This window comes from Humulus lupulus, chromosome 2, assembly GCF_963169125.1.
Source record: "Humulus lupulus chromosome 2, drHumLupu1.1, whole genome shotgun sequence".
Classification (NCBI taxonomy): domain Eukaryota; kingdom Viridiplantae; phylum Streptophyta; class Magnoliopsida; order Rosales; family Cannabaceae; genus Humulus; species Humulus lupulus.
In genome coordinates this window covers 290724315-290796403 of record NC_084794.1, presented here as the reverse complement: position 1 = coordinate 290796403, position 72089 = coordinate 290724315, and the positions used below count along the sequence as shown (strand labels likewise).

At 36.5% G+C, this 72089-nt stretch overlaps 4 protein-coding genes and 1 long non-coding RNA gene across 7 annotated transcripts; 4 read left to right on the top strand and 1 right to left on the bottom strand.

Moving 5' to 3' along the window:
- Positions 1-34861: 34861 nt before the first annotated feature.
- Positions 34862-35332, top strand: LOC133815681 (uncharacterized). The gene has a single exon (XM_062248491.1). It carries the CDS (start codon positions 34862-34864, stop codon positions 35330-35332), a length of 471 nt encoding a protein of 156 aa, XP_062104475.1.
- Positions 35333-41040: 5708 nt separating this feature from the next.
- LOC133815680 (putative glycine-rich cell wall structural protein 1) lies at positions 41041-41514 on the top strand. The gene has a single exon (XM_062248490.1). The coding sequence runs from the start codon at positions 41041-41043 to the stop codon at positions 41512-41514; it is 474 nt and encodes a 157-aa protein (XP_062104474.1).
- A 2175-nt stretch (positions 41515-43689) lies between these two features.
- LOC133816789 (uncharacterized) lies at positions 43690-45447 on the top strand. Its single transcript, XR_009885466.1, has 4 exons — positions 43690-43824; positions 43906-43981; positions 44450-44511; positions 45230-45447. It is a non-coding gene; the product is annotated as an uncharacterized LOC133816789 (long non-coding RNA).
- A 583-nt stretch (positions 45448-46030) lies between these two features.
- Positions 46031-46576, bottom strand: LOC133815679 (uncharacterized). The gene has a single exon (XM_062248489.1). The coding sequence runs from the start codon at positions 46574-46576 to the stop codon at positions 46031-46033; it is 546 nt and encodes a 181-aa protein (XP_062104473.1).
- A 1368-nt stretch (positions 46577-47944) lies between these two features.
- Positions 47945-57337, top strand: LOC133819751 (uncharacterized). Of its 3 annotated transcripts, XR_009886445.1 has the most exons (10): positions 47945-48032; positions 48384-48476; positions 48928-49062; positions 49156-49245; positions 49461-49610; positions 50089-51683; positions 51820-52779; positions 54030-54159; positions 54284-54352; positions 57170-57337. XR_009886445.1 is itself a non-coding variant. In XM_062253079.1 (7 exons), the coding sequence occupies exons 1-7, from the start codon at positions 47970-47972 to the stop codon at positions 52748-52750; spliced, it is 3057 nt and encodes a 1018-aa protein (XP_062109063.1). In that variant the 5' UTR covers positions 47945-47969; the 3' UTR covers positions 52751-52965. The 3 variants fall into 3 exon arrangements, 2 of the variants coding, with proteins under 2 accessions (XP_062109063.1, XP_062109065.1); XM_062253079.1 differs by lacking the exons at positions 54030-54159; positions 54284-54352; positions 57170-57337 and having other exon boundaries at positions 51820-52965; XM_062253081.1 differs by lacking the exons at positions 47945-48032; positions 54030-54159; positions 54284-54352; positions 57170-57337 and having other exon boundaries at positions 48941-49062; positions 51820-52965.
- The last annotated feature ends 14752 nt before the right edge of the window (positions 57338-72089 follow it).

Sequence of the window (72089 nt, the reverse complement as noted above, 5' to 3'; positions counted from 1 at the left end):
CGATGAAATTTCGATGCAAAACTGATGGTGTTTTGATGCAAAATCGATGGTGTTTCGATGCAATCATAAAAACTTGTTTTTTGCCAAATCGATGATGTTTCGATGCAAAATCGATATTGTTTCGATGCTGTTGTGATACAATCATGAAAACTTAATTTTTGGCCAAAATGATGCTTTTTCGATGGTGTTTCGATGCTCTTGCGATGCAATCATGAAAACTTATTTTTTTGCCAAATCGATGGTGTTTTGATGCAAAATCGATAGTGTTTCGATGTTGTTGCGATGCAATCATGAAAACTTGATTTTTGGCCAAAACAATGCTTTTTTGATGGTGTTTCGATGCAATTTCAATGCAAAATTAATGGTGTTTTGATGCAAAATTGATGATGTTTTGATGCTCTTGCAATGCAATAATGAAAACTTGTTTTTTGGCCAAAACGATGTTTTTTCGATGCAAAATCAATGGTGTTTCGATGCAAAATCGACGATATTTCGATGTTGTTGCGATGCAATCATGAAAACTTGCTTTTTGGCCAAAAAAATTATTTTTCGATGCAATTTTGATGCTCTGCACTGAAATTTGACGAAAACTTTGGAGGTTCATGTTTTTTCACTCAAATTGGCGAGATTGAACGGAGATTTGGTACCGCGAGCTTGGAATGGTGAACATCTTCGACCTTACTATCAATAGTGTAGGATAATGTTTTATTGTAACCAAGCTTGTTTATTTTTCAGACTTTCTATTAATAAAGTGTTGAATCTCACTCAAAAGTTATTCTCCTTATTCAATGTTGTTTTTTTTTTGCAAACTCTCTTAATTCAATAACCTATGGTCACACTCATAGGATATTAAGGGGGCATCAGTGGTATACAATAATACCATAAGTTTGAAAAAATAACATAGAATAAAGATGATCTGGACATAACTAGATTATCAAAATTATAAGTGTCTGGATATAACCAGATACGCGAGCTAAGATGATTTGGACATAACTAGATTATCAAAATTATAAGTGTCTGGATAAAACCAGATATGCGAGCTAAGATGATCTGGACATAACCAGATCATCATAAAAAATTACAAGTGTATGGATTACAAACCAGACACGAGCTAAATAAGTTTGGAACAAACTAACTAAAACTAATCGACAGAAAGATGGAATATAAATAAACTTACTTCGAGTTAAGTCAAGTTCGAGGCTGGAATATTTTACAAAAAAGATAGTTTCGACCTCACAACCTTGGGGAACTACTCGAGGAAGAGGAAAAGTGACTAGAAAAGCAAGATATAACTAAACTACTTATCTTACATGCCATATAAGCACTTTCGAGTGCATGGTGAAAGTATGGTTCGACCTTGACAAATAACGAGACTGGACATGGATACATCGAGTAAACTGTGCATGAATGCATTGAAACTCAAGCTTAAATCCAACAGATGTGTTTGTATGAATAAACAAACATAAAAGCAAACCTTTAATATAAGAAGCTTGAAATATTTCGACCCAGAAATGTAAAGCAAAAATATTAAAGTAAAAGATGAATGTAAAATTAAGTGTATAAAGGTTTTCGAGAAAATAAAATCATATACATAAGGATTAAAATTATTGTTAGAAAAAATATAAAATCGCTCTAAAGCGAGCTATAAATTTTCTTTGCCCCAAGGGCTTAAATAAAAAAAAAAGAGGGTTACAAAAAACTTAATGGAACGCAGCCCATGACCTCGCTTTTATGAAGCAGGTGCATCCTCTCCTTAGTATCATCAGGCTTCTCCGCCGCCTTTTCGGCCTCTTCCTTGGCGTCCTCCTCGTCCAGCCGAGCCTGCCACCTCTCAAGGAACTCATCTTCGAGAGTGTCCAGAAAGCTAGTATCGAGATCAACATTGTTGGCCCAGATTCGGTACATGGCCATATCAACAGCATGATCTTTCTTCCGCGTGAACTCCTCAAGAAGGCGAGCCTTCTCACCCTCGATTATATCAAAGGTGGCCTTCTTCTCCTCCTCGAGCTTGGCATTCAGCTCTTCCAACTCCTTGATTCTAGAGTCCCTCTCCTTGATCTCAAAATCCTTAGCCTCCAGCTTTGACTCGAGCTCAAACTTCGCGGCCTTAATGTGATATTATTTTAAATAATATAATGTTAGATTAAATAATGCGACATAATGTGATTTGTCACACCTTGTAACATATTATTCAGAGTTACAAAAATTGGACACATGTGTGTGGAAAATGTGACATATTTTAGAGTTACAAAAAAATAAACTTGTAACTCCCAAGATTTGATATTACACATTTTGATTTGAATTTCTCAAAAGTTATAAGAGATATGGCTATTAGATATGTGATTTTAACTCCCATAATGTGTATGGAAGTTACAAAATCAAGTGGGAATGAATTTGGAACGTTTTGGCAAATTTGGAAAAATTGGTTGCTGAAAAAATGACTTAGGCCGCTGCCTATGTTTTTCAAGCCGCAGCCCAAGAGGCAGAAAACATCGTGGGCCACCGCTCATGTTTTTCAGGCCGCGGCCTGAGCGGTTGACAACATTTTCCAAACTTCGGTTTTATCCAATTTTGAATGTTTCCAACAACCAAGTAACTCCCAAATTTCTATTTTAATTCCATAAACATACAATTAATCATTGGTAACAGCCATGGAGGTTGGTGGAATTTGAAATTCAAAAGGTGTCTCAAAACTCTATAAATAGGCGCATAATGCTCACTTGTAAGACACATCATTTTCCATCTACAGAGCACTTGGCTGGAAAATACACCATAGATGCTTGATAATTCCAGAGAGCTATTTCCTAGAGAGATCCCTTAGTGCTTAGAGAATAGGGAGAAATAAGCTTTTGGACAAAGGTTTTGAACCTTGTTCAAGTTGGTGATCCCCACTACTTTACACTTTGGTTGTGTGAGAGTTTGTTGTTTTTATTGATTTTATTTTCATTCTTTTGATCTTATTTACTTGTATTATTATTGTTCTGAGTTTGTAATCTTCTTCTTCTACCTCTTTATATTTACTTGTATTTTGAGCAATTGAGTTGTAATGTTTATTTAATCAATTGCCTTGTCTATTGTATTTTTTGCATAGAGTTGTATTTTGGTTTTTCCATATTTCCATTGAGTATAAATATATATTCTCTAACAATCAAAAGCTTATGTTCCTTTTCAATGGAAGAAAAAACCATAGAGATCTTGTGAGGATCCAACTTTGAAAAGATGGTAAGATAAGGTAATGTTCTTCTTTAGTTTTCTTAGAAGATCTAATGGTTTTCATGTAGTGATAGAAATGAGAAGAAGAAAATTTTATAAATGAGGTTCATTGTTTTCTAATCTCCTTTGTTTTTTCAAATATGGTGGTTAGATTAGAAGATAAATCACACTACAAGAAAAATCAGTTTTAGATACGACAATATTAGGGGCGACTTAGTGTCGCCTCTAATATATAGATATTAGGGGCGACAGGCCCCAATATCAGGGGCGACACGTCACCCCTGATAATAAGATTTTTTGGGAAATTTGGGTAGTATGCGAAAATAAGTGAAAACTATTAGGGGCGACACGTCGCCCCTAATATTGAACATGATGCCCCTGATATTGGGTATTAGGGGCGACAGGCGCCAATATCAGGGGCTACATGTCGCCCCTGATAATTACATATTTGGGAAAATTTCAACGGTATGTGAAAATAATTACAAATTATTAGGGGCGACATGTCGCCTCTAATATTGGGTATTAGGGGCGACTGACCCTAATACCAGGGTCGACATGTCGCCCCTAATAATCAGATATTGGAGGGAAATTTTGGCGGCATGTGAAATAATTAAAAATTATTAGGAGCGACGTGTTGCCCCTAATATTGGGGCCCGTCGCCCCTAATACCTTTATATACTAAAACTCTATCTTCTCCTTCACTGATCCCTCACTCTCTCTTTCTTCTCCCTCTCAGTCCCCTCTCTTCTCCCATTTCACTCTCTTTCTTCTCCCTCTCTCTCCCATTTCCCTCCCTTTGTTCTCCCTCTCATCCTCTCTCTCAAATATTTTTTTTCTCTCCCTCTCTCTCTCTATCCCCATTTCCCTCTACTTCTCCATCTCCCTCACCATTTCTTCTTCTTCATCTCCCTCACCATTTCTTCTTCTCCTCCACCGACGACCACGCCACCCGCCGCCGCGACGACCTTGCGCCTCCACCATCACACCACCATGCGTCCACCACGCCGCCGCCAATCTAGGGCCACCACCACCACCACGCGACACCAATAAGAGGTAAGTATATATATACGTATATATTTAGTTTATATATACATATATATTTTAGTTTATATATACATATATATTTTATTATTTTATTATATATATTAGTTTATATATAGTTTTTATTATTTATATATATGTATAATACAGTATGATTAGATATATATTAGTTTTTTTTTCTTATTTGTATATTTTTAATAACTATTATATATATATTTGTGTTGGTGTGTAGAAATTGAAGGAGAGAAATAGAACATTGAAGGAGAATAGGAAAATTGCATCAAGGTATGTTTTTTATTTGATTATGTTATTTTAATTAGTTTAATTAAGTTGATTAAAAATATATTTATGTTTGAAATATTAGAATTATTAATGTTAATATGTGTTTAGGTTTAAGTAATATTAGTGTTATTAATATTTATTTAGAAAAAAATAAATTGTGAATGTTTATTAATATGTGTTTAGAAAAATGTATTGTGAATGTGTGTAGAAAATAATATGTGTTTACTGTTTTTAATATATTTGTAGAAAAATATATTGTGAATATTTGTAGAAAAATGTATAATATATTGTCAATGTTCTGAGAATTTTCTGAATGTCAATTGCAGACTTTTAAATTTTTGGGATAGCTTAAAATATAGTTGTTATGCTGTTGAAATTTTGGTAGAGTTACGGGAATTAAATAATACAAAAAACTTTGAATTAACAAAAAAATATAATTTAATTTAATATTACCATGTTTAATATTTTTAAAATAAATTAAAAAAAAATTATAAGTAATGTAATTTAGTATTAACAAATTTAATAATTTTAAAAATTAGATAAATAATTTAATTGAATATTAACAAGTTTAAAATAAATTATGTCTTTTAATAAATAATTTTAAAAAATTAAAAAAATTATAATTTCATTTAATATTAACAAATTTATTAATTTAAAAATAAATTAAAATTTAGATAAATAATTTAAAAATAAAACAAAAATTTAGATAAATAATATTAACAAATTTAATCATTTAAAAATAAATTAAATTTCTAGATAAATAATTTAAAAATAAGTTTTATAGTTAAAAAATAACTAATTGTGAAATAATTACCTATAATTAATTTTAATTATATTTAATTAAAATATAAATTAATAATAAAATAAGACCTTGTAAAACATCATATATATGATATGATGGTTATTATCACATATTGATAATTGTTATTATTTCTAATAACAAAAAGTCATAAACATGTATCTAGTGGATGCCTTGGGGATAGTAATCTGAATCAATGTATTCATCTAATATTCTCATTTTTTCAAAATGTTTCTTCAAACATTTTGAAAAAATGAGGAGTAGTAGATGTCTGCTTACTATCTCCAAGGGATCCTCTAGGTCGGGATAGAGTAAGGGAATAATAAATAATCAAATAATAAATAAACAAATTTAATAATTTATATGCAAATTAAAAAATTAGAGGAATAATTTAAAAATAAATCATTAATTAATTGAGATGAAAAAATAAGTTTGATAATTAAAAAAAACTAATCAATTAATTTTTTTATGGTATCATAAGATTTTATAAGACATCATAAAACAACTACTGTTAAAAAATATTTCATTTTTTGTTGCTTTTCTTTGGTGATCAAATTTTATCACCTAGTGATAATGTTTTCTTAATTATTTTTAATCACGAATAGCCTTAGACCCATTCGGAGAGGCTGAGTCAGTAAGAACTCTTAAATATGCTTCTCCGAATTATCCAGGACACTATGTGACCGCATGGATAGTTTGTCAGTTATTTACAAGTTCGAAATTTATTGCGCGCTCCGTAAAGAATAGGGCAAAATCGGAAGAAACAGAAGTATTCTACAACGCATGATTCAAAATCAATGGCAGTCATCCGTTACGAAAAAGTATGTGAACGTTAAAATATTATCAAAGTTATGTTCTTTTAAATTATATGTTCTCTAACATTTGGGTTATATTTTTTAGGCGAACCCGGACCTTATTGAGTCATGAAAGGAATATCACATATGGTACCTCCATACATGTACGGAGCAACACCTTGTCCGTGGCCGATTCTACTGTCGTCGCAACAATCGTATCCCTACATGTATGGAGCTGGATCGTCCACATCACCTCCCCAATATCCTTGGCCGATGCCACCACCACAGCAACTGCAACAACCACAACCGCAACAAGAAGACAATAGGGAGGACGAGGCAGCTGATTTAAAAACTAGGTTTATTTTATTATTAATTATTGTTAAATTATATGAACAATATGAGTATTTGTTATCTTAATGTATTAAGATTATGGATAATTTTTATCTTAATAAACTAATTTGAATATTTAATATAATATTTTTATTTTTAATATATTTATTTTCAATTATTTAAAATTTAATTAATAATTTAGATTAATAATTAATTAAAATTTTATTTAATTATTTTTTATAAATAAAATAGTTTTAGGGGCGACACATCGACAAAAGCTATGGAAAATAGTCAAATATCAGGGGCGACATTCCAACTTTTAGGGGCGACTATTGGTATATTAGGGGCGACATATCGACAATAGTGATGGAAAATATTCAAACTTTTGGGGCGACAATCCAACTTTTAGGGGCAACCCATTGAGTCGTCCCTAATGTACCCCATTAGGCGTATTTTATCAAGGGTGACACATCAGGGGCGACTTTTAGGGTTATTAGGGGCGACATGCGTCGCCCCTAAAACCCATTTTTGTTGTAGTGTCAACATCTTGAGTTGTTGCTATATGTGATTAATTAACATATTGTGTAAATAATCTAGTAGCTTATTGGGTAATATGCTAGCATGTTATAGAATTGTCTTATTATGAGATAATGATAAATTATTAAGATGACAATTTTATGAGTTTTATATGACATGCATATATATATATATATTGATTTTGTGAATCAATATAATATATCAATATGTGGATATGTGAATTATTGTATGATATTTATGATATATTTACAATATTATTATGAAATTAACAATGCATGCTAATATGATGGATATATGTTGACAAATTGTGTGAAATTTCTTTGAGACATAATTATGTTAATATATAAAAGTATTTTGATATATACATTAGAATTATTATGATTATTATGGTGTGCCATATAATATAATTATTAAGGTGATAATAATATAAATATATTATTGCAATGTGATGAGTTGCCATTTATTTGGTAAATAAAGAGAATTATTTGAGAAATTAAATTTCTCATTTAAGTGTTGACCATCTCAACTTATGAGAAAAGAAAAGATGAACCTAAGGGGGTCACATCTTTTGATATGTGTCTTGCTATTGCAAGAAAATGGATTAAGGTGATCCAAAATTATGGGATGACATATTGACCTATAGGCTTGGAGTCTAAAAGTGTGGTCAAAAGAGAAAACATTTGAGAATTATTTAGTGACAATAATTCTCAAATATTCAATGTCTCAATGAGGTGACATTACAAAATTGGAGAAGCAATTTTGAATCTTTATACCAATAGTGAATAAGGTTGAAGAGAATTTTATTCATTCTTGTTAAAGATGGTGATGTGTTTTAAATTAATCTCAATGAGGAGATAATTTTAAACTAAAACATAAGAAATTAAAGTGTTTTAATAAATCAATGAGGGTTTATTTTATTTTTTGATTTAAAGTGTGAAAAAAAAATTGACATCTTCAAAATGATTTTGATGAGAAAATCAATGGATGTAAAATTGGTGTTTTCAAAAGAATCTCAAAGAGACTCTTAGAAAATACACAAAAGTTGTTTAAGTAATTTTGAGATTATTTAGACAACTAAAAATGAAAATGAGTGATTATTTGTTTGGGAAATTTTCACTTGACATTTATGTTCACACATTTTATTTTGTGAAATATATAAAATAAAGAAACCAAGTGAAAGTTACTTTCAAATAAGTGTTTCTTGCTTTAGCAAGTAAATAAATCAAGATAAACATTGATGTTTTATCTTGAGAGAGTTTATCATGTGGCTTAAAGGACTCATGATGAACTTTGAGAATTATAAGTCTAGATTTATCTTGGAGGATAAATGACTTAATAGAAATGAAGAGATTTATATTTTAAAGTGATTATCACTACGTGAGAAATGTGGGGGTGATGCTCCAAAATTAATCAATTTATTTTGTTGGTAATAATTGATTAATTTTGTCATCCTATCAAACAGGTGATTTGGAATTCCACATTCTAAATCACTTTGGCTATATGTGTATAGAATTGATAAATCTAGACATACTTGGTGTCTAAAGTTATTGTTTGTAATATTTTGATTAAAGAATGAATCAATTTAAAATATAAATTATAGAAACAAAGAGGTTTATAGAATTAATATTCAAATGTTTATCTTGGATATTGAACTATATAAAATAGTAGGGGTGTTGACTATGATCAAAATCACTATTTTAAAGGGGTAACTATTTTAATCAAACTATGGCTAGCAACAAAGTTTGAATAAAATAATGAAGAGTGTCTAAGTATGCATATATGAGAAAATAAATGATTCAAATGGAATCATTTCTACATCTCAAGGGGTGTGACTTAGACTACCTAAAGAGATTCACGGATGATGGTAATAACAAGTCAATAGGTAATAACAAGTCAATCAAGTGAATAGTAGTAGTACTCAAAATTGTGTCCCATATGAGATATGAGTACTAGAGTGTTACCAAAATGAGGTTTAAAACCGAAAGATTTTTTAATAGAACTCAGTCTTGAAAAGACAAGTATTTTAGGGTAACAAAATACTGTAAAAGTTCTACCTATATAGACCTAGGGGTGGTGCTGCCCCTAATGAGAATTGGAAGTCATTCTCAAGAAAAGTCTATGAATGGAATGTGCACATGGTCATTAACGGTGCAAAAGCGAGACAGCATTGAGGTCTCACGTGAACATAGCAAAGGTGTGTGTGTTATCACCGGTTTGTTATCAAGGGATAGTGGTTCAATGCTTCGGCAACCAAAATTTCAACAAACTTTGTGATAATTACACTAAGGTAAAATTTAAGTCGAAAGACATTTTACTTTATGCACCAATGCAAGGTTTTATATAGAGATTCATTATTTAATCAAGTGGGGGAATATTATATTTTAATGTAATGTTTTGATTGATCAAATAAGTGTTACAAAAAGTGATTATTTAATCTAAGTGGGGGAATGTTATATTATTTTAAATAATATAATGTTATATTAAATAATGTGACATAATGTGATTTGTCATACAAATGTGATTTGTTACACCTTATAACATATTATTGAGAGTCACAAAAATGGGACACATGTGTGTGGAAAATGTGACATATTTTGGAGTTACAAAAAAATAAACTTGTAACTCCCAAATATTACCCAATAATGTGTAGATTTGATATTACACATTTTGATTTGAATTTCTCAAAAGCCATAAGAGATATGGATGTTAGACATGTGATTTTAACTCCCATAATGTGTATGGAAGTTACAAAATCAAGTGGGAATGAATTTGGAACGTTTTGAAAAATTTAGAAAATTGGTTGCTGAAAAACTGACTTAGGTCGTTGCCTATGTTTTTCAGGCCGCGGCCCAAGAGGCAGAAAACATCATGGGTCGTGGCTCATGTTTTTCAGGCCGAGACCTGAGCAGCTGACAACATTTTCCAAACTTCAGTTTTATCCAATTTTGAACGTTTCCAACTGTCAAGTAACTCCCAAATCTCTATTTTAATTCCATAAACATCCAATTAATCATTGGTAACAACCATAGGGGTTGGTGAAATTTGAAATTGAAAGGGTGTCTCAAAACTCTATAAATAGGATCCTAATGCTCACTTGTAAGACACACCATTTTCTATCCACAAAGCACTTGGCTGGAAAATACACCATAGATGCTTGATAATTCCAGAGAGCTATTTCCTAGAGAGATCCCTTAGTGCTTAGAGACTAGGGAGAAATAAGCTTTTGGACAAAGGTTTTTAACCTTGTTCAAGTTAGTGATCCCCACTACTTTACACTTTGGTTGTGTGAGAGTTTGTTGTTTTTATTGATTTTATTTTCATTCTTTTGATCTTATTTACTTGTATTATTATTGTTTTGAGTTTGTAATCTTCTTCTTCTACCTCTTTATATTTACTTGTATTTTGAGCAATTGAGTTGTAATGTTTATTTAATCATTTACATTGTCTATTGTATTTTTTTCATAGAGTTGTATTTTGGGTTTTCCATGTTTCCATTGAGTATAAATATATATTCTCTAACACTTAAGCTCATTTGCGAGCTTTATCTGGAGGTTCTTTGCCTCCTGAGCATAGGACAAGCTCGAGTGGACTTCGTTGTTTAGCTTGTAGTTAAGCTGAGCAAATGCGGCAAGGGCCTATTGTTATATTATTTCATATAATATAATGTTAGATTAAATAATGTGAAAAAATGTGATTTGTCACACCTTGTAACATATTATTGAGAGTCACAAAAATTAGACACATGTGTGCGCCCAAATGTGACATATTTTGGAGTTACAAAATCAGTTACAAACTTGTAACTCCCAAATATTACCCAAATGTGTATATTATATGTTACACATTTGAGATTGGATTTCACAAAGCCATGATGAAATATGGCTGTTTGAGACATGTTTTTAACTCCCAATAGGTGTTTGGAGGTTACAAAATCACGTGGGAAAGGATTTGGGACGTTTTGAAACGTTTTAGAAAAATGACTTTTTTGTGCTGAAAATGGCGTGTGGCCGTGGCCACTGACGTTCAGTGGCCGCGGCCTGGGGGACAGAAGCCAGTGGTCGCGACCATTGAAAAGTCCTGGCCGCAGCCAGTGAGGCTAACAACCTATATGGTTTTTCAGTTTTTTCTAAATTGAACGATTCTAACATTCCAAAGAACTCCCAAATCTCCATTTTAATTCCATAAACATCCAATTAAACATTGGTAACAGTCATGGGGGTTGGTGGAATTTGAAATTCAAAGAGGTATCTCAAACTCTATAAATAGGAGCCTAATGCTCACTTGTAAGACAGACCATTTTCCATTCACAAAGTACTTGGCTGGAAAATACACCATAGATGCTTGATAATTCCAAAGAGTTATTTCCTAGAGAGATCCCTTAGTGCTTAGAGAATGAGGGAAAATAAGCTTTTAGACAAAGGTTTTGAACCTTGTTCAAGTTGGTGATCCCCACTACTCTACACTTTGGTTGTGTGAGAGTTTGTTTTTTCATTGATCTTTTCATTCTGTTGTTCTTCTTGTATTATTATTGTATTGAGTTTGTAATCCTCTTCTTCTATTTCTATTCACATATTCATTGGTATCTTTTGTTTTAGGGTTTTAGTTCTTATAAATCTCTTCCTTCTCTTATTTCTATTTTCTTGTATTTTGAGCAATTGAGTTGTAATATTTATTTAATCAATTACCTTGTCTATTGTATTTTTTGCATATAGTTGTATTTTTGTTTTTCCACTTTTCCATTGAGCAATAACATATATTCTCTAACAATCAAAAGTTTATGTTCCTTTTTAAATGGAAGGAGAAACCATGGAAATAATATGAGGATCAAACTTTGAAAAGATGGTAAGATAAGGTAATGTTCTTCTTTGGTTTTCTTAGAAGATCTAATGGTTTTCATATAGTGATAGACATGAGAAGAAGAAAATTTTATAAGTGAAGTTCATTGTTGTCTAATCTCCTTTGTTTTTCAAATATAGTGGTTAGATTAGAAGATAATTTAATATCTTGAGTTTTTATTATATGTGATCAATGTGTAAATAATCTAGTAGATTATTGTATAATATGCTAGCATGTCATAGAATTGTCTTATTTTGTGTTAATGAGAAATTATTAGAATGACAACTATATGAGTTTTATATGACGTGCCTATATATTGATTTTGTGAATCAATAGAAATGTAAAATTAAGGTGATGTTTGGTAACCATTAAAAAAACAATTTTTTATTTAATTAATTAAAAATTTGACAATTAAACATAAAATAGCGCTTGGTAACTCTATTTTTATTTTTTATTTTTTTAAATTTTAAACAAAATTTATTAAATTTTGAAAATAGAAAATTTTCACTTTCAAATTTTTTTTAAACAGTTTTCATTTTTTCATTCTCTTTTTCAAATTAACACATCACATTGTTAAACAAAAAATAAAAATAAAAGTTATCAAACACGTTTATTATTTTTTATTTTTAAAAACAAAAAACAAAAATAGTTACCAAACATATTTTTATTTTTTAAAAATAAAAAAACAAAAATAAAATAATATTTATATTTTTGTGTTTAAAAAATTTAAAAACAAAAATTTTACCAAACGGACCCTATATGTGTATGATATTTGTAATTCATGTTTTCATATTAATAAAGAGCAACATTAGTATAGTCATGTATGTTGACAACTATGTGAAATTATATTGAAATATAATCATGCAAACATTTGTGAGATGTTAATATGTTTATCCTATATTATTGCAATGTGATGAGTTACCATTTTGTTGACGCGGTTCTTTGCCAACAGGTAATTAAGAGAAGAAGAGGAATGGATTAGTGCTCTATATAGAACCGTCACAGATATAGGATCTTAGAGAATGAACTAGGAGACTCAAGACACGTTTTTAAGTGGTTCGAAGGTTAAAATCCTTCTACTCCACTAGTCAATATTATTGATATATTCTGGGTATTTGGTTACAAAGCATATATCTATTCAGAGACTATTTTTTCCAACCCTTATCAACTCCCTGGTTCTCCATATTTATAGGAGAAGGCACCTGGAAGTTGGTAAGGAGGTCATCCCGTGACCTTATTATTTGTCATATCAACTCTGTGACATTCATGATTAATTCCTAAACCTGACACATAAGTATGGTCAAATCGATAGGTAAGGAGATAATGGGCCGCACGGCCCAACCCAGCCGTGGATATCTGAACGCGCACGTCCCTGCTGCGTGTCCGAGAAGTCAGGGAGATATCGGACATGTGATGTCAGATATATGCACGTTTATCTTGCGTGTGTTGACTTTACGGAGGGTCAGAGCTCCATACACAGCTCGTGCCACGAGCTTCTCCCTTGACCCGACCTTCGGCCTTCGGATTCCTTCTCCCAGTCCTGGGCAACCTTGGTGAGTCCTCAGGGATTGCCCGAGCTAATAGGGTACGACCTCGAAACGGGAGCTCCGATTTTGGAGATGTTAATGGGCTAATCGTGATTAGTCCGTAGCTCGGCTTGCTAATCAGCCCGTGGGAAAACCAGGGCGTACATCTGCCCCCCAAGCTCCTGCTCGTGGTACATGACGTCGTATATAAGACCACGGTAGGGGCTTGTAGACTTCCCCATAAACTCTTCGCATTCCACTCTTTACGCAGGCATCTGATACATGGAACGTCGTGGGTGGTGACGGTACGTCTTACGAGAACCGCATTTAATGGCCTAGCCTATGCCCAGCCATCGTTTCGTATTTCGAGTGGAAGGCCTCGGATCCCTCACCAGGGCCATCCAAGAGCCTTCTACACGTGATACTTCACGTATATAAAAGGGGGTGGCCACCCCACGCACGGGCCACCCTTTCATTCAAAATTTTCCAAATCTCATTTTCTCTTCCTTCTCCATATTTCAGAAGAACGAAACCCTCAATCCTGTGCTGCCATTTTCATCGTTCACGAAGCTTAGGCGCACGGATTTCTCCGAAGCTTTGGAAGTTACCATACCGATGAAGCTCCTATCAACGCAACGCCCTCGTCTACCTCCCAGCCATACACTGTAAGTTTCCTGACCCTGTTCACTATGAAAACATGCTACTGTAGCTTGGGAAATTTTTTTCACTGTAGCCGCATGCAAGGGTTTTCTGGGTTGTGTGGATATGGAGGGTGACAGCCCTTTTTAGGTTAGGGCACATTTGTTGTAAGAAATCGCTTTAGAGTATGGGTTCCAGGGTGCTTTTTCTGGACAAATTTCTGGGTAGGAGTTTTGGGAATTTTTGGGTGAAAAACCGGGTAGCTTAGGGAACACGCCTCATAAGCGGTTTTGTAATTTTCTGCTTATTGAAACTTTCCCCCCAAGGCAAATTCTATTCTGAATCTCCTGACACGCGAATTCCGAGTAATCTGGGATCTGTTGGGAGCATACGCGCGTGTTCACTGAACCGCGTGGTTCCACTCTCCACGAGCTGGGCTTACCTCAGCTCGTGCAAATAATAATTGCTTCTTCCTTCCGCTGGGGTCGCCCTTTCTAAAGTGTTTTCTTTTGTTCGCTAGGCGACCAGATGGCTCCAAAAAAGAGCCTCCCTCAGAAGAACGTTGGAAGCTTGGCCTCCCAGAAGGAAAAAGGAAAGGCGGTGATGCCTAGCTCTCCGATCCCCCGCTTCGGGCCGGCCGTGGAGAAGGAGGTCGAGGTGGCCCCCGACGCATTCTTTGAGGCGGAGAGAATCGTCTCAAAGGTGACCGACCAGGCGAAGATCAACAAACTCTTCCTCACTCACAACATTCCACTGGGGAAAGCCTCTGTTATTGCCCGACCTGCTGCGGATGGCGAGCGGAGCTGCACGCCGCTCGATGAATCGTTCGCGGCCTGGAGCGGTGAACACTTCAAGGCAGGGGCCTTCCTTCCCCTGGATCAGTATTTCGCTGATTTCCTGAACTATGTGGGGTTGGCCCCCTTTCAGCTCCCCCCCAACTTCTACCATCTGCTCGCAGGGTTGAGGTATTTATTCAAGAAGTAGGAGTGGGAGGTCCCTACTCCTGCTGAAATTTTATATTTCTTTTGCCTCAAAGCCAGCCCGGATCAGCGGGGGCGCGGTGACGGGTTTTACTATTTAACCCGTTTTCCCAATACGGCGGCGGTGATCGAGCTGCCCAGCCACCCAAATGACTTCAAGGACCAGTTCTTCATGTCAACTGGGTTCCAGAACTGCGACCACCACTATTTCAATCGTCCTCGTAAGTAATCCTTGTTCTTAGCTCGCCTTTCAAGTGTTACTTTATTTTAGCTCCTAGCGTATTCCATTATGATTCCAGCCAATCTTGCAGCTATCTACGCGAGGACCGAAAAGTCTGTGACCCTCGGGGGCCAATATGAAACATTGGCGGGCTTGCCCCCCAGTGAGAAGGACTATCGCGTGCTCGTGACGGACGAGACGATGGTGTTCTGCAAACTGATCTTCCCAAACCAGACCCTGAACCTGAAAAGGCCCCGGGGGCCGCCCCCAGCCCGCGATAACATTCCTATCATCATGGAGGAGGTCGTGGCAGAGGAAGATGAGGAGGATGAGGCGGCTGAAGTTCCGCTCGTGAGGAATAGGAAGAGGACCTTGGAGGTCGCCCAGAGGATGGGCGAGGAGAGGGTCCAATCCGGAGCAGCCGCGGGTCCTTCCGGCCAAGGTAACCCTTACTTGTTTAAGAATCTAGATAGGGCCACTGCAGACCCCCGGCTGGTTAGGTTCAATCCTAGGCAGATCATCCATCGTCACCGAAGGGATCCGGACCTGAACACACTCCTGCTCCATTGTGTTGACCGGCTCGTGCTGGATTACCAAGAGAGCCGGCCTAGGGGTACCGTAGTAGTAGATAACACCCTAGCTTTTAGGTCACTCTTATTTGAGGAGTATGGGACCAACCTACGCACATGGCCATCACTCCAGAGGGGTATCTATGCTCCAGGGCTTAGGCAGTATGTAGAAGAGTCTAGCCCCGAGTCAGAACCGGACCTAGAACTTGCGCCAGTTCGTGAAATAATCGTCTTAGGTTCTTCCAGCTCGGGGGGTAGGGCTCCCTCAGTATTCATATGCTTCTTTAGCTTTAAACTTTTGTCTTTATCTTTGCATGATTGCTAACTTGTAATAACCATGTTTTTTCTTTTTGTTTGACAGAAGAGATGTCTCAGCCCGAGGATAGCTTGCGGGGCATAGTCTTCGGGGGGAACCCCCCAGCCGGGCCAAGAGCGAAAAGGCTCCGGGGTTCCAAGAGCTCTGCCGGGGTCTCCACTAAATCTCCTGCAAAGGAGAAGGAGAAAACCCCGCCAGTCCAGGTTGTGGGGGCAATTCTTCCAGCTGCCGGAGCAGGACTAATGCCTCCACCGCCCCAGCGAGTTCCGCCTGCCCCCCAGGACGGGGGAATGGAGACCGGGATTTCGCCTGCGGCGGTCTCCGATGTACGCATCCCGGTCAATCCTCAGGACCTGGAGAAGATCCTAGAGGTCTTTCGGGGGACGGTGTACGAATCGGCGAGCTACGCCGTTAACTATATCTACAAGTTCACCGAGAAGGAACTCCGGACCATTGAGTCGATGAGCCCGGTTGACGTCCTGGACTCTTCCATGAGTATGACCCTAACGGTAAGCTGCCCTATTCTTTTACAACTTTTACCATTACACTTTGCCTTATTTTTTCTCTGAGCCAGTTTATCTTTCATTCCTCGCAGGGTGTCGTCGCCCATCACCGAAGCATCATCAGGGCCAGGACTCAGCTCGATGACATGAGGACCGAGCACCAGGCCACCCTTCAGGAGGTTAAGGCGGCCAAGGATGCCCTGACGGCCTCGAAGGGCGAGTTGGAGAGGGCCCAGGTCGATCTGGGGAAGACCCGCTCGAAGGTCCAGGAGCTTGAGACATCCCTTGCCACCTCGCAGGCGGACCTTGAGGCAGTGAGGACGGAGATCCAGGCCGCCCAGGCCGCCCTGGAGGAAGAGAAGACCATCTCGGAGCAGTCCATGCAGGATCTATTCTACCACTGTTTGCTCCATAATCCGGAGGCTGACTTCTCTTTCATGCCACCGAATTTCTGGGCGCGCTTGTTGGTGAAGTTCCAAGCTCGCCTCGACAAAGAGGCGCCACCTTCGGAGACTGGGGAAGCCTCTGGGCGGCGGAGCAAGATGAAACGGCGAGCTCCAAAGGGCCGACTGACGGAGCTTAGGGCGCTCTTCTCTTTTTCTCTTTATATATTTTGAAGTATTTTTTGTAACTTTTGTATGAGGTGTCTTTACCTCGAGACAATTTGCCTTGAGCTTTTAACTCATATTTTTTTCATGCTTTTGGCTACAATACATACCATTTTTTTTATAAACTTAGCTCGTGTTAATTTTTATCCATATCTTGAACTCTTTAAGAAGAACGACGATAAATAGATTTAAATTAACTTCCAAGTTTTATGACCTAGTTAAAACCAGGAACTTATTTTGAAAACTTAGTTCGTGTTAACTTTTATCCATATCTCGAGTTCTTTAAGAAGAACCACGATCAATAAATTTAAGTTAACTTCCAAGTTTTATGACCTAGTTAGAACCAGGAACTGATTTTGAAAACTTAGTTCGTGTTAACTTTTATCCATATCTCGAGTTCTTTAAGAAGAACCACGATCAATAAATTTAAGTTAACTTCCAAGTTTTATGACCTAGTTAAAACCAGGAACTTATTTTGAAAACTTAGTTCGTGTTAACTTTTATCCATATCTCGAGTTCTTTAAGAAGAACCACGATCAATAAATTTACGTTAACTTCCAAATTTTATGACCTAGTTAAAACCAGGATAGGACTTAGTTGGCGTTAACCCTTATCCGTGTCTCGAGCTCTTTAAGAAGAGCAACGATCCATAGGTAAAAATCAACATCTAAGTCGTTAAGGAGACCTGGTTATATCCAGGTACCATATGCCCCCCAAGTAACTGGGAAAGGATCTTTCGTGGTTACTTTAGGATTACAATTGCAAATGTGCGTAAAAAGCTGATTTTTATTGATATATAGAAAGTGGCCTTCCAGGCCTTACAAGTGGATAATTGATAATATTTCTTTAAGTGGATGGCGTTCCAAGTCCGTGGTACGGCTCCTCCATCGAGTCGGGCTAACTTATAAGTTCCCTCCTTGACGATTTCGATGACCTTGTATGGTCCTTCCCAGTTTGGTCCCAACACTCCATCTTTGGGATCTTTTCCGGCCAGGAAAACTCTCCTTAGGACCAAGTCGCCAACGCTAAAGGCGCGTTTTTTGACTTTAGAGTTGAAGTAGCGAGTGATCTTCTGCTGATAATGGGCGAGCTGGAGTTGCGAATCTTCTCGCCTTTCATCAATTAGATCGAGGGAATGGCACAGGAGCTCATGGTTCCGATCTTGGTCGTAAGACTGGACTCTATGTGATAGAACCTTAACTTCCACGGGGAGGAGTGCTTTACTCCCAAAGGTTAGGGAAAAAGGAGTATGACCCGTAGGAGTCCGATGCGAGGTCCGGTATGCCCATAGGACCTGGGGGAGCTGTTCTGGCCAGACCCCCTTTGCCTCATCTAATCTCTTCTTGAGGCTCGCCTTTAGAGTCTTGTTGACAGCTTCGACCTGGCCGTTCGCTTGAGGATAGGCCATGGAGGAGAAGCTCTTTACAATCCCGTGCCTTTCACAAAACTCGGTGAACAGATCGCTGTCGAACTGAGTGCCGTTGTCGGAGACGATTTTCTTCGGTAGACCGAATCGACAAATGATACTTTTAACCATGAAGTCGAGTACCTTCTTTGATGTTATTGTCGCCAACGGCTCTGCCTTGGCCCACTTAGTGAAGTAGTCTATGGCTACTACGGCGTAATGGACCCCGCCCTTTCCAGTGGGCAGGGCGCCCACTAGGTCTATTCCCCAAACAGCAAACGGCCAAGGGGCCGAGATCATCCTCAGCTCGACTGGAGGAGCTCGGGCAACTGCAGCGAATCGCTGGCATTTGTCGCACTTCTTCACGTATGAGATCGCATCTTTGGACAGAGTCGGCCAGTAATAACCTTGCCTGAGGACCTTTAAGGCTAGGCTTTTCCCCCCAGTGTGGTCTCCGCAGAATCCTTTGTGAATTTCCTGCAGGATGGCCTTTGCCTCATCTGGAAGAACGCATCGGAGGAGAGGTAGGGAGTGCCCACGTCGGTACAATAACCCATCAATTATTGTATATCTAGGGACTTGATATAGGACTCGCCGCGCGTCGTTACGTCCTTCAGGCAGCTTGCCCTCGACGAGATATTCAAGAATGGGTGTCATCCAGGTCGGTCGAGCATCAATCATCTCGACCTCTGCCCGAGCTCCGTCTATACTTGGTTTTTCCAAGAATTCTATTGGCACCAACCCCAGAGTCTCCGTCTCTCCCGAGGTGGCAAATTTGGCAAGGGCATCCGCATTGGCGTTCTGTTCTCGAGGTATCTGTTCGATCGATCCTCGCTCAAATGCGGACAGCTCGGCTTTTACCTTTGCCAAATAGGCGGCCATCTTGGGTCCCCGCGCCTGATATTCGCCCAGAACCTGGTTTACCACGAGCTGGGAGTCACTAAAGCACTGGACGGAGCTCGCCTTTAACTCATTGGCTATCCTCAACCTGGCTAACAGAGCTTCGTATTCCGCCTCGTTGTTGGAGGCCTTGAACCCAAACCTTAGCGCCGAGTGGAACCTATGTCCCTCGGGGGAGATCAGAATGATTCCAGTCCCGGAACCGTTCTCGTTGGATGAACCATCCACAAAGATCTTCCACAACGATTCGGGCGAGGTGATCTGAGACGAGCCTTCTGATGGATCCTCCTGGAATCCCGTGCACTCTGTCACGAAGTCGGCCAAGGCCTGACTTTTTATGGAACTTCGTGGAGTATAGAAAATCTCGAACTGACTGAGCTCGACCGCCCACTTTAACAAACGTCCCGATGCTTCAGGTTTTTGCAAAACCTGCCTTAGAGGCTGATCGGTCTTGACGTGTACCGAGTGGGACTGGAAGTACGGCCTGAGCTTTCGCGAGGCCGTAATTAGGCAGAACGCCAATTTTTCCATCAGTGGGTACCGTGATTCTGCTCCGAGGAGTCTCTTGCTGATGTAATAAACTGGCTTCTTAACTTGGTCTTCCTCTCACGCTAGTATGGTGCTGGCCGCGTCCTTAGTGACGGCCAGGTAGAGGAAGAGAAACTCTCCTGCCTTGGGCTTGGATAGCACAGGTGGCTCGGCCAGATGTGCCTTCAGGTCGAGGAATGCGCTTTCGCATTCTACTGTCCATTCAAACTTCTTGTTTCCCCGGAGTAGGTTGTAGAAGGGCAAACATTTATCGGTTGACTTGGAAATGAACCGGTTGAGTGGTGCTACCCTTCCTGTGAGGCCTTGGACATCTTTCCGCGACCTGGGGGAAGGAAGCTCGAGCAGTGACCTGATCTTGTTGGGGTTTGCCTCGATTCCTAGGGTATTAACTATGAACCACAGGAATTTCCCGGATGCGACACCAAAAGTGCATTTCTGGGGATTGAGCCTCATGTCGTATTTCCGTAGTATTTTAAAACATTCTTCCAGGTCGGAAACATGGTTGTCGGCAGCCTTTGACTTGAAGAGCATGTCATCAACATACACTTCCATGTTTTTTCCGATCTGGTCCGCGAACATTCTGTTTACTAGCCTTTGGTAGGTAGCTCCGGCGTTCTTCAGACCGAACGGCATGACCTTGTAGCAATAGACATTAGTTGGGGTCATGAAGCTAGTGTGTTCCTGATCCGCCGGATTCATCGCGATCTGATTGTAGCCTGAGTATGCGTCCATAAAGGACATGAGCTCATGCCCTGCTATGGCGTCCACTAGCTGGTCGATCCTTGGCAATGGAAAACAATCCTTGGGGCAGGCCTTATTCAGATCGGAGAAGTCAATGCAGGTCCGCCATTTCCCGTTGGGCTTCGGAACTAGCACGGGATTGGCGACCCAAATTGGAAATTTGGCTTCCCGGATAAAGCCACATTTTTTTAGTCGAGCTACCTCTTCTTCTAGGGCTTCAGCTCGGGTTGTCCCTAAACGCCTTTGCTTTTGAGACTTGGCAGGAACGCTTTTATCCAGATGGAGAGTGTGCATGATGACACTCGGGCTAATTCCTACCATGTCCTCGTGGGACCAGGCAAATACATCTAAATTAGCCCGGAGAAACGTAACCAGCTCCGTCTTCCTCTTGCTGCAGAGGTTTTTCCCGAGCTTGACCATCCGTGAAGGATTTTGCGGATCAAGGTTCACCTCCTCGAGCTCCTCAATGGCTCGGAGCCCGGATCTGTCTTCGCCTATTCGGGGGTCAATGTCCTCACTAAGGGCGACACTTTTCCCTTGGGCGTTTTGAGGTTTTTCAATCTCAGGGGCCGCCAAGGGCTCCTGGGATTCCTCTTCACTCAGAATGGCCATAGCCAGCTGCCCGGGTTTAAATTTTCCCTTCATGGAAATGCTGTAGCATTCCCTGGCAGCGAGCTGATCGCCCTTGATGGTGCAGATTCCTGTTGAAGTAGGGAATTTCATGGCGAGGTGTCGAATGGAAGTGATAGCCTCGAAAGCTATGAGTGTAGGCCGGCCCAAAATGGCGTTGTAGGCAGCGGAGCAGTCAATGACCACGAACTCAAGTAGTTTAGAGACTGTCCGAGATTCTTCCCCTAGGGTGATCACCAGCTCGATCGTCCCTATCGCTGCCGACCCTTCTCCCGAAAAGCCATACAGCATCATGGAGGTCGCATTTAGCTCGGCGACAGTCAATCCCATCTTTTCTAAGGTGGATCGTAATAGGAGGTTTACCGAGCTTCCGTTGTCCACCAACACTCTCCTTACTCTCCGGTTGGCGAGCTGGACTGCTACTACCAAGGGATCATTATGAGGGAATTGGACATGGCCTGCGTCTTCCTCCGTAAAAGTGATCGGTTGCTTTTCTAACCGCTGCTGTTTCGACTGGCGCTGCTCCGGGACGAACTCCGCTCCGTTGTGGGCCTTTAATTCATTCACATATCTCTTCTGGGCGCCTCTACTCGTTCCACCCATGTGCGGTCCTCCAGAGATGGTGGATATCTCTCCTTCGATCACGGGAGGAGGGACGTCCTGATCTACACGAGTTCCGGGCTGACTGGCTGGGACTTCTGGAGCGGGTCGACTCGCTGGGACCCTGTTTCGTGAGTATTGCACCAAGGGACCTGCTTGGATGAGAGTCTCGATCTCATCTTTTAGACGCCTGCAATCGTCGGTATTGTGGCCGACGTCGTTGTGGAAACAGCAGAATTTGGAAGTGTCTCTCTTTCCCTTGTGGTGTTTCAATGGTTCTGGTCTCTTCCAGGGGACCCGAGTAGAGTTGGCCAGGAAGATACTTTCCCTGGACTGGGTGAGCTCGGTATATGTTGTGAACACGGGCTTGAACTTATCCACAGACTTATTCTTCTTTTGACCGTGCTGACTATTTTCACCATTCCCCTTTCTTTTGCCACCACCAGGCTGGTTGTTCTGCGCGACGTCGGGGGTTGCCATCACGATCTCCGTCCTCGTTCCAGTGGGCTTCTCGGGAATCTGGCTGGTCCCCGCGGCTGAAGCTTCAGCTTCTTCCAAGTTTATCCACTCTTGGGCTCTGTTAAGGAATTCGTTAACCGAGCTGACTCCCTTCCTCTGAATGTCTTTCCACAGGTCTCCCCCGACCAGGATTCCGGTTCTCATGGCCATGAGCTTGGAGCTATCATCTGCGTCCCTGGCTCGAGCAGCGACATTTGCGAATCTGCTCAAGTAGGCTTTTAGCGTCTCACCGGGCTGCTGCCTTACGTTGGCTAGGGAGTCGGCCTGAACACGAGCAGCCTGAGAGGCGCAGAATGCCCTTTTGAAATCTTCCGAGAAGGTCTTCCAAGAGCTGATTGACTGTCTTTTACTCTGCTTGAACCACTGCCTGGCAGGTCCGGTCAGTGTGGAAGGGAAGATCAAGCAACGCAGCTCCGGGCCAATGTTATGGGCCATCATTAGGGTGTTGAACATCCCCAAATGGTTCGACGGATCTCCGTCCCCGTTGAACTTTGACAAGTGAGGCATACGAAAACCAGATGGGTATGTCATCGCTGCTATGTTGGGGGCGAAGAGTTCCATCTCGTCTCCCGAATCATATTCGTCTTTTTCTTTTTCTGATAGGAGCTTCCTCATCAGTTCCTCCATCTGAGTTAAGCGCTCGAGGGTTTGGTCCTGAGATCCTGGGTTATTCCGGGGCTGCCCAACAGCTCCAGACCCATTGTACATATTAGGTGGGTTATTGCCCCTCCTATCTTGAAATAGGTTATGTGGGACATTCCCTCCGTTATGTACTTCGGATCGGACCCCCCCCCCCCCCCCCCCCCGAGCGAGCCTGGCTACCTTCTCTAGCTCGATCCTCTCTGTGAGAGTTGAGCTGATCTCGAAGGTCGCCTCCCTGGGTGGTCCGGTGACTCTGTGCCGAACTTAGTCTCTGACGCAGGTCTCCTCCAGAGAGATCACTCCAGCAACTGCCGGTCCAATGACTCCTGCTGGATAGGCTCGGAGTCTGTCTTTGGTGGTGAGGACCTGAGCTTTCTTCTGGCGCCCTGCTACGCCGGGAAGGTCCCGCTGATGGTGGGTTTCTCCTACTACTTCCGTAAGCTGGGATGTCTCGGACGGGCCGAGGAGGAGACGGATATCTGATCGGAGATGGAGGATGCCTAACTGGAGAAGCGATCCTGGTTCCGTTTAGACGGATCAAATTTTGTGGGGGCCTTTCGGCCCTGCCAGCTTGCTGGTCCTGCGCCGGGCGATCTGGACGAGGCGCAGGATGATCTTCGGGGACGGGCTGACGTCTTTGGCCCCCCTCGGATCTCCTTCGGGAATTTCCTCGAGCTCTCCTGGGCGTACTCGTGGATGGTTGAGAGCTAGGAGTCGACGTCCTAACCGAACGACTGTATTGCTGTTGTCTGGTCCCAGGCATTTCCCCAAAGTTTTCGTCTCGATGGTGCGACGAAGGGGTGGAGTTAGCTGCTGGAAGTCTATCCGAACGGCTATGTCTGGACCGACTACCCCGGCGAGACTTAAGGGCCTCACCCTGCCTCTCTCCAACGTTAGCGTTGGTTGCGAGAGGGGGTAATCGGGCCAGGATATCCTGGATTTGTCGACTAGAAGTGGCCAACTGGCTCCTCAGCTGAGCGTTCTCCATCTCCACCGCAGTATAATAACACGGGTTCGGCTTAGGTGGCCGGGGCGCCGAACTACCAGTATTGTCTTGGCCCGCTGGCTGCTTTCCTGGCCGCTGCTGGACTTCAGGAATTTGTTCCTCAGGGATGACGATATGATGAGCCTCCTGCCCATCATGCTGTTTTGTCTTGTTTCCATGCATGGATCGAGTGGTCACCATAGTTGGATGCTTGCGGCAGCACTAATCGAACTTGCTCTCAATGAAAGCACCAAATTGTTGACGCGGTTCTTCGCCAACAGGTAATTAAGAGAAGAAGAGGAAGGGATTAGTGCTGTATATAGAACCGTCACAGATATAGGATCTTAGAGAATGAACTAGGTGACTTAAGACACGTTTTTAAGTGGTTCGAAGGTTAAAATCCTTCTACTCCACTAGTCAATACTATTGATATATTCTGGGTATTTTGTTACAAAGCATATATTTATTCAGAGACTATTTTTTCCAACCCTTATCAACTCCCATGTTCTCCATATTTATAGGAGAAGGCACCTGGAAGTTGGTAAGGAGGTCATCCCGTGACCTTATTATTTGTCATATCAACTCTGTGACATTCATGATTAATTCCTAAACCTGACACATAAGTATGGTCAAATCGATAGGTAAGGAGATAATGGGCCGCACGACCCAACTCAGCCGTGGATATCTGAACACGCACGTTCCTGCTGCGTGTCCGAGAAGTCAGGGAGATATCGGACACGTGATGTCAGATATATGCACGTTTATCTTGCGTGTGTTGACTTTACGGAGGGTCAGAGCTCCATACACAGCTCGTGCCACGAGCTTCTCCCTTGACCCGACCTTCGGCCTTCGGATTCCTTCACCCAGTCCTGGGCAACCTTTGTCGAGTCCTCAGGGATTGCCCGAGCTAATAGGGTACGACCTCGAAACGGGAGCTCCGGTTTTGGAGATGTTAATGGGCTAATCGTGATTAGTCCGTAGCTCGGCCTGCTAATCAGCCCGTGGGAAAACCAGGGCGTACACATTTATTTGGTAAATAAAAGGAATTATTTGAGAAATAAAATTTCCCATTTAAGTGTTTACCATCTCACTTTATGAGATAAGAAAAGATGAACCTAAGGGGGTTACATCTTTTGATAAGTGTCTTGCCATTGCAAGAAAAATGGATGAAAGTGGATTCAAAAATTGTAGGATGACATATTGACTCAATAGAATTATAGTCTAGAGTGTGGTCAAATGAAATATATTTGAGAATTATCTAGTGACAATAATTCTTAAATATTCAATGAGGAGACATTTCAAAATTGGAGAAGCAATTTTGAATCTTTACACCAATGATGAATAAAAGAGAACTTTATTTATTTTGGTTAAAGATGGTGATATATGTTTAAATTAATCTCAATGAGGAGATAATTTTAAACAAAAACATAAGAAATCAAAGTGTTTAAATAAATCAATGAGGGTTTATTTTCTTTGATTTAAAGTGTTTAACAAAAATTGACATTTTTATTTTGATCTTGATGAAAAAATCAATGGATGTAAAATTAATGTTTTCAAAAGAATCTCAAAGAGACTCTTAAGAAATACACAAAAGTTGTTTAAGTGATTTTGAGATTATTTACACAACTAAAAGTGAAAATTTGTGATTATTTGTTTGAGAAATTTTCACATTATATTTGTGTTCACATTTTATTTTGTGAAATACATAAAAGAAAGAAACTAAGTAAAATTTGCTTTGAAAAGAAATGTGCCTTGCTTTAGCAAGTAAATAAATCAAGATAAACATTGAGGTTTTATCTTAAGAGTTTATCATGTGGCTTAGATGACTAATGATGAACTTTGAGAATTATTAGTCTAGATTTATCTTGGAGGATAAATGACTTAATAGAAATGAAGAGATTTCTATTTTTAAAGTGATTATCACTATGTGAGAAATATGGGGGTGATGCTCCAAAGTTAATCAATTTATTTTGTTGATAATAAGTGATTAATTTGGTCATCCTATCAAATAGGTGATTTGGAATTCCACATTCTAAATTACATTGGCTATATGTGTATAGAATGAACAAATCTAGACATGTTTGGTGTCTAAAGTTATTGTTTTGTAATATTTTGATTCAAGAATGAATCAACTTAAAACATAAAGGAGAATTCTAGAAACAAATAGGTTTCTAGAATTAATATTCAAATGTTTATCTTTGATATTAGACTATAAAATAGTGGGAGTGTTGACTATGGTCAAAATTACTATTTTAAAGAGGTAACTATTTTAATCAAACTATGGCTAGCAACAAAGTTTGAATAAAATAAAGAGAGTGTTTAAAGTATGCATACATGAGAAAAATGATTCAAATGGAATCATTCTACATCTCAATGGATGAGACTTAGACTCCCTAAAGAGATTCACGGTTGATGGTACCAAACTAGTATTAGGTTCAATAGGTAATAATAAGTCAATCAAGTGAATAGTAGTAGTACTCAAGTTTTGTGCCATCTGAGATATGAGTACTAGTGTGTTACCAAAATAAGGGTTAAAACCGAAAGGTTTTTTAATAGAACTCAATCTTGAAAAGACAAGTATTTTAGGGTAACAAAATACTGTAAGAGTTCTACCTATATAGACCCTAGGGGTGGTGCCGCCCCTCATGAGAATTAGGAGTCATTCTCAAGAAAAGTCTATGAATGGAATATGCACATGACCATTAACATAAGGTTTGATTAATATTGCTGGTCATAGATATATATTTATTATAACATAAGGTTTAGATAGAGCCAATAAGAGCACGACACTTGTCATAATCATGATTATTAAGGAATTAAGTATTTTTTATGAATAGTTTTAATAAAAGAAAGATCTTGAAGCTCTAGAACCTTCCAGCAGCTGTTAGAATCGTATTATGACTCAGTCAAAGTTTTTATCAAATTCAAATTATGCTGAAAAAGTGCAAATACGTGTTTGATATATCAACGTATGCCGATATATCACAGCATAGGGGCCGATATATCGCCTACGGAAGATACAGAAAACACGTCGACTTTGCACGAATGATCGAACGAGGCTCGGGAATACAGGGGGAGGCGATATATCGCCTATGGGGGCAATATATCGACTCCAAGTGTGTTTTTTTTTAAAGTTTGGTTTTTGAATTTTAAAAAGAGCCTTAACCACCTAGACTTGCCTTTGAACGATTTTGACTGAGTTTTGGGCATCTGTTGAACGAAAATTCAAATCCTTTTAATTTTATAATCATTTATTTATTCAAATTAAAAGGGGTTAGTTTCACTCCTTGAACTCTATAAATATGACCTAGTACTCAGCCATTTTCTTCATTCTTCAAGCATTTGATCAGAGCCTCCAAGGTACTAGTGTTACTATAGAGAGATACACTTGTGTTTGGGATAAAAGCTTTATTATTCTAAGCTTCCCTAAACACTTGGGAAGTGAGATTTAGTGTGATTTCGGCATTGAGGTTTAGACCAATCCATAAGATCATTCAAAGTATTCTTATTCCTAAGTCCAGTTGTTCATGATTCTATAGTTTTCTTTAGTTTTCTAACTCTTGTTTATGATTCTTGATTAGGTATTTAAGTTCTTGAAATGTAAGGTTCTTCTTGGTAAGTTTTTTCTTGGATGGTTTAGTGTTCTTTTCACATCTTTTTCTTTAGATTCTCACTATTTTTACTGTTGGTTTATAGGAGTGTTCTAATCCCGTTCTTGTTCCCAAATATCTCGGCTTTTGGTAAGGAAAATATGATAGATTTTATGTGCTTATATGTTATGATATGTACATGTATAATATGTCTTGTAGTCCTTGGGCATATGACTTGTTTAGATAACAAGCCCCAAGAATATGTTTTATAGTCCTTGGGCATATGACTTGTTTAGCTAGCAAGCCCCACAAATTTTTGGGCATATGACTTGCTTAGCTAACAAGCCCCAAGAAGTATGATGGCCATTGTAGTCCTATATGATATATGTTTTTTTATAGTCTTATGCTTATGCTTATGATTTATGTTATATGTTGTTAGTAGATTTTCCTTGCTGGGCATTAGGCTCACTCCTTTATTTTAGTATGATGCAGGAAAATAAATATGGAAGGCGGAAGGATTCTTGGCAGCTTGGCTTGTGTGTTAAGGATGAATGGATTCAATGGATTGCGTGTTGATCGAGGACGACGTTATTTATTTTATGTCTTTTAAATTATGTTTTGATGTAATTCTGCAAATAGTAGTTAAACAAATTTAAAGTTCATGTTTTATGATTTATAAACAATGGGTACCCATACTATGTCAAATTTTATTTTATACTTTTATGTTATTGATACAATATTTATTTTGGGGTTTTAATAAAGTTATGATTATTTCTTATGTATGTTTTCTAAAAAATAGTAGGGATGTCTAGTAGTTTTAATAGTCCAAGGTTTTAGAAATAGTTGGGTCATTACACCTATGTACCCTATGATCTACCCAAGACCAAACATGAAAGTTATCTATGGAATCCGGGAATAGGATTTGATTGTCGGGCTTGTGCTTAAGTATAGAAGGAGACCACATGGCCGAGCTAAGTATTACTTTACCTCCACCACCCGAGCTCGAGGCCTCGTCTTGGGTTCATTTCCCGAGGTGGGTTTGTCGTGACAGCGAGCCACAGAAGGACGGGCCCTTGAGCTCGACGACCTCCATCTCAGGAAGAGCTCCTCAGTGGGAAGTGGCACATGCTCCCACTTAAAATACTTCCGGTAGGCAGTGTCTTCTGTCGATTGATCTTGCTCCAAGAGACCACAGGCTCGGAGCCATTCTTTATGGAGAAGATAGGATAGAAATTGTCGACCATACGACAATTGGAGCAGAGCTGCCTTGTGCTCCACCATTGACTCTGAAGGACTGGGGCGTTGATAATTGACTGAAGAAATGAAGACATGTTATTATTTCGAGCCTAGTCATTAAACGAAAAAAAGGAGGAATGGGTATGAGTACTTACGGATTCGTTGGAATGAGTAGAATTTGGAGGGAGCAAGGCCATCCGTCTAGAAGAAGGCCAGCTTGAAGTTTGGAGGATGGTTTGGCATATCCTCGAAAATCTTCTTCTCCTTTGGGTAGCCCGAGAAATAGTAGAAGCCATTTCCTCCCTGAGCTCGAGAGGGGTTGCTCTTCAAACAAAAGAGATACATGATCTCTTGAGGTGAGGGTCCTACCCACTTCAGCTCGTGGTATAGGGACTTGAGGGTGGATAGAACCCTATAAGAATTGGTCTGGAGTTGGAATGGGGCGAGCCCAACAAAGTCCAAAAAATCCTTAAAAAATGATTTCAGGGGCAGTAAGCCCCTGCCTTCATATGCTAACGACTCCAGGTCACAAGCTTAATCTTGCTATCGAGTTTGCCATCACCCGGGGCATAGCAGGTCCGCTTGTTCGAAGTTACAGGTCAACACATTAGTGTGCCAGAGAGCTTCAGACCGTGGCGAGCTAGAATGTCAGAAATTTGGCCATTGAGGTGACCGAGCTCCAGTAATGTTCTGCTTCGAAAAAAAACCCTCTTGCCGGGTTGGAATTGATGCTGCTCGCGAAGTAGAAGGGCGATCTAAAGGGTCCTCCATCAGCGAAAAGGAAAGTGCACCAGGCTCGTAAGCAACGGTGACTTTGAGTTTGGGATCGAGCGGGATAGGTCTGATCTCAGGGTCCGGATCTGGATAAATCGCGACCCAGAGTTTTTCCTTTTTCTTTCCTCGACTTCATCAATCTGACGTCGAAAATGGGCTCGGATGTCCTGTTGTTCGCACCTCGCATTGTGCTCACATATTAGTCGCTGGTTCCGAGTGAAGGGAGACTCTGGACTGGGAGTTGATGGAGAATAAGGAATTGCGAGCACTGACCCCCACCGATTCTCAGAGTTCTGTGGCATCTAGCAAGAAAGAAAAGGGTGAAGGCCAGGCATACAAGAAATCAAAGTATAGTTTTGGTGATTCGAGCTTGAAGGTTCGAGATCACAGAGTAAGTTTGATCGAGACCGAGATCTCGAAAGGATAGATCGAATTCAAGGAAGAATCCCGAACTATTGTAAAGTTTGGGCTTCGAGCGTGTACTTGATGCAAGACTGGGAAAGTGTGGATTCATTTTAAGAATCCTAGATTTTTAGGAGAAAAGTTGATGGTTACCCAAAAAGGTGATAATTTTGGGATTTGTGCAATTAAAAACCCTAATTCATAACCCCATTTCTTGTCTTACACGATACACTACCTATAATCTGAAGACACCCCATGTTTGTATTTTTTACACTAAATATGGGTTTTAGAACTATGTTGACAAAGATTTTGAATCAAAAGTTTGTGCTAAGAAATATTGCTAAAACTACCAACTATAGCATACATTCATACAGGAATGAAAAACACAAAAATCCATGAAGAAATAAAAATACGAGAGTCAAGAACAAGAAACTTACACATAGAAGCTTGCGGGTACAGTGAGATCGACGACTGTAGTAGCGGTTGCAAGAAAGCTTTCATGGAGTCAAAAATGCCAGGGGTATTATGTCTCTTCGGTTTGGAGAACATGCAAAGATGAAAATGGAATTTTAAGCTCTGGTTTTTTCTCTCTCTGAGGCTTGAAGCGCAAAAGTGAAGAGGAGGAAGATGGTATAAACATGTATATATATCCCAAAGGGAGGTCGAGGGTCGAGCTAATCTCGGCCATTGGCTGGATTTGTTATTCGATCAAACGGTCGGTGCAAACGTGATGATGGCGGCAAAAAGCCAAAATGCGAATAGACGTGGGTGTGGTGAAAAAGTACTCGAGTACTCTGATTGAGCAACCCGTGGCTGATGCGTGTCCACACTTGAGTGTAGTAGGTGGCTCAGTTTTCGAAATAGGCAGTTCAAAAGTTTCCTTCTCATAGGACTCGAACTGATACTTTTGACGGGGCAAAATGTTACACCCAGATTTCGAGAATGGAGATTTTGATCTTGAAATTCAAGCTCGTAAGATGTAAGCTCGAAATAAGCATATTCATCATGTAATCAGCATTGATGAGAAAGTCAAAGACAATCTCGTTAAGTAGTAAATGCGACAACTTCGGGATTGGTGAGCTCATAAACTATGTAGTCTCGAAGGTGTTTTGAGACTATAAGTTAGGCTCAAAACTCACAATGCTTGTAATGCCCCGGATTCCCTAATGCGGTTTAATGGTTGGATTAGTAGGCCGGGAGGGCCATAACTGTTTAATTATGCCATTAAATGAATATATGCATGTTTATGTTAATTATATTATAATATGATGTTATATGCATGCATGTGGGTCCACATTTCGTTACAGGGGTGTTTTGGTAATTTGGCCCGTTGATGGCGTAATTGTATATTTGTATGCATGTCGGTGACATATTGTTGAGACCACATTATAATGTGGGTTTGTTCGAGCTATTCGGCATAAGACGAACTTGGAATATTAATTAGCGGTTTAGTCATAACAGGTTTAAGTTCGGGACTCAGGATGAGTCTCGGGGTGATTTTAATGATTAAAGCGTTACCGGGAATTAAAGGGTAACCGGATATAAATTATTGATGTTTGAGAATAGCGAGAATTGAAGAGCGTTAATTATGATTAACGAGATAGGAGGGAAATACCAATTTTTCCCTTGGGAGCCTTTAGAAACCTTTAATAGACCTAGGGGTATTTTGGTCTTTTTACCCCTAGGATAGATATAAACCATTTTAGGCTGTTAAAGAAGTAGAAAAACATAGCATCCTTAAGAGCCTTCCCGTAACTTTTCTCCTTCAGTGTTCTTTGTGATTTTTGAGCTATCTTTGAGGATGCAAGCTTGGGAAGTAAGCCTTGGGAGTTTGGGAGTGTGTTCCACCCTTGAAGAGCATCATAAGCTGAGCTTGGGGTAATTTTCTAGCCATTGAATTCTCTGGTTTGCCCTGTTTTAGTTCTATTTTGCAGGTGTGATTTCTAGGTTGAATACTTGGTTTTGTTAGGATTTTTGGCTAGGGTTCTTATGGTTGTGATGTTTGGGGTATGTGAGGATGGTTTTTGGGTTCATTTGGCACCAAAAATGGGATTTGGAAGCATTGGAAACAGGTTGGAATCGAAGGAGTCGAAGAAGAAAGTTTCAGGGGAGTTTCAGTCTGGGGGTAGCGCTACAGCACCCACCCTAGGGCGCTATAGTGCTACACAGGATTCTTTTGGGCGTTTTGGGGGTTCTGAGAATAGCGCTGGGGCGCTAGGGAGCAGCGCTGTAGCGCTCCTCTGTTCCTCCAAAGTCCCGTTTTGAGTGTTTTGAAGTGTTTTTGGCTTAGGGTTTCAATCCTTAAGGCCCGGGATCGAATCTACTCACCGTGTGGGCATGTTTCTAGGTCCCGAGAGTGGGGTTTAGGTTAATACCCTTTCATTGTTGAATTTCATTAATGGAGGTTATAATTGGTTATGATTAGGTAACCGCTAAAGAATCAAAGGTCGATCGTTATCAGGAGTCGTTCTTGTTTTATTCTCGCTCAAACTTGGGGTAAGAAAACCACACCCTGTGTATATGACATGCATGATTATTGTTAAGGCATGTTGGTTGGTAAATGTGGACATTGATTGCATATTAAATGCTTGTGTATGGCACTGATTTGTCAGGGACGGTACTGGTCGCGTATCACTGACCTAAGAGTCAGAAACGGCATAAGCGTCCTGAACGTAGGGCCGAATGAAGATTAGATCTAATCGATATCAGCATTGAATGACTCTAAGGCATTAATGTTGGACCGACCCTAAGGTCGATGAATCTTATAAGCACTTGACTAGTCTAAACTAGTTACTCAGAGCCAGGGCCTAAGGTCTAAGTGACTGTTTGTCACATGGCTAGGGAGCGGAATCCCATGGTTATGACTCTATGGTCATGAGGTAGGTTATGTTGGTGACCAGTCATCATGCACCTAACCTGTTTAAGCTAGTGAAATGATCACTTATCTAAAGCCCCGGTGACCTATCGTCACATGGCTATTGGGAACGGAACCCACCTTAGTGACTTTTGCGACTGTCATTTCTCTATTTTAGACTGAAAGTCCTGAATGATTATTATGATCATTGTTGATATTATATCATGCTATATTGTGTTTTCTTGCTGGGCATTGGCTCATGGGTGCTATGTGGTGCAGGTAAAGGAAAAGAAAAGCTCACCCAGCCTTGAGTGGAGAGCTTAGGCAGTGTTGTGTACATATGTGGCCACTTGACCACCACGGCCAAGAAGTTATCGGAGGAACTAGGGGGTTTACCCTATTTTTGTCGCTTAGGTCGGCGGGTTTGTAAATTTGAAACAGTAATGACCATTTTGAGTTGTAGATAACTTGTAAATGTTTTTATGGGCCCATGTACAGTTTTGTGTACTTAATAAAATATATCATTTCCTTTTTATTGGTTTTCCACCTTATCCTATTAATAACACTTAGAGCACGCTTTTAACCAAAAGACTCGGGTAACGGGTCAAATTTTCGATTCACCGTAACTGTTCTGGGGTAACCAGGGCGTTACAATGGCAATAGTTCAACACTTTTATAAAATCTTCTGATTCATTTCCTGTCCTCAGACAAGGCGATTCGAGCTCGAGTATTGTGAGCTCGAAGAAGATGGTTTTGTCAACATTACTTGTCGACAACAGAGGAGAACCGAGGTTACAATCTCGCGGAGGGTGAACGACCTCGAAGGCGTATGAGTCAAATGCCTACGCTCGTAAACTGTGTGTGTACATATTTATTGTTGTAAAATCCCTACGTTTAAGGGATTTGATGTAATCTGTTACTAATCCCAAATATCATGGGATATAACCGCGTACGTACCAATTAATGCATTTAATGACATTTATTTTAATTGATTTATATTATATCAACCCGAATTTTGTGGGAAGATATTTGGAAAATCACTCTATAAATAGAGTTGGAGGATTCATTTGTAAAAAAGGAGAAAAGAATACTGGGAAAACTCTGTACAATTGCTTCCAGAAAGCCATCAGAGAATTCCAAGAAGTTAATACAGATTCGTGGACTAGGCAGATTTTAACTGCTGAACCACGTAAAAAATCGCGTCTATATTATCTGTTTCCTCTGATATTTAAAGTTTAATTACTCTTCTTTTCTAAGTTGATGAAAAACGGCGTCAACACCCTAAACATTGTAGAATTTAACAAAAAAAAAACCCTTAAAACCATTAAAACATTATTTTTCGAGATCGTAGCCCATGATAATCACAAATTAATAAATATCAAAATTTTGTATACAGCTAGCTAGTCTCTGCCGAACAATCTCGAAAAATATATATTCTCGTAAATCATTAATACCACTAATGTGCAGATCGAGTCATCCTCAGAAAGTATATAAACACGAGTCACAAACTCAATCGATCAATTTTGCTGGCACTTCGTTAAAACGACATATCATTTTAAGATGATCATCATCAAACATGGTTAAAATTAAATGCCACACTTCTCTTGATCATGATTCAATTCCACCTAACTCTGATCCAAAATTCAAAGAATTTCTCTTATCGAGAATCACAGCACAACCCAATTAAGCTCTCTTTATTAATACAAAACGCTTTAATTTATTACTCACCCAACTGTCCCCCACTTTCTCAACACATCACACCCTCTATATAACCCTCTTCCATGCATGCAAATCTTTCTCATCTCATCACCACTCCAACTCTCAACTTCAATATTATATAGGCTATGGAGATCAAGGGGCTCGCCATTGTTGTCCTGGTACTCTTTGTTTCATCACGTGCAGCCTCACGTGACATTCCTAGCAACACTAATGCCGACGCGATGACCAACCCAGTTGCTCATCAAGATCATGATCAGCACCAAACCGTTTTGCATGCAAATGCGCCGGTCAATCAGGCGGAGTCACCCAGTGCTGGGGGACTCGGTGACAAGAAGAACTTCGTCTATGGTGGAGTCGGCGGCTTTGCCGCGATGGGTGGCTACGCCGGCATGGGCGGTGCGTTGCCAACTCTTGGTGGTACTGGCTCGATTAACAAATTTGGTGGGATTGGTGGAGCTGGTGGAATAGGAGGTGTTAGCGGCATAGGTGGGCTGCCTACTACTGGTGGACTCGGCGGACTTGGTGGAGCAACTCCGGCCCTTGGTGGTGGTGTTGGCGATGCTCCTCCAGCTGGCGGTGGCATTTGGCATCCTTGATCGAGTAATGGATATTATTAGCTAGGGTTTCTTTCTGGCTTATTAGGGTTGTTCCTTGGACCTTTGTGTGTTTGTTTTTCTACGTTAATGTGTATGTGTTTTTCAGTGTTTTGTACCCCTTTGAATTTGAAGTAACTAATATTATTGTGGTACTATGATCATCAGCAATATATGTTTTCCTTTTTCCTTTTTAATTAATTAATAATTGTTATTTTATATTAATGAGTACTTTGGCTTAATTATTTCTCGTTAAGTTTATCATCTTTTTTCTCTTCGACAGTGGTTCTTGTATTTCAAGTTAATTTTGGAAGCTCCATCACATTTGCAGCCCTATAAATTGAGTATAATAATTATTGGTGAAAACTAACATCGATAGAGGGCCGGTAGTTCAAAAATATATAATTATCACTTTTAGGTTTTTATAATATGGTAAATGACAACAATAAAACACATAAATGTTGTTAACAAACTATATATATAAATAATATATAATATATATCCGGCCATGCTAATTATGCTTGAACCTCAGATTATTATTTGTTGATTCTAATCCACTTTTACTATAATGTTTCCACTAATTAAAAAGGAATGAATAAAAAATAATCTGCTTGTATATTGCAACAAATTCAAAAACAAAAATCTTGAAAAGCTCATTTATATCTACCATCTCATGATGATCTATCTATATAAACCTCATATTTTCTTACTATTCTCCAATGTTTAAAAATCACTGAATCGGGGCATTATTATAGTACCCAACACCACAAGAAGTTGATATATCGTTATTGATGTAATCCAAGTACTACTTATTTAAGTATTATAAAGTATCATTAACCAATCATGAAGTGTTATCTCATACGGTATTGGACACCTTAAGGTGCTAAATAACAACACTCTTTATAGAGCACATAGTAGAGGTTGTTGGCAAAGAAATGTAGCCAAAGGGGTTGTCACTGGTTTACACAAGTTGCCCTTCTGAATATTCCAAGCAATTAATAAGTGGCAAAAACTTAGCGTAAACTTTTAGAGAATTACTAAGGGGTACCACTGGTGCCCAACACCACAAGTAGGTGACATACTGCTATTGGTGCAATCCAATATCGGGTCCCACTTATTTGAATTTAATAAGGATTATGGGGTATCGCTAACCAATCATGAGGCGACACCTCATGTGGTGTTGGGCACCTTAAGGTGCCAAATAGTAACACTGGTAAAAATTATATTTTATAAAAATCAATAAATAGTTCGTTAATTTTAAGAGAAGGGTGATTAACAGCTACACCAAAATAGTGTAAAATGTAATTTTTACTGAAAAAAAAAACTACTTAATAAATCACTACTTATTGAACTTTCACCTCTAGAAAAATTACTTAAAAACTTTACTATTTAGTTACAATTGAGTAAAAAAATATGTTAGTGAATTGTTGGTAGATTTGATCAACCTTAATTATTCTTACGGATGCATATGCTGTGTGTTAATAATATTAATGAACAACCAGAACTGATGATCACCTATCCCAGAATCCCTTTTGCATGGATACCATCTGTACGGCTTCTGCAACCAACACTTTATGTTTTTCCATTTGATATTTTAAAGTGTCCAATACCTCTTATTATGTGGACCCGAAATTAAATTGGACCAATTATCTCTCCTAAAATATATATATATATATAAACCTGTATAACTTTGAGTCTTGAGTTAATAAGAGTGTGGGAAAATATTTTTTTTTGTTTCTAATGAAGTATACGGCTATAATATATATTATCAAGCCAGCTACAGCTACTACTATTTTAATCTATATATGTTTCAAGTTCTTATTACCAGATCATCCATACATATGTGTGTGTATATATATATATATATTTACACAAATTGTTTGTTAACTTTTTTTTTTCTTAATATATATATTGTGACTCGGAGGTCTGGCAAAAGTGAGAAAACTAAAATAGCAACTAAAATTGATAATGTTGATCTTCAAATAAAGTTACATGCATTTGATCGAACTGAGATAGCTAGGATAGGAAATAGGAACACATATTATTGAAAGAAGAAATACACCAAATTTTTCAATACATTGGGAGGCATGCAATTATACAATAACATCATGACTACTTCCTTCAAGCCCTACCGGCCACCACCGCCACCGCCACCCCCTCCACCACCGCCACCTTTGCCACCACCTCTTCCTCCTCCTCCTCCTCCTATGCTACCACCACCACCACCATAGCCGAAGCCTTCGCCGTATCCACCTGCATTGCCACCTCCTCCGCCACCTCCACCTCCACCTCCACCTCCACTGCCACTGCCGCTATCTCCATCTTCGACATCGCCATTATTTCCTTCTCCTTGATCATTACCATTTTCTGGATCACAATCAATCAACTTTCTACGAATATTGAAAAGGTAATAATATTTATTATTATTACCATTGTCAGCCAATTTCATGCAAAGGCAGGCGCCATTTTTGTCGAAGGACAATAACGTGGCTGACATTAATGGTAGCAGGAATACGAAGAAGCTGAAAGCAGAAGAGAATCCCTTCATATTTGATTTACAATAACCAATAGTAGTGAAAATGTTTCGATCGAGAGATATCAATATTATCAGTTCATGATTAATTTATGTGATGTTTTCTTCTCTTAAAGGCCAATATAAATAGATTCGTTGCATGCATGCATTGATGCACGTGGACGACGACCAGATATTTGTTGACTGCCAAAGATTGATATTAGCAACGTATATATTTAGTCCGTGACCCGAATCAGAGCATATATATATATAAATGTTTGTTTGGTACGTAATTACAAAAAGCCTTTCTTATGTATTTTTTTTCTTTTCAAAATTGTATTATGGGAAATGAGAATAAAGAACGTTTTAAAAAAATAAGAAGTGTTTTTGGTTAATGTTTTTTAAAAATAATTTTTTAGTTTTATTTTTTTAAAATTTTAAATAAAAAATTAACAAATATATTTATAAAGAGAAAAATATTTTGAAATTTTGTAATAAATAATGAAATAAAATAATTTGAAAGAAAAAATGATGAAAAATAAGAAATGAGAAAGTAAGGAAAGAAAATTTGAGAACAGCAAAAAATAACTTTTTGTTGTTCTCAAAATTTACTGTTTTTTGTAATTTTGTTTTTAAAAATTGTTTTTTGAAAACAATGTCAAATACCTACACTTGTTTTCAAAAAATAACTTTAGCTTTTAAAAACAAAAAACAGTGTTTTAGTTAAGGTATCAAACACAGTTTAAAAACAAAATCCATGCTTTCTGGATTTTCAAATTTTCAATTGTTATATTTCCACAACCTCTTTTTTTTAAAGAATAAATGGAAAAAATATTAGCTGGCAAATTCTTTAAATGCTAAGCTAGCTGTGTTTTTGTGAAACAAATATCTAAAGAAAATATAAAATTCTGTACGTAATTACTAGGCAAGCAAAGATGATTTTAAGAAAATATAATAATAAATCTACAATTTAAAAAAATTTGTTTGATAGAAAACTATTCTTTGTTATGTGTATTCAGTATATTAAAATAAAAATGATACACATCACGAGAACTTCTCGTGATGATTTTTGTAACTCTAAGAATTTCTACGTACCACGTCATTTGAATTTCTAGATTATTACCTTTTGTTTTTCAATCTTCTTCGTTAAGATCCCAGCAAAGATGCAAGTTTGGCTTTTTTGTTATTTATTTAAAAAATATGCAGATATAATTCAAATCAGCCTAAACCTCTTAGAGAAAAAAGGACACGTCTCAGTACAAGTTTATAGAAATAATTACAAATATATTAATACTTTATCATTTTTTTACACCAAAATAGCCACTCTTTTCCCAATATTATTCGATAATGCCTTCCTCCTCCTCTCACTAGCAATTTCAATACAAAAGGCAATTATCAATGAGTAACTTATTATGATCCTAAAAGTGGATTGATATCCTCATATATCTATTAGATATATGAGACACTCTAATATATTTTATAATATATTTTATTAGCATAAGTAGGGGTGAACATTTGACCCGAAAAACCCGCAACCCAAAACCCCGTTTTTTGGGATAACCCATCGGATTCGGGTTAAATCCGACCCGAACCTAACAAAAGTCGGGTCGGTTTCGAGTTTTAAATTTTTTAAGCTCGGGTTTGGGTTCAAATCCGAAATCCAGAAAAAATGGTATTTTTGAAAAAAAGTGTAAAAAAATGGTATTTTTATAAAATTTGGCTTTTTGGCCCAAAATCAATAGTCCCAGCCCAACCAGAAATCAAACCCGAAATCTGAAGAAGAAAAAAATGGTATTTTTGAACAAAAATGTAAAAAAATGGTCTTTTTGCAAAATTTAGCTTTTCGGCCCAAAACCCAATAGGCCTAGCCCAACCCGAAATCCCACAAAAACCCGAATTTTTCGGATTAGTTTCAGTACTATTTTTCTTCATTAAAAACCCGCAAAACTCGAACCCAATGCACCCGAAATCCGAAAATCCGACCCGTGTGCACCCCTACGCATAAGTATTTGTTTTGATTGGAATTATATTTTTAGTTAGAATGAAAGTAACATCAACTTCTCAGAGCCAACACTTGGTATCAGAGAGGAATGATTCTTTGAGAATGAAGAGAGTGACTGTCGGGGAGGAAGAAGAAAAAGAAAAGAAAATTAATTTATTTAAGTGTAGGTCCATTAATTATTATAAACTTTTTTTTTGTCAGGTCATTTATTATAAACTTAATACTTTATATTTTTTTTCTTTTGATCTGAAAAGTCTCAGGTATCACAATGATCCTCCTGAAATACGATATTCCCACATGTATTATAAGTGGTAGTGTATTTAATCAAACCTACCTGGGTTTGATGATGAAAGTATTGAACACAAATCTCCGTTTTATTTTGCAACTATTTATTTATTTATTTTTATTTTAGGTTTTTAAATTTAAGCAAAATCATTTTACTTTTAAAATTATATTTTAATTTTAGTTATTTTATATAAAGACTATAAACGAAAAAAAGGTAATGTGTTAGCCACATATCACAAAATAATGTATTGTCGGTGTAAAAAAAATTCAATAACCAAAAAGTTAACTTGTAGGGCACAATTTAAGCTTTTTCTTTGCAAATATCATGCATCTCTAGTCATCTAATATCTTTGCAAAGTTAACTGTCAATCTTCACTATATATATATATTATCTTTTGCAACACTTGAAACACTCAGCTTTATATAAGAGAAAATATTATTTTAACCCTTCTTTTTCTCGAATGTGCGATCAAAATAGTATCTTAATCTTAATTTTAGTTAAAATATTTTCAATTATAATATTAATTTTTGGATCATTAGTATTGCAATGAGTTCAGAGAATCATAAAGAGTGATCGATAGCACCCGAAAATGATATATTATATTTGAAATTTTATTTTCACCTGATTGTTAGCGATGAAATTTGTACAGCGTACTGGAGAAGAAACTGATATTTTCGTTGTATATATATAATAATCAGATAAAACTAGCTCATACGTTCAAACTTTTTTTTAAAAAAAAACGGTAAAGTAAAAGTATACTAGTTCCTATACTAATACAAACAGTCCTATGCCGTCATAATTTTTGCAGGATTTTGTGGTCCGGTGTTTTTCTGGTGATATATATCTATATATATATATATATACATTACATGGCAATGCATAGAGAATACCAACCCCAGTAAGACATTGATATGGCTTATTATACAATACTAGTTTCTTCAACTTTCTTACTTCTGATCAGCTTCGCCTTCTGCGTCCGCTCTCAAGTCCCTCAGCCAATACCATCGCCCACTCAGGACGCGCCTCCGGCTGGTGGAGGTGGCGGCGGCGGTGGTGGCGGAAATAGTACTGGTGCGGGCAGCTCTGGCTATGGTTATGGTTCTGGCGAAGGGTCTGGCAGCGGAGGCAGTGGTGGTGGTGGAGGTGGTGGTGAAAGCAGTAGTGGACCTGACGGTGGATCTGGCTTTGGCTCTGGCAGTGGCTGTGGAACTGGCAGCGGCGGCGGCGGAGGAGGAGGTGGAGGCGAAGGTGGTAGTAGTGGAGGCGAAAGTAGTGGCTTTGGATTTGGAAGCGGCTATGGTTCTGGTTCTGGGGGTGGACGTGGTGGCGGAGATAATGCTGGCGTTCCATGGGAAAATAGGAAGAGTTTGACAGTTCATCACTAAGTTTAATATATATATTTATATATATATACATGTTGTCATGTTATGTTGGTTCAAGAGGATGTGTCATAAGCTTATATATATATAAATAAGTGTAGTGTAACATGGCAATTTATATATATATATATATATGTGTGTGTAGTATATAGGCACAGTGTTCGTGTGCTTTTGTTGTTGTTCTGGCCTTTTGACTCTTCTTAAATTTTAATATGTACTTAAGTTGTATCATTCTCTATATTTAATGATGAAAGGGCTGTTATAAAGTTGTTTTTTTTAATATATGATGCTACCTAAATTAAAATGAAACATTTTTATTATGATATATAAAAATGTGTTGTGTTTTTAATTAGAACAAATAAAGCTAGTAGCATCATCTTAATATTTATTTTCTAAGTTTTTTATAGTGTTTGTGCATCTTAATCTTTCGTATGTCAATTTTTTCTAGTACATCTCCAATCCATCACTTAAAAATATATACAAGCATTTTAAGAGTTGCCATCTTCCACCATAAATATTAGTTTGATGCAGTTTTAATTTTACAACAACTTGGTGTAGATTAATTCCGCATTATTTCACTATTGTACTTCTAACCATTAATACTAAATATTACACCAAAAAGTAATTTATTTTATAGAATATATATTCTTCTTTTTTCATTCTTTAATTAATTTAGAACAAATTATAAATTTTCCTTAACTATTACAACTATTTAGTCTTACCTCTGTTTTTTATTACAAAACCACAGTCCACAATTAACAATTTTTTCTAGAATTATTAAAGGTAGAAAATACTATATTTGTAAAATATATTACAGAAAATGAGATAAACTCAAAGTATGATGTACTATAATACTATATTATATATATAGAAAAATACTGTTACAGATACCCTGTAAAACAGACTGAAAAAAGACCTATTGGTAGTTCATTTTTCTGTTTTTTTTTGGCAAATAGATTAGTTGTAATTTTTCTTTTAATATCACGGTGTATATTGTAATTACATGAGACTTTTTATAAATTTTTAAGAAATTTTGAATAATTTAGAATGTCGAAATCGAGATTCAAACAACTTATTACACATACATATATATATATATATAAAAAACCAAAATATTGTGCAACATGGTGTTTGAAATTTTGATTTACACCCTAAATTATCCATAATTTCTTAAAAAATTATGGGAAGTCTTCTATATCTATAATATTCACCGTCATACAAAAAAAATTGGGGTTATAATTTATCCATGTACCAAAATAAAAAAAAGACCTACCAATAGGTGGAGACCTACCACAGTCTTCTCTTATAAATTATTTAGAATTTCTTAAAAATTTGTAGGAAGCCCCATAACTAGAATATCTATCGTGATATAAAAAAAAATTAGAATTACTCATCAGCGAAAAAAAAAAAAAAAAAAAAAACTTAATGACATACCACGGTCATTGTAGCACCCACATTATTTTGATATAATATAGTCAATAATTACATGATTGCATTGCATTACATATCATACAATATGTATAATTTGAGCATATGCATATTCTTATAAGTGTTTTCATGTATAAGTATAAAAGTTGTGTATGCGATGTCTATATGTATGCTCAATATTATTAACTTTGTGGCATTTGAGTTGTCTTTTATGGATGTTTGATGTGCTCAAGATATAAGAAAGTATGAAAAATATGGTCAAGGCATGGAATTAAGTGATGAAAGTGAGATATAGAAGGCAAAATAGGTTAAGTAGTGAAAAATAGTACAATGTCGATTACTAGTATTTCGGTGTAAAATTGAGTATTTATGGATTTACCAAATGTAATCGAGGTATGATTAAGGTCTCATTGATGATGTAAAAATGGTTTTAGAACCATTAAATCAATTCTTGATGGGAGGTATACATAATCAGTGGTATTGATGCAAAGTCAAAACGAGCTTAGCATAAGTGCGCTACGCTCGATCGGGTAAGCATAACTATTGGGTATGAAGTCATATGGATCTAAGGTTTGGTGTGAGTGTTTTACACATAAGGATAATAGGCCTAGCAGATGATTGAGTCGAAATTATTGAAGTGATAAGGTTTTCATAAGTCAAAAGGTGAAATGATGAGATGAAAGGTGTCAAATTTTGATACAATAAGGCTAAATCATTGAAAATAAAGAATTTTCATCAACCTTATCACTTTGCACGACCATTACTCTGAAAAATAGAGATAAAATAAAACCAAAAACCATTTCTTGGCTGGTTTGAAGAAATTCTAAAGAGATCCAAGTGAAATCAAAGCCAAAGAAGTGGATTAAGCTTAGTTCTAACCTTTTTATGGTAAGTTATTGTACTTGGAAGTTAAACTATGTTTTTTAATTTTGCTGAGAGCTTATCTATGGTGTTTTATCTCTTGTTAAGATATTTCTTGGTGGTTTCCAAGTGGTTTGAGGTTTAGAAAAGCTAGAAGAGATTGTTTTCGCCGAAAAGTTGCTCGGTAAGTGAAATTTTGTGTTTTATGAGGTTTTTGGGGTTCTTGGAGTACAAACTGATTTTTGGTTATTTGATTGAGTTTATAAGAGAGTATATATATTTATAAATGTTTGAATAGATGTGGAGACTCATTTAATTTGGGTGATGATCTAAGAGATTTGAATTTGATCAAAATCGGTATATGATAACTTTATGATGAATCATGTTGGTATTTGGGATATATGTTTATGGCAGGTTATTTGATGTTGATTATTTGTTGATTTTGATATTTGAGGATAGCTAAAATTAAGGGGAAACTCTGTCAAAATTTCCCCAAATGTCTAAGATAAATCTAATGCTCGATCTAGGTGGTTTAAGGCATTTTAGGCATGTTTTGGGTATGAAATTTGATATGAAGTTTTATGGGTATTTTTAAATGAGAGTTCAATGTATTACTGCCATCATTATGATGAGAAATCCATGCCATTGTCAGGATAAGCACATCAATACCTAAGACACCACTTGTTACACGGTGAATTATATTTTGGACAGAAGGTAAGTAAAGTACTCAACTGCAACACAAGAATTACATGTTATGTGAAAGTATGCATTATATGAATATTTTGTGAGTAAGTGGTATTAACATACATTGACACTTCATCATAAATTTGTATGCATGACATAATAGTGATATGGTAAATTATTATATGATATAAGACCATGCATGATATTATGATGATTAATTATATGATGCATTTGCAAGTTTTGTGCAACATAAAAGAAAGTTGTAATAAGAAGTTTAAGTTCAGTGCCACTGTTTTGAAAAGGCAAATGAAAGTGTTAATAAGTGTAAACGGAGGCCTATAGTAGGCTTATAGTGGCTGCCCAATAATTTGGGCTAGGTTTTAGTAAACCAATTATATTGTTTGCCATGTTTCCGTTTTTATTTCTCCTCCATATGAGTTATTGTTATATGTATTGACACCACAGTGTGTGACCGCCTTAACTCTTGAGCCCGACGGGACAACGATGGAATAAGGTTTTTAATGTGCCCTACTGTGGTGATGGCTAGTCGGAGGAGAACCCATGGGATTTTATATTATATGTGTAACAAGCCCTGCAGGCATTGACCAATTCAAACAGTGTGCACAATATTAAGGGGCCCAAAATTTAAAAAGAAGTTGTGTATGTCCATTGATATTGGATAATCATTAGCATTGCATGCATTACTTTGCTTACTGAGCTTTAGGCTCACAGTTGTCTTGTGTTGCAGGTAGAGAAAGAAATGTGTGAATGACATGAGGAGAACTGAAGCATGGTCCTGACCCTGATTTGTGCATATGAATATATCGACCTTTGTGGGTTATTTCAGTTTATCAATGTGATATTTGTAATAAAGTGTGAAGTTATGTTTTGAAAATAAATTGGGTTATTTAATACTTATGTATAATATGTTTGAGACACACTTTATGTTTAATATAAATAATGTGAAATAAGTTTTCAAGATTAAAAAAAAAATGTTCAGACTTCCGCAGTAAGAAATTATGATATAGTTTTAAAACGTAACACCTCAGATATGGTTTTAACTAAAATATGTGAGGGTGTTTCAGTCATCCCTTATAAATATATATAAATAAATAAATAAACTAAAGATATATTTAATAGAGTGACCATGTTTGCAAATAGGTAACGTGGGAGGGTATTTTTGTAACACAAAAATATATAGGGGTAAAACAAGACAAGTGTAATAGTTTAGCGAGAATTTCACCATTTAAATTATTTTTACAAATTAATTAAAATATTTTATTGATTAATTACTAGGGTTTTTACCGGCGAAAATACACAATGCTTATACGTTGTTCCACTTTTACACCCAATCTTTATTTTTCGCGGTGAATATACCCAAACCCACATGAACTGTGTCTCCGTCACTACTTAACCCCTAACAGCGTTAAAAACGCTTACATGGCCAATTGCGTGTACAAACCCAGACACGTATGCTTTAAAATATTAATTGCAAAACAAAAAGTTCCCAAACCCCATGAGAACCAGCAGGCTCCAAGAAATAAACAATCTACAATTTCCTCATCAGAGCCATATACTTGACGAAGATTCTGACCACTGCTGCTTGATAATCCTCCTCCCTGATCACTTCTAACCTCGCTAAGCAATACAACCACGCTGCAAAATTGGTCTCGTGGCCAGTACCATAGTCGATACGGCTGGAATTCCCAAAACTATCGGTGAAGTAAGGGATGATCTCAACTGTAGATGATCGGAGTTCATCGGGGAGGAATCGGAGCATTAGGGTCTCACTGTTTTCCACCAATCGCTCCTGCCAAACCCTATATGAGATGTTTCCGTACCGTGATGCCATCTGGGCTGGTGGGATCTCGTCGATTTCTTTGATCTTCGACTCCTCGAGCTTGTCACTGAAGCACATCAAGACGAAGAGGCAAAACACGGCGTACTGGAAGTGATCTATTACGCGAACACCAACGGCGGCGCTTTGAGCATCGGATTCGAGGCGTTTGAGGAGAATATCGAGAACCCATTTGCGAGCTTGACCCGCGAAGGGTGGAGGATCTCGAAAGTGATGTTGCGGCGGAGGAGGCGCCATGTTGGGCCGTACCTGGCGGAGCTGATGTTGTGCTCGTTTGTTGTTGAAGATTTTAGTGGTGGGGAGAGCGGAAGGGCGGTCGGCAAATATGGCACCATTGTGGATGAGGGCTTGGTGGGCAAGGTGATGGTCGGCGATGAAGACAGCGGGGTAGGAGCCGATGCGGAGAGAGACAATGGGGTCGTACTTGGCGTGGAGGTTGCAGAGGATGAGCTCGAGGTCGGAGATGGATTTGCGGAGGGATAAGATGGTGCTGATTATGGGAAGGGTGAAGGGTCCCGGAAATGAATTTGAGAAGGAAGAGAGGGATAATGATGAGGCTGAGCCACCCCCAACCACCGCCACTGACTTCCATTGATTTGTTTTTCTCAGTCTCTCAAGTAGCCAAATAATAATAGTGCTGCTATTTGTGTCAGTTTGGATAGCTATACCCTAGTCAACTTATAGCTTTGGTTCACTTCAATGTCTAATAACACGTATATGTGTCTGGGTTTGTACACGCAATTGGCCACGTAAGCGTTTTTAATGCTGTTAGGGGTTAAGTAGTGACGGAGACACAGTTCATGTGGGTTTGGGTATATTCACTGCGAAAAATAAAGATTGGGTGTAAAAGTGGAACAACGTATAAACATTGAGTATTTTCGCCGGTAAAAACCCTAATTACTATTGTATAAATGATTTCTATCTTTATTTGTTTTTTTCTTCCCTTTTCTACACCCCTACCTCAACCCAAAAAAAAATAAATCAGATAATTATTAAAAAAAATTCTTTGATGAAAACAAAATTTATTAAAAAGAAAAAGCAATATTCTTTGATGAAAAAAAACAAATTATTAAAAGAAATATGGGAACACTAATTTCTCAAGCAAAAAAATTCTACAATTTTGTGAAACATAAACAAATCCAACTCTCTAAAACAAATCAAATTCCAGAAAAAAATAATAAATCAACTAATATTTTTCTCATAACACAGCCAGTATTGAGGGGACGTTGGTGGAGAACATCAACAGCACCATGGTTAGTGCTGATTTTCTTTTTATTACTAAAATAAAATAAATAAATAGAATTTATTAATTAAAAATATCTATCAATAAATTAAAACCCAAAAAGCTCAGAAATTAGAAAGTATTTTAGTCTTATATAATACTATTTTGACCAAATTTTTAATCAGAAGGGTCCAGGGACCAAAATGGTATAATTTATGTTTCAGGTGTGAAAAAGTGTATTTTCTAACAATAAAGGGGGTACAATTTATATTTTCAAAAAGAAAATGGGGGTAAAAATATAAATTTGATTTCTCAATGTCCTTATCCGAATTTAAATAAATTTGGGTCACCAAGCATCTTAAAAAGGCGGGAAATGCAAATCATCAGAGGGATAAGAGAGAACGGAGAATGGAGGGAAAGAAGTCGAGCAACGATTTGCAGAGCATATTAGACGCCATTAAATCTTCAGATGTAAGTTTTATTTCATTTTCTTTTCCATTTCACTTTCCGGGAAAGCGAAACGCACTTTCTATGTATCAACATTTTCCCCTAAGAAATCATTGATTTTTCTCTCGCATACAATAACTTTCGTACTGCTGTTGGTTTAATTTGGCTCTTCGAATTTCGAATTTGAAAGGAGGAAAAAGAATTGTTGTCTTGTAGAGAGTTTGTGAACTTGTTGTTGGGCTACTGATTCAGAACAAATAAGTATTTGCGGCTAAATTTTATCATTATTTTCGCCAATTTTTAATGATATGTTGATTTGTTGTTTATAGTATTTGGAACTTGATTAGATTGATGAGATTACAAACCAACATACAGGTTGTAGAGAGCCGTACCCAGCTGCTATATGAACTCGGAAAATTAGAGATAACAGAGAAATCTGACTTGGTTTCCCTCATCGAATGCCTCACAGTATCCGCTGACCTCTTTACCATTTTCATCCTTAATTTTTGCCATTTATATTTGTATATGTGCGTTCTCATTGCTGAAATTTGCATCATTTTCTGTAATTTCAACTTTCATATCATAGTTTTTGGAAATCACTTATTTGGGTGTACAACTATTTTCTTGTACTTCGCAATTTCGAATATACAATGCCCTATTTTAGTTCTTCCAAATCCAAATTTCCTTCTTTTACATGGCATTTGATCAATTCGTATTTGTCAGCTGCTTTTGTATATGGGTTTGTAGGCATGTTATCAGTAGACAGCTTTAGAGAAGATGCTTTAATCCCTGATCTCCTTGTTTAAGATGGGCCAAGATTTCACACCAAAGATAATTTTTTTTTTTGTTTCTTTCTCATAAAGTCACAGTCTAGTGTATTATAAAGTGTATGCTGTTTTTTGCCTTGACAACAAGCTTGACATTTTGGGAAGACTACACTTGTCTGGATGTAACTCAGTGCATGCTAAACAAGGCCATAATACATGTGGCTTTAAAACACCTGGAATCTGGTATATCCTGTTGTCAATGCCAATTTCTTACCCTTGCGACGAAGGTATAGATGATTCTCTACTCCTCGCAAAGAAAATTTATAGATATCTTATTCTCAGTTAGGCCATAATGTAAAATCTTGAATGCAATATGTCAGGCAAGCATATGGTGCGGAAAGCACCTGAAGATGACTCTTATGTCCTCTGGGGAGTCTCAAGAAGAGGAGCATAGCGAACTGTTTTTTCAGGTAGATGATTTTTGACATTATTGGAGCTCTTATATCCTTCAGAGTTAAGACAAAAATTTTCCATTTTGTTTAAGGTTATATTTGTGGTTTAAGAACTTCTTACCTTATAATTTTTCTTGTCAGAACTTCTTACCTTATTTCAGTATGTTTATTATTATTATTTATTTTGAAGATTCTCATTGCATAAACTTTTATTTTCCGAATTTCATTTTCAGCTGCTATTGGATTTTCTGAGATTCTCCACTGCTAGTTATTCAGCTCTGGCAAGAATCCCTGTTTCAGTTAACAAAACGTTGAAGGATACTACTGAAAAGTTCATTATTGAACAGTTAAACTTAACCAAAGAGTTGATATCAGACATCAAGGTACTGTAGTATAACTTGTGTTTATTCATTGAATGTTGAGCATAAAATATGAAAATTAACCAAGAGGGGTAGCTCAAATAACCAGACACGTGGTTTGCTCCCTCAAGGTCTGAGGTTTGAGTCCCTCCTTGGCTACATAGCAATTGTTACAAATTCCTAGTCTCCAAATATTGTAGGGTTAGGCTGGGATCCTAGTTTCAAAAATAAAACATGAGAATTAGGAAATTTCTCATAACAAGAACAACAACATTTAAGTGATGTCAATTGACTTCTTGCAATGTTTTGGGGGGTTAGTATATGTTTACCACAATTTGATTTGAGTTTTCATATTATAAATAAATTAGTTTCCTTTTTGAGATGGATTCTTATCATGCAAGTAGTTGATCAAAGTAGTTATATTATTTGTCAATTAAGTATGTGTCAAAAGAGCCTTTTAGGCATTTATCACCAGAAGTAATAATCTCTCATCTAAATGCAGAGAATAAATTCACATGGATCAGAAGTGTTAAAGATTGCACATATGGTCATAGAAGCTGTAATAAGACTGTGTGGAGTGTATGCTGAAGCTGTAACTTGGAAGTTCCCTGATGAAAAGCTTGAGACAGAGAACAATAGTATGGAATGTGAAGGGATCAATAATATGAATCATGTTATCGATATAACAAAGTGTTCAATTGAAAAATTGCACGAGATAGGCATAATTGCCGCTAATAGTGGGGGAAGTTTAGTAAGTATACTTAATGTGTCATGGAGAGGTGTGGTAAGTCTGCTACAGCTTGGTGAGGGGATTTTAGCTACAAAGATGAATGTAGCAGATATCATTTCAAGTCTAATCTCATTGGCTAATGAATATCTGAAATGTGTTGCCGAGGCTTGGTCTTCTTCGCTTAAGGAGTCTGTTTCTGCTGTTGAAGCTAGAAGGAAATTTCTTCCACTGAAGTTTTACTTGAATAATGCACTAAAAATTTCAGCTTTATTTCCATGTCAAGCATGTACAGTGCACAGAGAGTTTACATTCTGCATCCTCATGATTTTGACCTTTAAAGTCTCTTTGAGCAAGGAAAAACTGCTGAAAGCTGCTGGTGAAGTTTTTTCAGAACTTTTGGATAAAACATCCTTTAGTCTACTTAATTCATTTCTGAGTTCAGATCAAGTGGAGCATAAATTGAAATTAGAGGTTGTAGATAGCCTGTTTAGTAATGAAAGCTTTGCAAATTCTATTCCTGGAGATCTGAATGATCATAATAAGATGCTTCCCATGGATCAAACTCTTTTTTCTCAAGTATTTTCTGGGGTAAGATCAATGTTGCTTGGTCGGGTTGCGTTGTTTCTTAGTTTCTTGAGATGTTCTGTGGATCTTGAAGAAGATATAAAACTTGGGCTAGCCAGAAAGCTTGGATGGTTTTTAGACTCTTTAATTGACGAAGAGGTGTATTCTTCAGTTCTCGTTTTGCAACTTCCTGTATCGTGTGGTTCTGGGAAAAATGAGGGACTAGTTTGGCAACCAATGTTTTCTTCTCTTTTGGATGCATTAAAGTCATTTTTGGTTGTGGTATCTTCAAGTGTTGCATGGATGGAAGTGGAATCAATTCTTCTTGAGAACCTCTGCCATCCTCATTTCCTTTGCTGGGAAATTGTAATGGAGCTTTGGTGCTTTATTCTACGTTATGCTGAGTCAGGGATGGTAAGTGGAATGATTAATAAGATTTGTTCATTGATGAAGTTACTGGCGTCTTCTCAATCAGTTCTTGATCCTGGTTATGGAATGAGAAAGTTGGCAAGATCAATCAGCATGTTAATCAGTTTTGGAGCACAATCTTTGGTCGACCAGGTTTTCAAATCCATAATTGGTGACAACAGATCTCAACTGTCGTCAATTATGTGTTTAGCGTTGTTCATGGAGGGCTTTCCGCTGAACTTACTATCAGAGAAGATGAAAAGTAATGCAACTGAAAGAATACTAGCTGATTTCTTTGACTTCATAGAAAGTTTTGAAGAAAAATCAATCACAGCTAGTAATGATGGTGTTTTGGGGGTTCCAGTATTTGCTCTGTCTGCTTCAATGCAGTCTCTGTAAGTTAAAAGGTTTCCTTCTCTGCAAGATATTGAGCTGTTTTTCGTTTATGTTAAATTAACCATTCAAATCTTTTGGGAATCCCAACCAAAAATGATTCAACAATGTTTAACTGATTTTTTTTTTTCAATGTAGCCAGATCAACTTATCTGATACTGAAGGGAAGATCCTGCAGTTCCTAGGTTCTTTAATCAATAACTACAGTGTTTGTGTGGATAAACTACGGAAGGAGCAACACCGCAAGCTTTTGAGTGAAACATTAGGGATCATCTCAAACACGAAGCACCTATATGCATCTGACGGGATGAACAAGCTCCTTCTCGAGCTTGAAAATCTGTTTATCTCAGGGCCAGCAGCCTCTGACAGAGACTTGTATGAATGCAAACCAACTCTCGCTCTTTTCATGGCAGGTCTCGCACACATGCCAATGGCAGAAGCTGATAAGGACAGTACCAAGATCACTGCTGCTAGCCAATTGTATCAAATGATGTTAAAGGAAAGGCACTGGGCTCTGATTCATTTGGCAATCACTGCATTCGGGTACTTTTCAGCCCGCACTACATGTAATGAGCTCTGGAGATTCGTGCCTGAAAATGCAGCCCTTTCATATGATTTAGAATCTGGAAAAGAGGCAAATGAGGAGAGATTCATGTCTGAATTTAAGGTATTTCTCGACAAGGGAACTGACATTGACATAACTGCATCCGGGTCTGAACAGCTTGGACTGCTTTCAAAGGAGGGTCTGATTTTGAAGGAAATGTTCAGAAAGATCTCAACTATTAAACCAGAGACTGTTATTGTATGTGAAACTATGCAGATAGATGATGAAAAGCAGTCCATGGAGGTTGATGGAGAGAGGCAACACAGCAGAAAAAGGAAACTTCCTGATGGAATCAGCAAGGGAATGGAACTGCTACAGAGTGGTTTGAAAGTTATTTTTAATGGTCTTTCTCAGTGGCACCAAATTCAGCCTGAGTCGAGTGAACTTCATGATCAGTTCATGACTCACTGTTCTCGTCTAGAAGATGAGATTTCTCGATTAGCAGGTCTTGCTGGTGGAAACTAAGCTGGGATGATATTTTAGCCCACTTGCTGGTATGTTATCTAGATTTTACTATATGTAGGTAGATTATGTTGTATGATATGAGAGAAATGCTTTTTGTTTTTATCCTTTTTCTTTTTGGCTTCATTGTGAGGATTTCATTATACGTGAGTTGGTTCATATGCATGACAATGAGAAGATACATAGTTGTTAATTGTGGAATAAAAATGTCTTTCTAATTCTGTCTCCGTAATGTTTCAATACTAAAAAACATGACATTGGGCATTTTATTTTAATGATGTTTTTTTTTCATTTATGTGTTATTTTTCTTCTTATTTTTTTTTAAAATGTGTATTTTTAAAAAATACAATTCTTATTAATTTTTTTTTAAAAGTACCATTCGGCAATGTTTTGGTTACTTTGACACAAAATCAACCTAAGCAACTCTAAAACAGATAACAATACAACATAATTGATCAATTTTGAAAGCAATCTAATCAATTTAACAGACAAATAACAAAAAAAAATAAAAATCATATTTAATTTGTTTGAAAAAAATATATATAGTTAATTTGGTTGTTTACTTAAGTTGATTCAGTTGCTTTTTGATGTTGAGTAAATGCATAGTTGATTTGGATGTTTACTGAGGTTGATTTGAGAATAATGTTTATTTGGTTGGTTACATATGTTGATTAGTTTTTTTTAAGTTGATAAAAATTAATGCTTGAGGGGGTTGATTTGGTTTTTTTTTAAATTGATTTGGTTAAAAAAAGCAAAAGCAACATAATCAACCAACACAAAAAGCCAAAATCAACCAAATTAACCTCTTCTACTTTATTTTTTCAAATCAGAAGTTTGAAAAGTGAACATGAAAAATGGTTCAAAGAAGAATAAAAAGAGAAAGGAGAGAAACAATTCATTCCCAAGTAGAATTATTTATTTAATTGTTTAGGAACAAGGACCTCTCTCAAAAGCTTCAAACTAAATAGCTGCAAAGACATACTGAACATGGTGCCATATATATAAATATATATATATGGACCCCGATTCCGTCCCGCCTTGTATGGAGACGGGACATTGTTTGTTTTTTAATATGGGTCGTTAGATCAGGTTTTAATTGATCCAACAGTTGGGGTGTGCTCTGCAAAAGAGACTGTTCCCGTGTCAGTTTCTATCAGTTACAGTCTAGTTTTAGTAGGGGTATTGATGGAGTAAGGCAACCGGTCACTTCTTCCCTGTTTAAACCAACTCCATCTTCTCTCTTTACCATTACTCTCACATTAACCTTCTGAAACAAAACCAGAAATCATCATTCCTTCCAAAATTTCTTCCGTTGCTCGGAAACGACTATGGTGCATGGCTTGATTGGGTCCTCCGATGTTGAACCTCCGACGGAGAAAAGGAAACTGAACTAAGATTTTAAGTATATTGAGGTGCGTATTCTAGGTTAGTTGTTTTAAAACTCTCTAATCTCTTTGAAAATTTCCACTAACCTCTTCTGATAGAAAACTAACACTGTTTTTTTTCAACCTTTTCTTGTTGTTGTTTGTGAAACAGAAAAATTTATTGGCAGGGTGTTCTGTCATTAAACCCACAGTGGAGAAAGTAGCATTTGTTGTTCTTGAGGTACGGAACCTGTGTTTGTTTCTTTGTATGATATTTTGTCAATGATCTTTAGCGTAAAGGTGAAAATTTTGAATAGTTTTTGGGTGAAAAATTGTTTGTGCTTTCTATTCATTTTCTATGTTCAAAATTTCTGATAATAGAGTCTTGGTTTTAATGTTTTGGCTGAAAAATATATAGTACTAATAATGCATAATTGCTCCCTCTGTTGAGTGTGGTGTTGTGTTTAATTCCATGGTCTTGAAACTTGTTTGTGCAATTCATTAAACCCTCGGTGGAGAAATTAACATTTGTTGTTCTTGAGGTACGAAACATGTGTTTGTTTCTTTGTATGATATTTTGTCAATGATCATTAGTGTAAAGGTGATTATTTTGAATAGTTTTTGGGTGAAAAATTGTTTGTGCTTTCTATTCATTTTCTATGTTCAAAATTTCTGATAATGGAGTCTTGGTTTTAATGTTTTGGCTAAAATATATTTAGTGCTAATAATGCATAATTGCTCCCTCTGTTGGGTGTGGTGTTGTGTTTGATTCCATGGTCTTGAAATTTGTTTGTGCAATTCATTAGTTCATAAGCACTAGCAACTATACTATCTATGTGTGGTGTGTCTTCAAAAGTATTTGACTCTTCCATTTTCTCATCATTGCATGTAATAAAAATGATAATGGAAAAAAGTTTTGAAAAACGTTAAAAAACTTGAAGACAAAAAGAACTTAGAACAGGGCAAAAATGAATAGCTTAACACAACTAAATTGGCTATGTGATAATATCAATTACAGAAAACATATGAAAATGATATGCATGTATATCATGGTTAGTTAAGTTCCTTATTATTATTAGTGTATTTTCTTGTTGTTTTATATAAGTATAAAACTAAAGTTTGTTGTTATCAAGTTACTATTTAACAAAGTCAAAATAGTAAAATATTTTAAACATTTTGATAATTGGGTTTTGATGCATGAGTGCACCATACTGTGTCTTTACATTATTTGAAAGTTGTGGTTAGTCTTAATGATAAAAAGGGTCCCAACATCGAAATTTTATGTTACTCGTTATTATGCATATGATAATTGTTTTGAAGAAGAAACTATGCAAGAATGGCTATGGTCTCCTAATCTATTATTGGACCCAAGAAAATTATGAGAGCATGTTAGAGTTTACTATTTATATGTATATTTATATTATACAGTTATGCAACCAAAGTAGGTTATTAGAAAAGTTCTTATTACAAGTACTAACTGGAATTGACTTTACCTTCTTAAGAGTGAACCAGTAGTATATCAATTGAAGACAACTATGTCTATGCATGAACCTCTCCCATATTACCGTAGTATTTAAATTCATTATATATATAAATACAATCTATTTTGATATATTGTTCTTCTTTATTGGACACATTAATGGTTGTAGTTTTTACAACGTGCAATATAAAAACATAGATCTTTAACTGAATTTCATGCCGTTTATTTATGTTTGCTGATATTGGTGTGAATAATACTTTGCAAAAATGACCTTTTAATATGTATGTAGAAACTAGTTTGTTAATAGATTTATTTTGATTGTGATATACCCAAGTTCTGGATTTCGAGATTTAGTTGGATTTGATATGTATGTAGAAACTAGTTTATTTATTATTTCTATTTAATTATTATTATTGTGTTGAGTGTCTGACATTTACTTGTTTGCAATAGTAAGAAAATTTCTTGATACATTGTCAAGTAGAGTGACTAATTTAGGGCCTAAGTGAAATAGATACTTGAAAGTGAACCTTTAACTAGTTGCTGACTTAAATATCTTTTGCTTTTACTTATGAAAAATCAGATAATCTAAACTTAGGGGCATCATAGACATCATATTGAAATTGTAAACTTTTCCCCTATGACACATTTGCAACTTTGTCAATTGTTAATATTTTTTCCTTGAATTAGTCAATTTTTTTTATCTGAATACTTATTTGGATTGACTATCCATCATGTTGGTTTTGCTACTTTGAGGAATTAATTGATGCAAATGAGCATTGTTCTTGGTATCATTATTTTTTCACGAGTCCAAATTTCAAAATGGAGTTGCAAAACTGAGTCATTGCTTTCTTCTTGTTAGCTATAATAGAACTTGTTAATTATAGCTTGGCTTAGCATGCCTTGAGATATGTATATTTTTGTTGACAAGGACCTATGATTCTCAAATAAGCTATGCAAGCTGTGGAAATTATTCTTTAATACCTATCTAGAGCACTGATTTGGTTTTCTTTTTATGTTTAGTATCATATTGTTTACATTGCATTCATAATTCAGAGGTTCATTTCTCTTTTCTGTGAAATACCATTATCTTTAGAAAAAATAATAATCTCCTTTCTCTTTGTTTCCATTTTTCAAGACTAAAAATAACAAATATTCTCCAAACTATGTCTGAAAACAGAGAAAGACTATATAATTATCTTAATGCTTCATAAATGCTCCCATTGCAACTTGTTTTGGCTACCCTATATTCGTGCCTCGGCTCATTTTCTTAGCTGCCCAATATGCTGATTCAAGGCTTAAAAACTATAAAAGATATCCACTAAAATATTAACAAATATTCATGACTGTAGTACTATCTTCTCTTTGTTGTTAAATTGTAATCTATACTTGTTAAATGTATCTTTTGTAAGTAGCAATTTATTGGGGACAAATTATTAAAAAAATAGCTAATATATATTTTAAAAATGCTGGCAAATCAAGTAAAACAGTGAGGAATAGTTTATTATATGAACTAGAGGTTGTATAAGTTTACAAGTAGAATTGTCCTTAATTTTGGAGCAAATTCTTGAATTTTTGCAGGCTAAATTATTTAGTTGTTGCCTGAATCACTGTGCTAGTCATAAATTATTGATCTTTTTTTAAATGACGATTAAACGAAAGCGCGGTGTTGTGGCTACTAATGACAAGGTGGCCAAGAAGGGTGTGGTTAAGAACGAAAAGGTTGCTGCTAAGAAGGACAATGTGACTGATTTAATGTGAGAATTTGTTACCATTGTTTTTTTCAATTAGTCTGTTGAGTATTGATTAACTGGCCACATTATTTTGTATTTAATGTTTACTATGTTCTATTCTATTAGGAGTGCTACAATTGAGAAAATGGCAACAGAAACTACCCGCAAAATGGAGGCCACTATAAGAGAGCATAATCGAATTCAGCTCGCTGGGGTATGATACTGTACTTGGAATATAACCACACTTTGTATTTTTCATGTGTTATTTATTAGCAATGATTAATGGTATTATTTGGTTTCGTGTAGATGCAGAAGGAGCTGGCTGGAAAGTGGATGGCTGCTTTCAATACAGCCTCCCCAAAGAATTCTGGGAAAAAAAAAGCAATTAATACAGCTTCTTCTAGCAAGTCTGGAGAAGATGAGGTTTGTTTAGAGGTTGATTCACGTGACATAGTCACAAGATGTTCCTTTGAACGGGTAGTTAGAATAGTGAGTTGCTTATCTAATGAACAAAAAGCTTTTTTTTATTAAGTTGCTTTTTGTTCATTAGATAAGCAACTCACTATTCTAACTACCCGTTCAAAGGAACATCTTGTGACTATGTCACGTGAATCAACCTCTAAACAAACCTCATCTTCTCCAGACTTGCTAGAAGAAGCTGTATTAATTGCTTTTTTTTTCCCAGAATTCTTTGGGGAGGCTGTATTGAAAGCAGCCATCCACTTTCCAGCCAGCTCCTTCTGCATCTACACGAAACCAAATAATACCATTAATCATTGCTAATAAATAACACATGAAAAATACAAAGTGTGGTTATATTCCAAGTACAGTATCATACCCCAGCGAGCTGAATTCGATTATGCCCTCTTATAGTGGCCTCCATTTTGCGGGTAGTTTCTGTTGCCATTTTCTCAATTGTAGCACTCCTAATAGAATAGAACATAGTAAACATTAAATACAAAATAATGTGGCCAGTTAATCAATACTCAACAGACTAATTGAAAAAAACAATGGTAACAAATTCTCACATTAAATCAGTCACATTGTCCTTCTTAGCAGCGACCTTTTCGTTCTTAACCACACCCTTCTTGGCCACCTTGTCATTAGTAGCCACAACACCGCGCTTTCGTTTAATCGTCATTTAAAAAAAGATCAATAATTTATGACTAGCACAGTGATTCAGGCAACAACTAAATAATTTAGCCTGCAAAAATTCAAGAATTTGCTCCAAAATTAAGGACAATTCTACTTGTAAACTTATACAACCTCTAGTTCATATAATAAACTATTCCTCATTGTTTTACTTGATTTGCCAGCATTTTTAAAATATATATTAGCTATTTTTTTAATAATTTGTCCCCAATAAATTGCTACTTACAAAAGATACATTTAACAAGTATAGATTACAATTTAACAACAAAGAGAGGATAGTACTACAGTCATGAATATTTGTTAATATTTTAGTGGATATCTTTTATAGTTTTTAAGCCTTGAATTAGCATATTGGGCAGCTAAGAAAATGAGCCGAGGCACGAATATAGGGTAGCCAAAACAAGTTGCAATGGGAGCATTTATGAAGCATTAAGATAATTATATAGTCTTTCTCTGTTTTCAGACATAGTTTGGAGAATATTTGTTATTTTTAGTCTTGAAAAATGGAAACAAAGAGAAAGGAGAATATTAGGGTGTGATTGGTATAAGATTTAGATTTGATTTTATGTTTTCAAAAACTCAAAATGAGTGGACCCACTAAAATATATGATTGGTATGGTGTTTTTGAAAACTGTATCCTAATCAAAATTTTAATATTATGTTATAATTTAGAAAACGAGAAAAAGTTGTTTTCTCAGTTTTGTAAAATTATTTTTCAAAATCCCACATATTTTAGTTTCTGTTATATTTTCAAATTTAATACCAATCACAGATTTAATTTTTTAAAACTCAAAAACAGTTTACTGACATTGAACCAATCACATTTTCAAAAACATGTTTTTAGTCACTAAATTCAGATTTTCATTTCAGAATCAACTTTTAAAAAATACAGTTTTCCAATCGCGAACCAATCACACCCTTATTTTTTCTAAAGATAATGGTCCTTCACAGAAAAGATAAATGAATAGTAGATAATCATCTTTCAAGTCAAAAAAATTAATATAAATGTTGAAGGCCATGAGTTCTAGCAACAAAAAAAAATTAAAAAATAAATGTGCATCCTATAGTAACAGCTGTGTATCATTTATTAAATCTTTGTGCTAACATTTGTAAATAATGTGCAGATAGCTAATTGATTAGAGGTGAAAAGTGCACTTTTATTGATCTTAAATGACAAAATAAATTAAGTTTTGATTATTATTTTCATTTAATTAATATGATATATTTTATGGATGAAAATATTTGATCATGATTTAATTTATTGTTATTTTGTAAGAATTAATTGGTATTTTGGCATAAAGAAAAAGAAAGAGTTAAATCTGAAAAAAAACCAAAAGGGAATGTGGCATTTTTGAAGTGAATGAGCCCATTTTTTTCGGCCCAAGCCCAGCACAAGCTCTCTCTTCTCTTTGCCCAGCTGCCACGTGTCACCGCCACTGCCTGCCACGCGTCCCAGCTCCTCCTTCAGCCTCCTTTCCACCTGCATTGACCCACCATGCACATATATGCATATTATGTACAACGTGACCATCAGCCATTCATCCCAGCAGCCCAAGAAAGCTGAGGCCCAACGAAGGCCTTGCCTTCTTTTACAACTCCATCCAATGCAGCTGAAGCCCAGTCCGAAAGCCCAACCCGAGCTCACCCTTTTCCAGCCTACTATCCACGTGTCTTCTTCCCATTGGCTGAAAATGGGTCAATGGACCAGCTGTCACCAGCCACTTTCAACTCATATTTTGTGGGTATTGGGCCTTGCAAAATTACTATTTTGAGCTTTAAAGCTCATATTTTTTGGTGCTTTTGAAAAATGACATTTTGACCATACACCAAAATAGCTAGGTTAATATTAATAATAAGATTTGATTTTTCAAAATCATATTTTATTATTAATATTTCAGATTTATTTTGTAAACCCCAAATTGTTATTTAATTTCTTTTTAGTCCTTCTCTCCATCTATAAATAGAGACACTTTCTTCACATTTGGTATGTAATTTTTAGAGTAGAGAAACTATAGAAAAATTTTCACTCACTTTCTTCTCATATTTTCTTCTTATAATTTTGTGAGAATCATGAGCATAATGACCTAATCTTCCTAGGAAGGTTAGGGATGATTCCATATGCAAGTGATGTTATTTTGCTACTTTGATTTACTATGTTCTTAATGTAATATATTTGAGTTATTTATGTTCTTTCATCTCTATCTTTATTTTGTTATCTTTATTTACTTATGCTAATAGTATATAGGATTAGTCATACTCTTTCTATGTTCTTCTAATTAGCAAAAGTAATATTGATACATAATTTTATGTCTAATCTTCTATTGCATTATTGCCCTTGGGTATTTTGTCATTTTTAGATTTTTCATAAGATTAACATTGTGCTTTTAAAGTAAAGAATTTTATAACTCAAATGAACTTTTGTTAGAAAAGACTATGAACTTTAATGTTAGATTTTCCAAGTAAATGTTGGGATGTGAACTATTTACTTGTGTATTTTTGTAAATCAAGTAACCAAGTAACTAAACAAGCATATGGATGATTCTTGAAACCTTTCATTTTCTCAAACTCTTGATTACATCTTACCTTTATTTCACTTATCTTATTTCATCGCTTTATAAAAAATACAATACCAAAATCTCAAACATCTTTCCATTTACAATTTTATTTACTTCTTGTTACTAACTTTTTGTGTTATTTTCTACTAACCTTTTGATTTTAGGTTACCTCCTTGTGGATTGACCGCCCGATTATACTACAACCACCGCTTAGTGGTTGTCACATTTTGGGCGTTAAACACTAACATTTATCATTAAGACCAACCACAACTTTCAAATAATTTCAAGACACAGTATGGTGCACTCATGCATCAAAACCCAATTATCAAAATGTTTAAAATATTTTACTATTTTGACTTTGTTAAATAGTAACTTGATAACAACACATTTTAGTTTTATACTTATATAAAACAATAAGAAAATACACTAGTAATAATAAGGAACTTAACTGACCATGATATACATACATATCCTTTTCATATGTTTTCTGTAATTGATATTATCACATAACCAATTTAGTTGTGTTAAGCTATTCATTTTTGCCCTGTTCTAAGTTCTTTTTGTCTTCAAGATTTCTAAGGTTTTACAAAACTTTTTTCCATTATCATTTTTATTACATGCAATGATGAGAAAATGGAAGAGCCAAATACTTTTGAAGACACACCACACCCAGATCACACACCACACATAGATAGTATAGTTGCTAGTGCGTATGAACTAATGAATTGCACAAACAAGTTTCAAGACCATGGAATCAAACACAACACCACACCCAACCGAGGGAGCAATTATGCATTATTAGCACTAAATATTTTTTATCCAAAACATAAGAACCAAGACTCCATTATCAGAAAGTTTGAACCTAGAAAATGAATAGAAAGCACAAACAATTTTTCACCCAAAAACTATTCAAAATAATCACCTTTACACTAATGATCATTGACAAAATTGCATACAAAGAAACAAACACATGTTTCGTACCTCAAGAACAAAAAATGCTAATTTCTCCACTGAGGGTTTAATGAATTGCACAAACAAGTTTCAAGACCAGGGAATCAAACACAACACCACACTCAACAGAGGGACCAATTATGCATTATTAGTACTATATATTTTTCAGCCAAAACGTTAAAAACAAAACTCAATTATCAGAATATTTGAACATAGAAAATGAATAGAAAGCACAAACAATTTTTCAACCAATGGAAGGTTAGCAACTAGTTAAAGGTTCACTTTTAAATATTTATTTCACTTAAGCCCTAAATTAGTCACTCTACTTGACAATGTATCAAGGAATTTTCTTACTATAGCAAACAAGTAACTGTCAGACACTCAACACAATAACTATAATTAAATAGAAATAATAAATAAACTAGTCTCTAAATACATATCAAATCCAACTAAATCTCGAAATCCAGAACTTGGGTATATCACAATCAAAATAAGTCTATAAAATATAACAATAAGTAGTTCTGGTACCTTTTTTTTAGAGCATTCAATCAAATAGGTTATGTGCATGTTTAAAACTCAATATATACTATTTAATATCACGCCTATACACCAAAATTAGAATGATACCAAAATTAGGAGTTCGACTCATGAGCTAAATATACAGTACAACAACTCTACACATGCAAAAAGTTTAATCATACATTATTATTAGGCATATTGATTTAATGTTGCAGAGCTAACCATTAATTACAAGATTTATTTAAAGGACATTTTTTCAAAGTAATTGTCACTGCAATTCTCACTTTATGCAAAATCTACTCATAAAAAGATAGTATACTGCTTATAAAATAGAAATGTGAACTATTTTTTTGTTTTCATCCATATAGTTGCATAAAGTATTCAACATAAAAAATGAACTTCCACTTTCATATCAAGTATACTACTATTAGCAATGTTTTTAGTAAACTAAACTAGACTGCCTTTTGTTCCAAAAATTCAAAGTATCTGTACGAGTGTCCTCAGTCTCATATACAAGAAATCAAATTGTTTTCCATAAACCCATTTTCTACTCGCATAAACAACACTGTTGAAAATACTCCACAAAATACAACAAAAACTTTTCAACGAAAAGCCTCTGCGAGTGAATCACAGTAAAGAACAATGAACAAGATCATACAAAACTTTATACCTGGATTTCGTGCTTGAGTAGGCTCTAATGCTTCGTTCTTCTCAGGTTTCTACACCGGATATTGAATGCCCCTACAACAGCAAGAACACTCGACTGAAAGTCACAACAGCAACTGATGGAGTATTAAAGGATGAAATCAAAACAATAAAAATAATGCAGGGGTTTTCTTCCTGAGAAGAGGGTAATGTTAAGAACTGCAAGATAATGGAAATGGTAACCGACTCACTACAACACTAATTTTAGAAGAGAAAAATCAGTACGAGCAAGCCCAATTCGATTCATATTTTTGTTGTTCCACATAATTAGAGATTAAGATGAAGAAAATGAGAGAAGAAGTAATGAAGCGAGACCTGAGTTACTATCAAGCCAGATAGTCAATGAGTCTTGGTTAAGACTTTGATGCTTAGAACCCCAAAGGTTCCTAAAGCCTTGATCAAAAGTAATTGAACCAAATTTTAAACTTGGGTTGTACCCAGGAGAAGGTGGGCACAGAGCTTGGCTTGAGGAATAATGGAAATGGTAACCGACTCTCTCTCTCCAGCAATACCAATGTTGAATTGAAGCCATACCCCTACTCCCTAGTCTATAACTGTCAAATTAGTGACAGTTGCACAGTCTTTTGCGCAGGCCACTCCCCAGCCATAGATTACATAAATGGTCACGATAAAAAGTATATAAAAGCACCAAAACCATTGGATCAATTAAATTTGTATTGGACAGCTGAGATTGTAAAAACAGAACATGTTTCGTTGCCGTACAAGGCGGGATGGAATCGTGACCCATAAATGAAACATGGTGTCAAATAGATTGTTCCCCATGTCTCGTACGAGCAAATCGTAAAATTTAAAAAAAAATCAGTAGCAAAATGTAAAATTGAAACAAATATTTAAGAACTGTATAATTGAATTTTTTTTCTTCAAATTATAGGTTTTTAGAGTTGATATTTTTTTAAGAGTTTTTATATATAAATATATATTTTCTATTTGTTTTGCACAATTTTTATCCTTGAAATTTATAATACAATTTTATAAGTATTATAGGCAATAAAGGTAGTAAACTAAAAAATATATATAATTTATTGTTTAAAATTATATAAAGATATTTATGTCAATTTGTATGATGAGGATATATATAATTATAATTAAATAAATATTAAAAGGATGAGAGGAGAAAAAAAAGGAGTAAGTTGACTAGAATTACATATTTTCTGTTTGATTAGTGTAAATTTGAGTAATTTTCTGTTTGGGATAAGTTTAACGTACATTTATGAGACAGGTTTTTCTACACAATTTGACACCAATTTTTTTTTGTGGCATAGGTTTTTTTTTTTTTTTTTAATTGAATAGTCATAACTTAGTACGTCAAGGAAAGATAAAAATCTTCAAATTTGACTTTATAAATTAATTTAAGTATTGAAAACATCATTAGAGATAAAATGTATGGTGTCGATTGTAATTACATCTTAATTTAAAATGGGAACACTAAAATAAAATACAATGTTTATAACTTTCTTATATTGGATTAGTAAAAAATCAAAACATTAATTATTATTTTACAAAAAATCTAAAGAAAGATAAAATTTGTGGTTGACATGTTTCTTTTGATTTTGTAATATGTTAATCCATGTTTCTCGTGGTTGATTTATTTGTTAGAGTAATTATTATAAATGATGTTTTTATAGTGGGGATTGAAAAAAAAATCCTACTAGCAATGATTTTATTTTTTAGACTATATTGAATCCTATTCTTATAGTTTTTTTGTGTGCAAATAAAAGTTTATATTATTTGATTAGATGAAAAAGTATTTTTTTTTTATTTATTTTAATAACTTGTATTCTATAAATAATTTGTTGACAACTTTGTGTGAGTAATGATTATTTTGGGATGTTTTACAGTAATGATTGAAAAATTACATACTTGAAAAAAAGTCAACAAGGCATTCGAACAATTCGAGTTCTACGTGATCGAGCAGATTCCGCGAGAACATAACTCGAATGCAGACGTCCTAGCTCGACTTGCCAAAACCAAGGAGATTGACACACTCAACGTGGTACCAGTGGAGTACTTGCTGAAACCAAGCATAACCGAGCCCAACAAGGTCGAAGTCGACATGATAGATTCGCAGCCTACTTGGATGACACCAGTAATCGACTACCTCGAAATTGGGAACCTACCTGTAGACCCAAACGAGGCCCGCAAACTGATGTGAAAAGTACCAAGGTACACATCTTGGAAGGGAGATTGTATAGAAGAGGATATTCCATGTCGTTATTGCGATGTGTAAAACCCCTCCCAAAGCTAAGAAAATCCTAGAAGAAGTTCATGAAGGATTTTGTGGAGATCACGTTGGGGGGCACAACCTCTCAAAGAAAGTAAAAAGACAGGATTATTTCTGGCCAACGGTAAAGGCAGACTCATTTGAATACGTAAGGTGCTGCGATAAGCGCCAACGGTTCGCCTCGATACCTCATGCTCCACCAAATGAGCTCACCATGATGAGTTCCCCTTGGCCATTCGCAGTATGGGGAGTTGACCTCATTGGATCCCTGCCAACATGAAAAGGAGGGGGGGGGGGGGGTGTAGAGTCCAAGAACTTTACTTAGCTAAGATAGATAGTAGTATTATAGTATGTATAGTATTATCTTTGTAACTGTGGATTTTTGGTTCAGACCGGGAATTATTTGGACACTCATAGTAGTACTTATAGATTTTCTAAGTTTAACCTATAGTTTAAGAATATTAATGTTAACCTAAGGTTTGATTATATGACTGATATTAAGGATAATATTTGTTATACTATATGGTTTAGATGAGGACCAATAGGATTTTAAGCACATGTTATGAATGGATGATTAAGAATTAAGTATTTTGAGGATTAAATTTAATAAGGAGTAAAGTTTGAATGTTATAAGGTCAGTCAGCAGCTTTGAATACGTTGAGGGCTTAGTCAAGGCTGTTTACTCCATTCAAACTTAGCTAAAAATGTGTAATTTCGTGTTTAAATATTCAGCGTGTGCCGATATATCGCAGCACGTAAATACGGAAAACACGAAACGATGCACGGTCGCCTTGGGCATACTGGTCCAGGCGATATATCGCCTACAGGGGGCGATATATCACCTCCTTCAGCATAATTCAAATGTTTTTGATTTCTTTTTCCTTTCAGCCATTCAACTTCTTCATAAGTCCAGCATCTTTTGAACAAGTCTTCAGCCTCTGCTGAACGATAATTCAAATTATTTTCACCTAAAAAGCTATTATTTTTATTCAAGTAAAATTAAGATTCCTTCATTCCCAAACTCTATAAATAGGACCTAGTACCCAGCCATTATTCACCTTTTACTCTAAGTTCAGAAGCTGCAAGTGCTAGGAGAGTGTGAGAGTTAAACACTTGGGTGGGGAAATCATAAGCTTAATCATCTTAAGCTTATCAAACACTTTGGGAAGTAAGATTTCATAGTATTTCGGTTCGAGGGTTAGATTGATCTACAAGTCCTCAAGGTATTCAACACACTCTAGTTCATTGGTTTTATGTTATGTTTCCCTTCTCTTAGTCTTCTACTCAGTCTTCTAACCTCATTCTTATTTTGGTTAGGGAATCTAAGTTCTTGAGCACATAAGTTTTGGTAAGTGTGACTTTCAATGGTTTAGTCTTTCCATTCCTTTCATTTCATCTCTTTTCTTCATTAGACTCACCCTGTTATATATGGTTTTAGGAGTGTTCCAAAAAGTCCCAACGCTGTCCTCTTATCCCGGTAACTTTGGTAAGGAAAATAGGATAGAATCTATATGTTATATGCTTATGTTATCTTATGTTTTATGTTATGAAATATGTTATGATAAGTGTATGATATGTATGTTTGTAGGCTTGGGCATATGACCCATTTGACTAACAAGACCCCAATAGATTATGGGCATATGACCTACTTAGCTAGTAGGACCCCACTAATCTCATGGGCATATGACTTGTTTAGTCTATGGGACCCCAAGTAATAATGGCCATTATAATAAGTGTTTGTAATAAGTGTTATAATATGTCTTTATGTTTATTATGAAATTTATGTTTATGACTATGTGTTAGATTTTCCTTGCTGGGCATTAGGCTCATTCCTTTCTGTTTTATGTGCAGGAAAATAGCTTTAGAGGCGGTAAGATTCGTGGATGCTTGGAGAATGTGTATCGGTGATGAACGGATTCAAGGAGTCGAGAGTGCGATTTCGAGGATGTAGTCATTTGTTTATGGTCTTTATATGTATTTTCCGCACTTACTATGTAACCCCTTTATTTTATAAATCATGTTATGTTTTGTTTTTCAAACAATGGGATCCCATATCCTTTTTGGTGTTTATGTAAGTAACTCTTATTTCTATAAGTTTTCTAATAAAATTATGGTATTTTCGCAAATGTAAGTTTTAGTAAGAATTTGTATGTATAGTTCGTTAATGGTCCAAGAGTCTAGAATAGTTGGGTCATTACAGGGGGGGGTTCAAATATGCAGTAGTCGTTGTGGATTACTTCACAAAATAGGTCAAGGTTGAACCTCTGTGTAACGCCCTGGCTACCCTAGAACAGTTACGATGAACGGTGGACCAGAAATTTGACTCACTACCTGAGTCCTTTGGTCAAAAACGTGCTCTAAGTGTACTTAACAGGTTAAGGTATAAAAACCAATAAAAAGGAAATAAAGATTTTCATCACAAACTGCTCTGCAGAGCTAAACAAAACATTTACAAGTGGTTCTCAGTACAAAATGGTCATTACTGCTTTAAATTTACAACCCCGCCGACCTAAGCGGCAAAAATAGGGTAAACCCCCTAGTTCCTCTGAGAACTCCTTGGCCGTGGTGGTCAAGCGGCCGCATATGTACACATCACCACATCAGCTCTCCACTCAAGGCTAGGTGAGCTTTTCTTTCCCTTTACCTGCACCACATAGCACCCATGAGCCAAAGCCCAGCAAGAAAACATAATACTTTTCATAAACATTATCAAATGATTATCATTATAATCACACTGAGCATAAAACTTTCAAACAAATGAGTGAACATCACATGATTCAAGAGGGAGAGTGGCTGCTAGGTAAGCCACTAGCCTCCAAGCACTTATTTCATTCACCGACCCTCGAGGTCGGTCTGGCATTAATGCTCTTTGAGTCATTCAATGCTAATAGTCGATTAGATCTAATCTCTGTTGGCTTGCGTGATCCACGCTAAGGCCATTCTGACTAATGAGTCAGCGCTACGTGACCAGTGTCCAGTATCACTGTCGAACCTGACTAATAAGTCACAGCTTCACAGTTAACACTAACACCTTTGCCAATTCTGACTGATGAGTCAGTGCAACGTGACCAGTGCCCAGTACCATTGCCGAACCTGACTAATGAGTCACAGCTTCACAGTTGATACTAGCACCTTTGCCAAACCTGACTAATAAGTTAGTACCATGCACAAGTGAGCAACACATGCCCAACATTCTATATTCAATCCATGTCCATATTACACAACCAACATGCCTCACGAGTATCCATGCATGTCACGCTTGGGGTGCAGTTTTCTTACCTCTGGTTCGAGCTAGAATGAATAAAAGAACAACCCTGAGAACGATCAACCTTTTGGTCCTTTAGCGGTTACCTGGTCATAACCAATCATGGGATTCCATCAATAAAATGAATAATAAAAGGTTCCCAAACCAAAACCTAACCTCCGGGACATCAAACACTACTCAACCGGGTAGTAGGTTCAACCCCGAGGCCTTAGGCTTGCATCCCCGAGCCAAAAAGCCATTTCTGGCCAAAAAGTCACTAAGGGCCGCGGCCCGCCCCTCAAACAGAGGCGCCTAAACTCAGCATTTCCCCAAGGGCCGCGGCTCACCCTGGCCATGCCGCGGCGCAACCTCCAGTTCAGCCAAAACCCCTGTTTTTCTTCCCTTGCGTTTCCTCTTGAAACCAACCCTTCAAACCCAGTTTAAACACCACCCAAACCTCCAATAAAATCCCTAAACTTGTTCTATATCACACCCTTAGCAAAACCCAAGACAAACCCCAATTAAAACTTCCATCAATTCCAACAATCCTCCATAAAAACACAAGCTGAAAACTAACATTAAAACAGGGATAAACCAGAAAGTTAATGGACAAAGCTTACCTTAAACCTGGAATTGAACCCTCTCCAATGGCTGAACTAAGTCTAAAACCTCAGCCCCTTGATCTCCTAGCTTGATTCCACCCTTTGAGCTCAAAACACCAAAGAAGGAAAGAGGGAAATGGATGCACGCGAAGGAGAAAGTTCACTCTCTGTTTTTGCTCTGTTTTGTACGGTTTCTACAGCCATCTAAAACCATATATATCCAAATCCCAAATGACCAAAATACCCCTAGGTCTCTTAAAGCTTCTAAAACCACATCAAGGGTAATTTTGGCATTTTCCACCTACACCGTTAATGATAATTAACGCTTCCTAATTCCTGCTAATCTCAATATTCTCAAACACCAATAATTCACATCCCGTTACCCTTTAATGCCCGGTAACACTCTAATCATTAAAACACCCCGAGACTCACCCCGAGCCCCGGGCTTAAGCCTGTTATGACCAAACCGATAATTAACATTCCTTGATCGTCTCATGCCAAATGGCACGAACAAACCCACATCATAATGTGGTCTCAAGATATATCACCAACATGCGTACAAATAATCAATTTACCCTCAACGGGCCAAATTACCATCACACCCCTGTAATTAGAAATATGGACTCACATGCATGCATTTCACATCATATCATAATATAGTCAACATATACATGCATTTTATCAATTAATAACATAATTAAGCAAGTATGGCCCTCCCGGCCTACTATACACGCCGCTAAACACATCGGAGAATTCAGGGCATTACACTCTGACCACGATCACCTCAAAGAAGGTTCTGAACTTAGTGGTAAAGAACATCATTTGCAAATATGGGATGGCCAAGAAGATAGTTTTGGACAATAGAACCCAATTCGATAGCAAGCTGTGTCACACAGCTCTGTGAGAAAAATGAGATTATTAAAAGCTTCTCCTCTGTGGCTTATCCCCAAGCAAATGGTTAGGTCGAAGCCATAAAGAAGACTCTAAAGGCAGATGGTCAGAAGTTTCATTCTCATATGATTCGAACCAACACTTTTGATGGGGCAAAATGTTACACCCAAATTTTGAGAATAAATAAACAACCTCGAAATGTAGGCTCGTAAAGTGTAAGCTCGGTATTAACTAGTGTTAACATTATACTTGTACAGTTTGTCACGAAGTTCCAGAGCTACGTTATCAGCGCTTGAGCACGAGTTGCAAACTTGAATGCAACAAGATTCTTCCACAAAAGACGAGTTCAAAAGACCAATCGAGCAAGGAGGTAGCGACAACAAGAACGACAAGCTCGAAGCTACATGCGATCTCGAAGAAGTGTTTAATTAATACGCAGAAATGCTATTAGGAAATCCCTATAATTAGGGGATTTAGTCCAAACCTTGTAATCAACCTTATTGTTTAGGGATATTTATTCACAATAAATTTGATTGATTGTGTTTATACTACATGATTTGTTGCCACGATTTAGACCTGATATGTATCTTATACTATCCCAAAGTTTAAGGGAGAATTCTGGTAACCATGCCTATAAATAATATGAGAATAGCCATTTGTAAGGAGACGCTATTTTGTACTGAGAAAACCTCTGCCAAATTGCTCTCAAGAAGCTTGAGCACAAGTCTCAATAAAAGTGACTCGTGGATGTAAACATATTTTGAACTGCTGAACCACGTAAAAGTTCTTTGTTATTCTTTTCTTACTAAATTATTTATCTGCTTAATCACTCTTATTTTTAGTTGACGAAAAATGTTGTCAGCACATTCCAATTTTGTTTTGCAACCAAACGCCACCATGTTCAATCGTGCATGTAAGTAATTTTAATTATTTATTGTTTAAAAGAGGTGATATAGACAATCTAAAAAGACTTATTCCTACATTAATTTACATGAGTAATAATCATATTGAATTCTTTTTTCTAGACCCTATATATGAAAAGCAATAGTTATTACTGAGTCTACCGTATAAAAAAAATATTATAATGTTTTTCTTTTAGTTTAATATATATTTAATAAAAACCCAAATATTAACTACTATAAATAAATTCTTTCCATAATTGTTTTTTTTTCTTTTTGTATTTAAGCATCGTGGTCACTACCTAATAATGAAATGTTTGAAATATTTTTTATTTGTAATATCTAAAATTGATTTAAGAAGATATTACGTAGAGTTGGTAATTCATATGTAATAACATATTATTATTTTTTAGAATATAAAAATTATACGAAACAAATATTTTTCCATAAATATACAATACCAACAGATTTTTTTCCTATTGTAAATATACCTATTTCACACACTCCATTCCAATAAATGTACTTCTTTTCTTTTTATATAGTAAAATAATAGAATATTAAAATTAAAATTAATGATACACATTGGCCTCAATTTTTTACGCCAATAAGTATATGTTTTCAAGGACTGATTTACGGTCAGTAGACATTACGTATATATAGCAAATAGGTATATATGCTTTTACATTTTAATTAATGAAATTACATCGAATAATTTCAATGATTTTCTCTATCTCTCATATATATGAATTAATAATAAATTGAATTAATTTATGAATTACACAAAGATACATACGTAGGCTAGCTATGTTACTTTGCAGTATAAATAATAGCCATATATCTTGAATAATCTTCATATTACAGTAGAAAATTATTGAGAAAAAAGGTATATAAATATATATATATAGCTGGAGTAGCTATAGTAAATATCAAATCATGAAAACTCTTATTCCAAATTCAAGCTCCATTTTTGTTCTGGTTCTTGCCTTGTTGTGCATGAACAGCTCTTGT

Bases quoted from the DNA above. Each gene is read 5' to 3' on its own strand.
- LOC133815681 (XM_062248491.1), top strand. From the start codon at position 34,862: ATGGAGATCAAGGGGCTCGCCATTGTTGTCCTGGTACTCTTTGTTTCA.
- LOC133819751 (XM_062253079.1), top strand. From the start codon at position 47,970: ATGGAGGGAAAGAAGTCGAGCAACGATTTGCAGAGCATATTAGACGCC. The intron at 48,033-48,383 runs GTAAGTTTTATT...ACCAACATACAG, and splicing joins ACGCCATTAAATCTTCAGAT to GTTGTAGAGAGCCGTACCCA. The intron at 49,611-50,088 runs GTACTGTAGTAT...ATCTAAATGCAG, and splicing joins AGTTGATATCAGACATCAAG to AGAATAAATTCACATGGATC.
- LOC133815680 (XM_062248490.1), top strand. From the start codon at position 41,041: ATGGCTTATTATACAATACTAGTTTCTTCAACTTTCTTACTTCTGATC.
- LOC133815679 (XM_062248489.1), bottom strand. From the start codon at position 46,576: ATGGCGCCTCCTCCGCCGCAACATCACTTTCGAGATCCTCCACCCTTC.